This window comes from Cyprinus carpio, chromosome B20 (assembly GCF_018340385.1).
Source record: "Cyprinus carpio isolate SPL01 chromosome B20, ASM1834038v1, whole genome shotgun sequence".
In the NCBI taxonomy this organism is placed as follows: domain Eukaryota; kingdom Metazoa; phylum Chordata; class Actinopteri; order Cypriniformes; family Cyprinidae; genus Cyprinus; species Cyprinus carpio.
The window spans coordinates 152,539-224,627 of record NC_056616.1 but is presented as its reverse complement, the minus strand read 5'-3'; the positions used below and the strand labels follow the sequence as shown (position 1 = coordinate 224,627).

Genomic DNA, 72,089 nt, shown 5'->3' with positions numbered 1-72,089 from the left:
AATAGCCTAATTATTATTAATTCTGTTATTATTCTTGATTTTTCAAACTGCTAACACTTTGCATTTTTGAATTATGCCTTTACTGTGTGTGACCAAAAATTGAGTATTTTCTGTGTTTCAGCTGTTTTGAATCGCGCTGGTGCCTCACGCACATTCATTGGAAACAGTAGCCGTTCACTGTGCATTCGCGGGAGATAATGTGCCGGGGCGAAGCGAGCGAGCAGGGTCCACTTTGGCATATTTTGCCTGCTAATTATGATTTTTTTTTTTTTTTTTTTTTTTTTTTTCGTTGTTTTTTTTTTTTTTTTTTTTTTTTCGTTGATGCTATATGCTAATTATGGAAGTTAAGCTTGAAATAGGCAACATCACGAATATGGAAACGTTTGGATTTCTCCCGCATGAGAGCCCAACCTTACCTTATGGTTCGCTTTAAATTATTTATTCATTTATTTTTTTGTTTGTTTATAGCTAAGCGTAAGCCTATATATTATATACTGCAATTTTTATTTATCCATTAGAATTAAATATTTTTAATTCTTGTTCTGTTCTGATAAATTTGTTAAATTTAAAGGATTTGTTGTAAAGTGAAGAGAACTAAAAATATTCTGTTGGCACATTATAACATTATTAGGCCAGCCGTTATTATTTCTGAATGTAATAAAATGCAACTTATACATTACTTATATATATATATATATATTTTTTTTTTTTCCTCTCACAAACTTTATTTTTTAGCCTGTTTAAAAATAAATAAATAAAAAACATGCAGCAAATGAAAATAGGCGATTAATCGGTTAAATTTGTTACTGTGGGTTAACATTTTATACAGGAATTGTTCATTTAAAAAAAAAAACATTGAATTATATTGTTAGTCTAAATGAACTTGTTAACAATATTATTAGAACTATTTAACATGCACTGTGACATTTTACCCTTTTTAACTTATAAATTCCTTGAGATTTTAAAGTCAGTTTAATAGTATTGAAGTTCAAGTTTAAAAAAAAAAAGGATTATTATGCAAAATGTCAATATTCTCATATATTAGGCCTATATTTTAATTTATATTTTAAAATTACTTTAATAAAGCAACATGCATTTTTTGTTATTCGTTTACCTGTCCTTTATTTTGACAGACAACTTCTTGGGAAATAATATTTGTCTGTACACTGATTAAGAAATTGTTGCGTGTTTTATAAATTATTTTCTTTATTTTAGTAAAACGTGAGGCACTGTATAATTTCGTTTCCCATTATTTAGGCCTAATTAAAACAAGAAAACGAATAAATTAAACCTGCAACGATTTAGCTAAATCATTGAAAGTCTAAAGAATGGACGGATTAATAAACGTTTCTAATTTTTAAACTCAAGTTCTCTCATTATAATCAACAAAATACACACGATGTAAATAAGAGCTTCATTAATTGACAACTTCAGTGATTTTAAAGGTACCCTTCTTTACTTGCTTTCATATAATTTAAGTGAAAAAATTAAATTGCAGCCGCATTTAAATGCAAGTGTGTAAATTTGTCTGCTTGCAAGATTTGCGCCGGCGCGAGTGATGCTGAGTGCACGCGCAGCATTTATTCTTATTTGTTTTATGTTCATTACAACTCTTGTTTGGTTTTATTTTGGATAATTGCATGTAAAAAAATAATTTAAGTTGTAATGCATTTGCAAAATGTGAATTATTATTCATATTCAAGTGTTTGTGCGAAAATTATTAATGCGCATGCAGGACAGTGGAGGCGCCCTCTAGATCACTTGAATTTTTTCCTGATAATGAATTAACCTAAAATTTTTGGTGTCTCACATACATGAGAAATATATCAGCAGAAAGCTTGAAATGTCTTTTAAAAAAAAACGAATCAATTCAGAACGAAAAGCATTATGTAATCTGTGAAGGTTGTATTTTCTCTTTAAAAGGGCGAGTCCATGTGGGGATCAAGTCAGCACTGTGAATTTCATCTTGCAGCCGACAAGAAAAAAATTGTTTATAAATAAAATAATAAAATTGTCTCCTTTTTTTACAATTATTGGGCTAATACTTCTTCTGCCTGTGCTTTGTGGCAAACTTAATGCATGTGCTTGAGCGGCAGAATATATTAAGGCTCATTATGGATTTATAGATGTAATTTTAATATAAACCTGCTATTGGGTGAATAATGACAAATGCTGAACGGCTAGTAAACTAGAAAAATCTTAGGTTGGTGGGGGCAGACCTATTAAATAACCCTCTAGAACATCTCTGTTAAAGCTTTTAAAGCTTTTTTATACGCGTTTGCATAAAAACATTCTTCTTTCAGAACGGTCTGTAATGGAGAGATTGTTTTAACACTGTTTTTCCTCTGAAACACAAAAAAAACGAAAAATTGAAATAAAATTGATATTTTATGTTTTGAGAATGGCCAACCCTTCTCTGCAGATATTGTTGCTTCTGGTTTGTGCATTGTAAATAGGCTACAAAAAAAAATAATTGTTGTAATTTTTTTTAATAATAATAATGTCTCCAAAAACTCCAAAAATGTTTTGTCATGTCTGTAACGCATGTGTATTCCCAAATCTAAAAAAGCCTATAAAACATCATAGACACGATCATACTGATGTCTGGACTCCTCTGGTTTGGATTTAGAAAAACATAAAGAGATGGTTCAATATATTGGTTCTATGAAAAAGCTACATTCTCTGTGAGAATTTATATTTCATAGTCTAAAAAATATTGTTTAGACGAAACGAAAAAATAAAATTAACGCAACAGTTTGCGAAATTTATTTTATTTTATTTTATTTTATTTATTTATTTGAGTTAAGGCAACTAACCTCTGAAATTAAGTTATGAAATAACCAATAACTATATTGCGCTATACAGTAGTCAACATTTGAAGTGGATCAAAACCTTTCTTCAAAGGTGCCCTAAAACCAAAATGACGAGGCAATCGTCCTATCTAAACCTGTTCTGCAAGTTTGATACCCTCATAAGACACTGTGCATATGAAACAGACCAAGAGATTCACACCTTCACGACCCCCACAAGCTATACAACAAACTACGACCCCCCAAACCCCCTCCAGGCCCTTGTGAATGAACTGAATTTGGTCTGTTTTTTTTTTTGGCTGTGAGGGAACAGTGTGTTGTTCATGTTACTGGGGTGAAACATGCCTGCACTCACAGCAGACCTAACTCGTTATTTAATTCATTATTTTCCCCCCGCAGTCCCATATTATTATGGTATCACTAGAACCAAAATAATAACAAATTTTCAAATGATAATTAATGCATTATTGTTTAGACGAAAATCATTGTTATTTGTGGAACGTAGCGTTTGCGGAAGGCGTTAAGACCAAGCGGAGTCCCCTCCATCAGCTGCTCCCTCCCGCTTCACAGGCGCGCAGGACTTGCGCTAACTGCAGCCACGCCAGCATTCAAAGTCCCCAAGTTTTTGATTTACTAAATCAGTTTGAGCGAATACAACGTACAACTTACTGATTCATGAGCCCAACATTTAGGCAAGACAGAAAAACATTCATATCTAGTACCTGAAGGAAGATGGTGTCTTGGTATCATTGTAGATTAATGCTGTTAAACAGAGAGTTAAAATGGGAGAGATGGAGAGAGAGAGAAAAAGAGAGGAGAGAGGAAATAAAAAAAAACGTGTTGGCTATTCCTAAACTTGGACCTCATTATATTGAAGTATACAAATCCAAACACCAAGACAAAACCTACACTCTATGCAGTGCTTATTTCATTGAAAAGTATGTTTTTTGTTTTTGTGTTTATTCACACGGCTATTGGTGTGAAATATATTTTAGTTCAAAACTGTAAGTTCGCCACATTGTTTATCAATAAAAAAATGCCGTTTATTGAGCTAACGTTTCATAGGACCTTCAGTTGTTATGCTTTACACTCCCATGAGACATTTGTAATATCCAAGTATTTTCAACTCCTAAATCACTAACCTTTAAAGTCACCAATTCTATAATGGTAAAACGTTTACCTCCAGCGCGATGGCACCTTTAAAATGACATTATTTTTTTATTGTATTTTTTATTTTTTTAATAATTGTAGCCTACATAAATGAGGTGAAGCAACAAAACAAATGTTATAAATATTGGATCCGTCCAACTGAGTTTGCCCATTCTTATTTCTTAAAGAACTTAGAAAAAACACGTATTATCTACAAGAATATATAAACAAGAAGTCAGGATTTTGTCCGGCGCGTCTTCAGCGAGTTTCTTTAAAGCCGACACTGACTTCAGACGTGCAGCTCGCACCCTGATTTTTAGTGGGGGATTGGGTGCATGTGGATTCCAACTCCTATTCCGAAAAGCACATACAAAGTACCAACCCTCGTCAAATTGTGCGTAAATTGGGTGGTGGAATTATATGTTATCTGCGGGAAATAGAAAGAAACTGGCATGCTTTTCACCCTGGGCTCGTTCTGTTGCAACTATTTCGGAGGCAATTGACACAGGGGCTGTGGAATTGGTCATTTCAGCATTTTATCGTCTCCGCCTCCAGAGATCCAAAATCCTGAAGCTTGCAAAAGGGTGTCTTCCCGGTTGAGCACTCCTGTTGGCTGGACAAAAAAAAAAAAGGACTATGTCCACTTCGTCACCTTGCATTGCGTGATTATCACGGATGAGTAATCATTACGTCAGTAACGATTGATTTTAAATGAATATGCTCCGTTAATAAAATCTTGTGTAAAGCTTCATTTTTGTTCTTGATTCTGGTTACAAGGTAAGTGTTATAAACAAGTGACGCTTTAGTAACTTTGTGGTTGTGTTCTTTTTTTTGTTAGTTCTGTAAATATAGGGGGGACGTAGGTTGCTTTTGTAAGTGCTGGGGGGAAAATTGTTGTGTTCTTTTGTCTCTATGGCCAGTAGTGGAACTAGAGGTCATGATATACATTTAGTTGAATAGAGAGAAGGAGGAGTCCGAAGCATCCCAACTGCTACCGTGTGCTGTACCACTCTGCTATTTTAAATTGGTTAAATAAAGATCTTGATGTTTCGATGCCTCCGCATTGGCTTCGTACAAGGATATAACAGATGGCCTGCTCTAGGCATGGAGTGGTTCTTACACCTGCTTTCAGATCTCTAAATACCCTGATTAGGCCCCTTCTCCAAGAATTTACAGGGCCTTTCTTGTAGGGGATGGAGGTGAAGGCACCAGGAAGGCCACACCCACCCTCGTCTTTTTCCCAGTCTCTTGGATGTAGCACATCAATCTTTGGCTGACACTGGCAAAGTTTGTGCACTTTTTATGAACAACTTCCCACTCTCTCTGGGGCGGGGGAAGTTGAGGCTACCTTTTTCATGGCTATGCTTTCCTGCGGTTGCCACCTCATCCAATAGTCTGCCATTTCGGTGGTTTGGTAAAGAGCTAGGGGCTTCTACTCTTCTTTTTTTTCCTCTCTCTCTTTCATAGTAAATGCTGAATATATCTTATTGAGAGATCATCCAATAACAGAAATTAATGTGATTGTAGGGTGGGCAATTGTTTTAAGTAAATAAAGGACACTACGGACAAAATATATTATGAGATGAAATTACGCGTTCAAGGTCATTGAAGGTATACTGCCAAGGCATGATACCTTCGGGCATGGACATTAGCGGATTTGTGTGCTAATTTAAAGTAAGTAAAATATCAGGGGGGATATAGGGTTTCACTTTGAATTCTTTTTACAAGATCCTATGACGTCCTGATAAATTGCAATTTTCAATTATTTCTGAATTGCTCTTTATTTAAAAAAGCACCACTTCTCACATAACGCAGTGCAAGCAGCACTGCTAAGTGAATAAATGATTCCACAAGACTTTGATAGACAAACTGGGGTGTATTTCCCCAAAAGCAACTCTGGGGCAAGTTCTGTCATTAACAATAGGGTTCAATGATGCTAACGCCATAGTAGCAAACAATGGTTTTGGGAAATCACACCCCAGTTTACACCATTGCCCTGGACAGCACTGGTAATGTGGATATCAGGAAGGCAAACCTTAAGCAACCTCTTAAAGTAGGTTCTTATGGTGCTTTCACGTGCTATCAGAATTATTGTAAATGAAAGCATTCTAATTGGAAATAAGTAGGACATGAACATAACCTCTTAAGCTGTTTTATGTCTATTATCTGACTATGGAAACTCATATTTATGATGATTGTGATTAGCATTGAATGTAGCATTAATTTTGTTCCTCCGACCCCCCCACTCTGCCTTTTTGCAATGTCTTATTTACAAACTGATCAATAACCAGTTCTTTAGAAGAACGCTCCATGTCTGAACGTGTTCTGAGCAGGTTGTGGAGTTAGTAAACTAGTTAAATTTAAAGTTACTTGTTTAAAATGTTACGTATATTTTAATTACAAAAAACAAATGTAATTGAAGTTGTTGTAATGAAATTTTACAGTTACTTTGCAAATGGTAATGATTACAAGGAAAGTTACATCTGAATTGATCACACATACACCACCACACAGAATTAATGATTCTTTCGCAGAGGTTGCTTTAAATGAAGAGGGCTTCATTGGACACTCTCAACCATATATTCGAACGTGTGTGCTCATCTGTCCCTGTAACCAGGGCCGTAGCCTTACAGGTAGGTGGACAGCCAAAAAACGTTGCTTCTACCGCCGCTGGTTTACGCCCGCCGCGGCATCGCAACGTGTTCTTTGCGAGCTTGTTGAACGCGAGTGGCTTTAATCACAATTTCAAAACAAGCGCATCAAAGACATTTTCGCAAAGTAGACGTCTGTGTGACCTCGCTGATGTGTTAAATTGACGGCTGCTTCAGGGAAAATGAAAAGAAAACATATAGTTAAAATATTTAAATATTCACAGATGACAGTTTGGTAATTAAAGTTTATGTGCATTTCTTCGCACGAATCAAGGCAGGATACAATGTAAAGCTGTGCCTGAGCCTTGTTGCTTATTTTCTCAGCTACACAGTATTAAACCAATTTTAGATTGGGACACATTTACATAGGTGTGCGTATTATATTATAAATAGAATTATGTTTATCTTATTCAAAATAAATTGTGGTTTACTGGCATCGTTACATATTAAAGTGGTAGCCTAATTTTGGAGCTAGGGCTACATGGGAATTTTATATGCAAAATGCAATATTATCATTATAGTAGGCATATATTTTTAATTTATATTTTAAAATTCCTGTCATAACACAACATGCTTTTTGTGATGCATGATCTGTTTCCTTTTGAAGACCAACTTCTTGGGAAAATATATTTGTCTTTTACACTGATAAGAAATTGTTTGCGTGTTTTATAAATTATTTCCTACTTTTAGTTAAAAAACGTGAGGACTGTATAATTTTTTCCGTTCCCATTAGTTAGGCCAATATAACAAGGTAAACGAAATAAAATTAAACCTGCCCGATTTAGCTAAATCATGAAATTCTAAAGAAGGACTGATAATAAACGTTTTCGCACGATTTACAACTCATAGTTTCTCTCATTATAATCACCAAATGCAAATGTGATGTTTTAAAAGGGAGCCCGCCGTTATTGCTTACGAGGGTTAAGTTAAAAAAAGTAAATAAAAATGCCAGCCGCATTTATTAAAGCAGGGTGGTTGGGTTAAAATGGTCTGCGGCAATATTTGCGCGTGGCGGGAGTTGCGGCTGAGGGCACGCGCCGGCATTTATTCTTATTTGTTTATCTTCATTTACAAATCTTGTTTGGTTTATTTTGGATAATTGCATGTAATCCCAAAACTAATTTACGTTGTAATGCATATGCCACAATGTGAATAATTATTCAATTTAGTGTTTGTGCGGAAATTATTAATGCTCTGCAAGGACAGGGAGGCGCCATCTATGATCACTTGAACTTTTCCTGATAATGAATTAACTTAAAAATCGTGTGTCTCACATACATGGACATATATGTACATGAAGGCTTTGAAACTGTCTTTTTAAACGAAGCAATGCTAGAACAAAAGCATTATGTAATCTGTGAAGGTTGTATTTCTCTTTAAAGGCTGGTTCAGTGGAGAAGGAGTCAGCACTGGGAATTCATCTTGCAGCCGACAAGGGGAAAACATTTGTGTTTTATTATGTAACTATTAAATGTTCCTTTTTTACAATAATTAGGCCTACTTCTGCCTTGTGTTGGGACAAACTTAATGAATTTCTAAGGCTTATTATGGATTATCGATGTAAATGTAATATAAAACCGCGATTAGTTGAATAATGACAAAATGAACGGATAGTAACTAGAAAAATCTTACATGGGAGGCAGGACCTATAAAATAGGCCTATGACATCTTGTTAAAGTTTTTAAAGGCAGTTTATCGCGTTTGCATAGATTCTTCGTTAGACGGTCTGTAAGGAGAGATACCGTAACACTGATTTTTCCTTCGGAAAACACAAAAATGGAATTGAAATAAAAAGGATTTTTTTTGAATTTTTTTTTTTGAGAATGGGCAACCTTCTCTGCAGATATTGTGCTTCTGGTGGGCATTGTAAATAGGATCCAAAAATAAATAAATAATAAAAGAATAATTAAAAATAATTAATATAATAATAATGTTCCCAAAACTCCAAAATGTTTTTTTTTGTCATTGCTGTAACGCATGTGTATTCCCAATCTTTAAAAAAGCCTATAAACCACCATAGCGGCTCATACTGAGTCTGGACCTAATGTTGGGGGATGGAGAAAAACAGAAAGAGAGGGGTTCAATATATTGGTTACGAAAAAAGGCTACATTTCTGGAAAGTTATATGCATAGTGTAAAAAAATGGGTGAGGAACGAAACAAAATAAAATTAACGGCACAGGTTGGCGAATTTTATTTATTTATTTTTTGAGTTAAAGCAACTACCTCTGAAATTATAAGAACATATAAACTATATTGCGCTTACCTTAGTCAACATTTGAAGTGGATCAAAACCTTTCTTCAAAAGTTGCCCCAAAACCCAAAAGACGAGGCAGTCATCCTATCTAAACCTGTCTGCAAGTTTGATACCCTCATAAAACACTGTCCATATGAAAGACCAAGAGATTCACAATTTATATCAACACACAAAGCGTATTACAGCACTACCCCCAGCCCCTCCATCTGAACTGAACTCAGTCTGTTTTTTTGGCTGAAAATCATGAGTGTCTTTAACCTGCCCAGATGTCCCCACCAATGGGTTTCATGGAAGTACCTGACGAACGACTTCACCAAAGGCTTGTGGACCACAACTTTGGAATTTATAACCCCTCCTGTTTGAGAGGTACTCCTCTTCGATACAGGATGCCTTGATGTTCTTTCCATTTCTTATCTTCCCTGGTGTCTGTATGCAGATTCATGATTATTATTTTGCAATGACGGTATAATCAGTGTCAATAGCCTGGGCTTTTAGCTATCTCAGACAACGATTGTGGGGCAAGTCAGCTAGTGACTTTGGATCTTGTTTCATGACCCATGGCAAATTGTTTTCCACCTTCCGAGTGGGGCGTGATAGTACTCTTGAAAGAGCATCTGGTACCTTGGTTGAGGCAACCCCCGGTGATAGAAGACCTTGAAACTAAAAGCTTGCTAGTCGAGAAGAATCCACCTTGATCACAACCTGTGAGGATGTCCTTTCGGCAATGTACAGGCCCAGAGTCAAATGTGCAGCATGGTCTGTAATAAACTTCAGATTCGCACTTCCTTCCAAGTAGTGCCTCCACGGTGGGTTATTTTTTAAAAATCTATCTTTGTCCCAGACTACCGCCAAACACGCTTGTTTCTCAGGAGGTTGAAATAGGTCCGTTTTTCAGCACCCTTTAGCATTCCGTGCAAAGCATACGCACGCAATCTGGTCTTCGTCGCCGCCACCCCTCTTCAGTACACCTGAGGTAAAGGACACAGCGTCCGCTACGCCCCCAAACGTCACTTGCATTCAGTATGAACCTGGCGAATCGGAATGGACAAGATTAGGCTGAGGTTGTGAGGATTTTGTAGACAGCTTCGTTTCAGTTGTTCAAAAAACTGTCTTGTACACATTCTTCCTGTGTCCAATTCCAGCTCACTTCCCTTCCTCCTCTCATATTATTCAAAGGTGCAGCAATAATCCGCAAACTGATGTATATCACTTGTGATACCACTACTTACAAGTCCGATGGAACCTTTTGTAGGCGACAGGATATTAGCCGGTACTGCATAACCGCATTCGGCTGATGGCTTGAGTCTTTACCAGGTGTCCACCTCTACAAACCACTGCTGACACGTATGTGTCCCAAGAACTTCAGCTTGACGGTGAAAAGAAGTGGTCCCCACTTCTTCATGTTCAGCACTTAAGTCCGTGCTTCTGTGACAATTTCTGCCAATCACGAAACCCTACCACCTCAACTAGGTGGCGTTCTTTTTGTTTTTGACTATAGATATCGATGTCATCAATATACAAACGAAATCAGCTTTTTCCCCAGACTCCCCTCAAAACGGTCTGCATCAACTGCTGAAAAGTGGCTGATGATGTTCCGTGCTCCAAATGGCATGGTCCTTTAATTTGACAACAAGCCCCGCTGTCGTAATAAATGGCAGTTTTCTTTCTGCTTAGACTCCTCTGGCCCTTTCCACCTGCCAATAAACCTGACTTCAGGTCTAAGGAGGAGACCACGTTGGCCCCCATCTAAAGACTCCAAGATATTCATGTATCATGGGCATGGGATATGCATCAGAAAATGGTTTTACTATTCACCTTCCAATAGTCCAACACAAAAATCGGTATGTTCCATCAGTTTCTCTACCCAGATCTACGGGTGGACGACCAGGGAGAGAGAGAGGGTTCAATGATGTTCTCTTTCAACATCTTTTTGCATACTTCTTTTCCTCAATAATCTTTCTTTTTAAATGGTGAAACCCCTATATGCCCTGGGATTTTTACTGGAATTTCATCTGATTTTGATGTTGTTATTACCGACTTTTACACCCAATGTATTCCTGACGTCATCTAGATCGTCCATTTAATTCCTATGCATCAGCTACTGCACCTTTTCGGAAGGGAACAGATCTCACACCCCCCAACCATGGGGTCCTGTGCTCAAGGGTCGCTGTCTGGTTCTTAAAAAACAAGGGGGGAAAAACACTTGTTTCCTTCCATTATAGGGTAATACAAGCTAAGATTTGCCTCTGTGGGACGGTCTACAGACAGCCATCACTCTTTGAATCGGTCCTGACTCGTTTGAATACAAAAAGATGGTTGCTGGGCAGCCAGGTACATATAAAGGATAACCAGAGTCATCTTTTTTAGAGGGTAGTTTGTAACAGAGTTGGGAGAAATCAAAGGTGGCACCCACACGAGTTAAAAAGTCTAATCCCAAAACAACGGGAAAGACCAGGTGGGAGTCTTCCATTATATACACCTTCACCTTCCCCCTTTCTTGGTGCCAATCATACTTCAGCTCTACTTGTCCCATTCGATTGATGCGAGGCTTGCCATCACCATCACAAAGTTCTGCTTCACATTCTGAATTTCATCATGCACTACCTGCAATTTCTTCCATCGGCTCTCTTGCATCAGGGTAAAAGCACTTTCCTGTATCCACCACAGCATCAACTTCCATCCATCCAGTATGATAGGGAGACCACCAAAAGCGATTGCTGGATTAATTTGAGTTTCCGATGGTGTGGTCCGTTGAATCACCGATAGCTCCCTGCTGACACAGTTGGTACAACTGGTTTGTCAGAGGCCTTCTCTTTTATTCCATCTTGTCTTTACCCGCTTGGTCATTGACTTTTTGCCAGTAATCTTTTGTATCAGTTCATACAATCTTTTTTCCCACCATGGATCCAATCTTAACGAGTTGTTTCCACCGAATGTACACAGTTGCCCCTCAGGGAACCTGCTATTTAGGGTTGATGTTATTGAGGATCTTGTTTACAAGCTCTTCCCTCACTCAACTCTTGGTTTCCATTTTATGCACAAAGCCCTATAATCATATGCAAGTCCTCTGAGCTTTTGTCCAGGTTGCTGCACCATCATTCTCAAATGTTTTTTCCTCCACGTTCACTCATGTAATCTGCAGGAAGAAAAGGCTGCCTTGAAAGCTTCTTTAAATGATTCCCATCATGGACTGTACACTTTGCCGCCGCTCCCACCAACTCAAGGCTGAACCTTTTAAAACTGTACTCCATGTGCCAAGCATCTCGGGCCATGAAAGAGGTCTTACCTCCAGATAGCTTTCACATCGTTCTAAAAAATGCAATACATCCGCAATCTCCTTAGATCCACCCGAATTCAGGAAACTCTAGTCTTATTGGAGGAGTTTCCGCAGAAGGAAGAGCCCCGGCGAGATCAGTCAAGTTAGGGGTACTAGTCTGAGATACATTAACAACAGGCTCATAATGGTTTTGAGACATTGGGGTTCTAAGTAACTGTGGAGATGTAGGGGTACTACAGAATTTTACCCTTCAACAGCTTCTTCTCCCATTTTTTCATCTCGACGCAATAAACAATTCACCATTGCTCTTTCCAACCTTCCAAACCCTGATTACATTTTTCTTCTAACTTGGAAGACATGATATCCGATAATTTGCCTCAACTGGTCTCTCTATTCAGAGCACTATCAGCAGCATCAGTAAGTTTAATTTCTAAAGCTTGTATCTGTTCTTTTACATTCACAACTTCAGTTTTCATTTACACCATTTCAGTTTGTGACAACATTTTGGTCTCTCTATTTCTTGTCTCATCATTATCATCAACATCAGACTCCTGTCTATCAGAAGTGACATATAATGAGCTTAACATAGAAGAGATTTCATTGGCCGAGCTCCTTCTTGTTACAAAAGCCTCAGCAGAATAATCTGGCTTTGTTTTCTTTGTTCATGTTGTTCTCCATTTACCTCAGTAAACATTCTCCCATATTCCCCAAACCATATACACGCAACAATTGCACATATTACAACCTCCCCAGGACGGGCCGACCAATCTGTAACACTCTAAAATATCAGTGAGGTTACTTCAATAAAGACAAAAACAGTTTAGTCATTTTTAATGCAAAAAGATGTGTATTGTTCCACCACCCAGTATATATACATCTCCTAAATCAACCACATGAACAAAGTCCACCGAATGTAATTAAAATAGTCCCCATAGTCTTTGCATAACCAGCTGAATCGCGTAGCTCTTACCATGAACCTGGTCAGTCCCAGACAAACATACCCCAGTCCCCGGTGCCGTGTGGTAATACAAGGTCCAAACAGTCACGAAACGCTCCAACAAAACACAAGTAAATCCTGCCAGCGAGGCATTAGCTGCAAACAAGGATATCCACCTGGAAACCTAGAGGTCAAGTCAAGTCAAGTCAAGTCAAGTCATCTTTATTTATATAGCGATTTAAACAAAACAAACAAAGATTGCGTCAAAGCAACTGAAACAACATTAATTAGGAAAACAGTGTGTCAATAATACAAAATGGACAGTTAAAGGCAGTTCATCATTGAATTCAGTGATGTCATCATGCAGCTCAGTTCAGTTTAAGTAGTATCTGTGCAATAATTTGTAATCAAGTCAACGATATCGCTGTAAATGAAGTGTCGCCAATTAAGCAAGCCAGAGGCGACAGCGGCAAGGAACCAAAACTCCATCGGTGACAGAATGGAGAAAAAAACCTTGGGAGAAACCAGGCTCAGTCGGGGGGCCAGTTCTCCTCTGGCCAGACGAAACCAGCAGTTCAATTTCCAGGCTGCAGCAAAGTGAGATTGTGCAGAAGAATCATCTGTTTTCCTGTGGTCTTGTCCCGTGGTCGTCTGAGACAAGGTCTTTACAGGGATCTGTCTCTGGGGCTCTAGTTGTCCTGGTCTCCGCTGTCTTTCAGGGCTGTAGAGGTCCTTTCTAGGTGCTGATCGCACCATCTGGGCTGGATACATACTGGATCCGGGTGACTGCAGTGACCTCTCTGACTTGGATACAGACTGGATCTGGTGGCTACGGTGAACACCCAATGTGATTGAAACAGACTAATATGAGCGTAGATGCCATTCTTCTAATTATTTAGCAAGTACATCGGGTGTTATGGGAAGTGTTCCCGGTTCACCTAATTAATGCAGCCTAAAAATCCTTTAACGGATTTGGATATTAGAAGTGTATTAGTATGTTATGTGTAAGCCAAGTTAAAGAGATGGGTCTTTAATCTAGATTTAAACTGCAAGAGTTTGTCTGCCTCCCGAACAATGTTAGGTAGGTTATTCCAGAGTTTGGGCACTAAATATGAGAAGGATCTGCCGCCCGCAGTTGGCTTTGATATTCAAGGTATTATCAAATTGCCAGAGTTTTGAGAACGCAGCGGAAGTGCAGGACTATAATGTAACAAGAGCTCGTTCAAATACTGAGGTGCTAATCCATTCAGGGCTTTATAAGTAATAAGCAATACAATGTTTGATAGGGAGCCAGTGCAGTGTTGACAGGACCGGGCTAATATGATCATACTTCCTGGTTCTAGTAAGAACTCTAGCTGCTGCATTTTGGACTAACTGGAGTTTGTTTACTAAGCGTGCAGAACAACCACCCAATAGAAGCATTACAATAGTCTAACCTTGAGGTCATAAATGCATGGATTAACATTTCTGCATTTGACATTGAGAGCATAGGCCGTAATTGAGATATATTTTTGAGATGGGAAAAATGCAGTTTTACAAATGCTAGAAACGTGGGCTTTCTAAGGAAAGGTTGCTATCAAATAGCACACCTAGGTTCCTAACTGATGACGAAAAATTGACAGAGCAGCCATCAAGTCTTAGACAGCGTTCTAGGTTATTACATGCAGTTTTTAGGCCCTATAATTAACACCTCTGTTTTTTCAGAATTTAGCAATAAGAAATTACTCGTCATCCAGTTTTTTTATATCGACTATGCATTCTGTTAGTTTTTCAAATTGGTATGTTTCGCCGGGCCGCAAAGAAATATAGAGCTGAGTATCATCAGCATAACAGTGAAAGCTAACACCGTGTTTCCTGATGATATTTCCCAAGGGTATTATGTAAAGCGTGAAGAATAATGGCCCTAGTACTGAGCCTTGCGGTACTCCATACTGCACTTGTGAACGATATGATACCTCTTCATTCACTGCTACGAATTGATGGCGGTTATATAAGTACGATTTAAACCATGCTAGTGCACTTCCATTAATGCCAACAAAGTGTTCTAGTCTATGCAGAAGAATAGTGTGGTCAATAGTGTTGAACGCAGCACTAAGATCCAATAGCACTAATAGAGTTTAGCAGTAAGGATTTGATGGTAATAGATTTTTTTTTTTTACTATGAGTTGAGTTTTTTAAGTTGTATGATACGGTCTAAATCCTGACTGGAAATCCTCACACATATCATTTTTCTCTAAGAAGGAATATAATTGTGAGGATACTACCCTTTTCTAGTATCTTGGAAAGAAAAGGGAGATTCGAGATCGGTCTATAATTAACTAGTTCTTTGGGGTCAAGTTGTGTTTTTTTGATGAGAGGCTTAATAACAGCCAGTTTGAAGGTTTTGGGGATATACCCTAATAACAATGAGGAAATAATAATAGTCAGAAGAGGATCTATGACTTTTGGAAGCACCTCTTTTAGGAGCTTAGATGGAATAGGGTCTAACATACATGTTGTTGGTTTAGATGATTTTAACAAGTTTATACAATTCTTCCTCTCCTATAGTAGAGAATGAGTGGAACTGTTCCTCAGGGGATCTATAGTGCACTGTCTGATGTGATACTGTAGCTGATGGCTGCATGGTTACAATTTTATCTCTAATAGTATTGACTTTATAAGTAAAGTAGTTCATTAAAGTCATTACTGCTGTGATGTTGAGAAATGTCAACACTTGTTGATGCTTTATTTTTCGTTAATTTAGCCACTGTATTGAATAAATACCTGGGGTTATGTTTGTTTTCTTCTAAAAGAGACGAAAAGTTATCAGATTTGCAGTTTTTTTAATGCTTTTCCTGTAAGATAGGTTACTTTCCCTCCAAACAATACGAAATACCTCTAGTTTTGTTTTCCTCCAGCTGTGCTCCATTTTTCCGGGCTGCTCTCTTTAGGGTGCGAGTGTGCTCATTATACCACGGTGTCAGACTGTTTTACTTAACCTTCCTTAAGCGTAAAGGAGCAACTGTATTTACAATGCTAGAAAAGAGAGAGTCCATAGTTTCTGTTACATCATCAAGTTGTTCTGAGGTTATGCATATGCTAAGGAATTGGGATACATCAGGAAGATTACTTACAAAGCAGTCTTTTGTGGTAGAAGTGATGGTTCTATCATATTAGAAATTACAATTTTAGCTATATGAAGTTTGCACAAGACTAGATAATGTTCTGAGATATCATCGCTTGGCTGCGTAATTTCAACATCAATTCCATGTGACAGTATTAAATCTAGAGTATGATTTCGACAATGAGTAGGTCCTGACACGTGTTGTCTAACCCCAATATAGTTAAGAATGTCTATAAATGCTGATCCCAATGCATCTTTTTCATTATCAACATGGATATTAAAATCACCAACAATTAAAACTTTATCTGCAGCCAGCACTAACTCGGATGTAAAATCAGCAAACTCTTTAATAAAGTCTGTATTAGGTGCCCTGGTGGCCTGTATACAGTAGCCAGTACAAACATCACAGGGGATTTATCATTAACATTTGTTTCTCTGGATAATGTTATATGAAGCACCAATACTTCAAACGAGTTATACTTGAAGCCTGCCCTCTAAGAAATCCTGAAAACATTGTTATAAATTGAAGCAACACCTCCCCCTTTACCTTTTGGACGTGGCTCATGGTTTATAACTGTAATCTTGGGGTGTAGACTCATTTAAAATAATGTAATCATCAGGTGTTAGCCAGGTTTCTGTCAAACAGAGTGCATTGTAATATGTGTTTTTCCCAAACCACATTCCTGGAGGACCACCAACACTGCACATTTTGCATGTCTCCTTAATCAAACACACCTGATTCAGGTCACCTTCTTCATTAGTAGAAACTCACAGACTTGTAATGGGTGTGTCAGACAAAGGAGACATGCAAAATGTGCAGTGTTGGTGGTCCTCCAGGAATGTGGTTGAGAACCACTGATCTAGATTATGATCAGTGATCATATTATTTACAAAAAGTGCTTTCGTAGAAAGGGACCGGATATTCAATAAGCCAAGCTTTATCATTTGTTTATCCGTATTGCATCTGCTTTTTATTTGTTGAACCTCAATTAAATTTTTGCTCTTAAATTGGTTTGGACGTTTTTTGTATTTGCTAGCCCGGGGAACAGACACAGTCTCTATAGTGTGATATCTAGGTGAAAGAGTCTCTATGTGCTAAAAATTTACTGACTTCTGTGACTGGAGGCGGCTAGCAGACGGTCGGTTTAACCAGTCTGTCTGCTTCCTGACCTGGGCCCCAGTTAGTCAAGTAAAAACTCTAAGACTATGTGCCATATTTCTAGAGAGAAGAGGGGCACCACCCCAGGAGGGATGAAGACCATCTCTTTTCAACAGGTCAGGTCTGCCCCAAAAGCTCGTCCAATTGTCTATGAAACCTATGTTATTCTGCTGGCACCACTTAGACATCCAGCCATTGAGTGATGACAATCTGCTATGCATCTCATCACCACAGTAAGCAGGGAGGGGACCAGAGCATATTACGGTGTCTGACATCATGCTTGCAAGTTCACACACCTCTTTAATGTTATTTTTAGTGATCTCCGACTGGCGAAGTTGAACATCATTAGCACCGGCGTGAATAACAATCTTACTGTATTTACGTTTAGCATTAGCCAGCACTTTTAAATTTGCTGAGATGTCAGGCACTCTAGCTCCTGGTGAACATTGGACTATGGTGGCTGGTGTCTCTATTTTCACATTCCGTACAATAGAATCGCCAATAACTAGAGCACTTTCATCAGGTTTCTCAGTGGGTGCATCACTGAGTGGGGAGAACCTGTTTAATATTTTGATCGGAACAGAAGAGTGGTGTTTAGACCCACGACTATGCCGCTTCACAGTCACCCAGTTGCCCTGCTGCAAAGGCCCTGTTACAGGAACCGAACAATGTACAGGACTCCCTGAGCTAGACGCATCCAAAACCGTATCTAGAGCCCTCACATTCTTACTGTCCTCAATTAAAGTTTGGATGCGTGTCTCTAATTCTGAAATCTTCTCTGTCAGCCTAACTATTTCCCTGCATTTATCACATGTGAATCCCTCATCACCGACAGAGATAGATAAACTATACATGTGGCAAGCAGTGCAAATAACAATAGCAGGAGAAGCCATTACTCACCGTGCGTGATGAAAGATTCTTACCACAGTTTGTTTGAGGAACCGGAGAGAGAGAGGAGAGGAGGAAAGAATACAGCGATAGGCACAAATGGAAACGCTAATGACAAGCTAATGAGTGCTAACGCGATGCAGGTGCACTGCACTCGCGGATTTAAAATAAAAGGGAATGATCAAATTATTCAGATTAGATTGATAGATAATATCAGAAATATGGTGGGAATTAAGTTATATTTTATCACTTTAAACAACAGAGAGTGATAGTAACATAAAGATTCTACAGAAAAACAAAGCTACACGGAGCTATCACAAAACAGCAGCAAGGCAAGCAGGAATAACACTGTCCAACAGCAACACCCACAGGTAGGAGGTGAAATGAAGTCCGACGATTGGAAAACTTCCCGGGAAACACACACCCCACACATTGGTTCCTACCCCCTTATATACATACAAAAATCATCATTCATGAAGAAAATCAGCAGACAGGAAGAACCAAACACAGGAAATTATACATGAGTCCAGCACAGCATTATTGGAAATGGAATCAAAAGAACATCATGGTATTAGTAATCAAGATATACAACTTAACCATCTTAATACAATTTCCATTCTTACATAACACACTGACATAAATTCAATATTAATATGTAGCGGTGCTACAGTGTTTGTACTGTTTTTGTTCGTTTTTCCTGTTTTTGTTTCTCAAACACAATCAGTTTTACCAGGGATGAACTGCTGAAGATTCGGCAGAACACACCACAAAATCTTCTACCGGATTCCAATTATTCGGATGTTTTACTGAACGTTGTAGTTGGCGGAGCAGCTGAGCTGATTCGTTCTTAAAAATGCAATACATCCGCAATCTCCTTAGATACCCCGAATTTAGGAAACTCTAGTCTTATTGGAGGATTTGCGCAGAAGGAAGATGCCCCGGCCAGACCAGTCAAGTTAGGGCTACTCGTCTGAGATACATTAACAACAGGCTCATAATGCGTTTGAGACATGGAGGTTCTACTCGTAAGTAACCATGGAGATGTAGGGGTACTACAGAATTTGACCTTCAACAGCTCCTTCTCCCAAGTTTCATCTCGACGCAACAAACAATTCACCATTGATCTTTCCAACCTTTCCAAACCCTGATTAAATTTTTCTTCTTACTTGGAGAGACTGATATCGATAATTTGCCTCAAACTGGTCTCTCTATTCAGAGCACTATCAACAGAATCAGTAAGTTTAATTTCTAAAGCTTGTATCTGTTCATGGGGGTAAGCGAGCCGGTGTGCTCTTCAAGCTAAGGAAGTGTGGATTTCGAATGCCTTGGCGAATCTCCGCTCTCTACCCAACAAAATGGACAAACTTCTTCTGCTCTCCAGGACTAACAAGGATTTCTCACACTGCTGCTTTGTGTTTCACTGAAACCTGGCTGAATGACGCCATTCTGGACAGCATTCTCCATCTGCCAGGCTTTTGGCTGTTTAGAGCAGATCGCGATGCAAAATCAACGGTGAAAATGCAAGGCGGCGGGACATGTTTTTATATCAGCGAAAGGTGGTGGTACAGATGTAGCAGTGTTAAAGAAGATGTGTTGTCCTGATCTGGAAGTGCTCTTCATTAACTGCAAGCCGTTATATTCGCCATGGGAGTTTTGCTCGTTCCTTCTCATGAGTGTTTACATTCCTCCGCAAGCACACGTGAGCTCAGCTTTACAAAAACTTGCTGATCAGATCACAGACACAGAACAACAACACCCGGACTCTGTTTTAATCATTCTTGGGGACTTAAATAAAGCAAATCTTTCCCATGAACTGCCAAAATACAGACAGCATGTTACATGTCCCACCAGAGACAGTAATATATTGGATCACTGTTACACCACAATAAAAGATGCATATCACTCTGTTCCACAAGCAGTTTTGGGGTTCTCTGATCACTGTACAGGCAGGAACTGAAATCAGCTAAACCTGTATTAAGGACTGTAAAATGAAAGACTAATGAACAGAGCAGGATTTAAAAGCTTGTTTTGACCTCACTGATTGGAGTGTTTTTGAAGTTGCTGCCACAGATCTGGACGAGCTCACAGAGAATGTAACTTCATAGTATGTGTTTTTGTGATTTCAGTTTCTTCCTACCAGGACTCATTTAACCTACAACAATGACAAACTCAGACAGCTCCGTCAGGCCAAAGAAGATGTTTTGCAAAGATGGTGTTGGATTATTGTGGATAGATTCTAAATACACACTGGAAAAGGAGATCAGAGTGACAAAGAGGAATTATACTGGAAAGCTAAAGAACCGATTCTTTTCCAGTGATCCTGCTTCAGTATGGAAAGGTCTGAAAGAGATCTCCAACTACAAGACACCATCCCCCAGCACTGTGGAGAATCAACAACTGGCAGACAATCTGAACTAGTTTTATTGCAGGTTTGAAAAAACACCATTCACATCTCCTGCAACCGCCCCTCTCCCCCACTCCAGCACTCCAAATCAGGTCTCCAGAAAGAACAAGAGAAGAAAGGCACCAGGCCCACATGATGTTACTCCAGCCTGTCTGAAATCTTGTGCTGACCAGCTGCCCCCCATCTTCACACAGATCTTCAACAGATCACAGGAGCTGTGCGAAGTCCCTTCCTGCTTTAAATGCTCCACCATCATCCCTGTCCCAAAGAAACCCAAAATTACAGGACTAAATGACTACAGACCTGTGGCTTTAACGTCTGTGGCCATGAAATCATTTGAAAGACTGGTTTTGGCTTATCTGAAGGACATCACTGGACCCTTACTGGACCCCTTGCTGGACCCCTAGCAGTTTGCCTACAGCGCAAACAGGTCTGTGGATGATGTAGTCAACATGGGACTGCATCACATCCTGCAACATCTAGACAGACCAGGGACTTATGTGAGGATCCTGTTTGTGGACTTCAGTTTGGCTTTTAACACAATCATCCCAAACCTTCTCCTGCCCAAATTAACTAAGCTCTCTGTTCCCACCTCCGTCTGTCAGTGGACTGACAGCTTCCTGACAGACAGGCAGCAGCTAGTGAGACTGGGAAAATACACATCCAGCACTCGCATAATCAGCACTGAAGCTCCTCAGGGATGTGTTCTCTCCCCACTGCTCTTCTCCCTCTACACCAACGACTGCACATCTAAAGACCCCTCTGTCAAGCTCCTGAAGTTTGCAGACGACACCACACTCATCTGCCTCATTCAGGATGGTGATGAGTCTGGCTACAGACAGGAGGTTAAAGAGCTGGCTGTCTGGTGCAGTCTTAACAACCTGGAGCTTAACACACTCAAAACAGTGGAGATGATTGTGGATTTCAGGAGGGAACCCCCCCCCCCCCCCCGTCTCACCCCTAGTCAGACACCTCTACGTCACATAACAGCAACAAAAACATGAACACACACTGAACGATTGTCTTTTTTTAACTAACAACACAGATTAATAAATATATTGTTCCATGTTCATTTGTATACCACGCGCAAGGTTTATACGCATAGTCCATGCCTTCTTCTCCATTTTTACTGTATCTCTGTGGCAGAATTACAGTGCCACATGCTGGTCTGGCATGTATACTACATCGTATTGTGGTTTCGTGTGGATGCGGATAGTTCTTGAGACTAGGAAAAAAAAGATTGGATTGGGGTAAGCTCCGGTTTCGTGTGGACGTAGCCTAAGTCTATGGTTCTTTTAATTGTGATGATTTTGGCTCACATTTAACAAAAACCCACCAATTCACTATCTCAACCAATTAGAATATGGTGAGATGCCAATCAGCTAATCAGCTCAAAACACCTGCAAAGGTTTCCTGAACCTTCAAAATGGTCTCTCAGTTTGGTTCACTAGGCTACACAGTCATGTGGAAGACTGCTGACCTGACAGTTGTCCAGAAGACAATCATTGACGCCCTTCACAAGGAGGGTAAGCCACAAACATTCATTGCCAAAGAAGCTGGCTGTTCACAGAGTGCTGTATCCAAGCATGTTAACAGAAAGTTGAGTGGAAGGAAAAAGTGTGGAAGAAAAGATGCACAACCAACCGAGAGAACCGCAGCCTTATGAGGATTGTCAAGCAAAATCGATTCAAGAATTTGAGTGAACTTCACAAGGAATGGACTGAGGCTGGGATCAAGGCATCAAGAGCCACCACACCCAGACCTGTCAAGACCTGTCAAGGAATTTGGCTACAGTTGTCGTATTCCTATTGTTAAGCTACTCCTGATCCACAGACAACATCAGAGGCATCTTACCTGGGCTAAGGAGAAGAAGAACTGGACTGCTGCCCAGTGGTCCAAAGTCCTCTTTTCAGATGAGAGCAAGTTTTGTTTTTCATTTGGAAACCAAGGTCCTAGAGTCTGGAGGAAGGGTGGAGAAGCTCATAGCCCAAGTTGCTTGAAGTCCAGTGTTAAGTTTCCACAGTCTGTGATGATTTGGAGTGCAATGTCATCTGCTGGTGTTGGTGCATTTTGTTTTTTGAAAAACCAAAGTCCACTGCACCCGTTTACCAAGAAGAAATTTTAGAGCACTTCATGCTTTCTGCTGACCATCTTTTTAAAGATGCTGATTTCATTTTCCAGCAGGATTTTGGCACCTGCCCACACTTCCAAAAGCACTAAAAGTTGGTTAAATGACCATGGTGTTGGTGTGCTTGACTGGCCAGCAAACTCACCAGACCTGAACCCCATAGAGAATCTATAGGGTATTGTCAAGGGGAAAATGAGAAACAAGAGACCAAAAAATGCAGATGAGTTGAAGGCCACTGTCAAAGAAACCTGGGCTTCCATACCACCTCAGCAGTGCCACAAACTCATCACCTCCATGCCACACCAAATTGAGGCAGTAATTTAAGCAAAAGGAGCCCCTACCAAGTATTGAGTACATGTTCAGTTCGTAGCAGTGAATCAGTTCGTAGCAGTGAATGAAGAGGTATCATATCGATCACAAGTGCAGTATGGAGTACCGCAAGGCTCAGTACTAGGGCCGTTACTTTTTCACGCTTTACATGTTACCCTTGGGAGATATCATCAGGAAAACACAGTGTTAGCTTTCACTGTTATGCTGATGATACTCAGCTCTATATTTCTTTGTGGCCCGCGAAACATACCAATTTGAAAAACTAACGGAATGCATAGTCGATATAAAAAACTGGATGACAAGTAATTTCTTACTGCTAAATTCTGAAAAAAACAGAGGTGTTATTATAGGGGCCTAAAAGCTCTGCATGTAATAACCTAGAACGCTGTCTAAGCCTTGATGTCTGCTCTGTCAATTCTTCGTCATCAGTTAGGAACCTAGGTGTGCTATTTGATAGCAACCTTTCCTTAGAAAGCCACGTTTCTAGCATTTGTAAAACTGCATTTTTCCATCTCAAAAATATATCTAAATTACGGCCTATGCTCTCAATGTCAAATGCAGCAATGTTAATCCATGCGTTTATGACCTCAAGGTTAGACTATTGTAATGCTCTATTGGGTTGTTGTTCTGCACGCTTAGTAAACAAACTCCAGTTAGTCCAAAATGCAGCAGCTAGAGTTATTTACTAGAACCAAGAAGTATGATCATATTAGCCCCGTCCTGTCAAACACTGCACTGGCTCCTATCAAAACATTGTATAGATTTTAAAAGCTTGCTTATTACTTATAAAGCCCTGAATGGTTTAGCACCTCAGTATTTGAACAAGCTCTTGTTATATTATAGTCCTCCACGTCCGCTCCGTTCTCAAAACTCTGGCAATTTGATAATACCTAGAACATCAAAGTCAACTGCGGGCGGCAGATCCTTCTCCTATTTAGCGCCCAAAACTCTGGAATAAGCTACCTAACATTGTTCGGGAGGCAGACACACTCTTGCAGTTTAAATCTAGATTAAAGACCCCATCTCTTTAACCTGGCTTACACATAACATACTATACTCTCTAATATCCAAATCCGTTAAAGGATTTTTAGGCTGCATTAATTAGGTAAACCGGAACCGGGAACACTTCCCATTTCACCCGATGTACTTGCTACATCGTTAGAAGAATGGCATCTACGCTCATATTAGTCTGTTTCTCTCTTATTCTGAGGTCACCATAGCCACCAGATCCAGTCTGTATCCAAGTCAGAGGGTCACTGCAGTCACCCGGATCCAGTATGTATCCAGCCCAGATGGTGGATCAGCACCTAGAAAGGACCTCTACAGCCCTGAAAGACAGCGGAGACCAGGACTAGAGCCCCAGAGACAGATCCCCTGTAAAGACCTTGTCTCAGATGACCACCGGGACAAGACCACAGGAAACAGATGATTCTTCTGCACAATCTGACTTTGCTGCAGCCTGGAATTGAAATGCTGGTTTCGTCTGGTCAGAGGAGAACTGGACCCCCAACTGAGCCTGGTTTCTCCCAAGGTTTTTTTCTCCATTCTGTCACTGATGGAGTTTTGGTTCCTTGCCACTGTCGCCTCTGGCTTGCTAAGTTGGGGACACTTTATCTACAGCGATATCGTTGACTTGATTGCAAATTATTGCACAGATACTATTTAAGCTGAACTGAGCTGCATGATGACATCACTGAATTCAATGATGAACTGCCTTTAACCCTCTGAAGTCGATTAACGCGTATACGCGTTTTGGGGTATTTTCTCCTGATAACCCCGAAAAGAACGTAAATTACACTTTCAGTTTTGATCGTACAGATAAGAGCAATACATCAATCGAATCTGTAAAGGGTGTACTTTTTTTTGTATACAGACATAAAAACAACAAAACTTTGTGCACTTATAAAATAAAGATAACAAACAAGGAGTGCTGTCTGCAGCCTTTGTCTGCGCTGATCTTCAGTTACAAATGCGTCATTAAAATGAACTATAACTCAGTGAATACTCAACGAAGAGACATTAGAGAGATATCTATAGAAAGCCTGACATGTCTACTTTTAAACTAAACAAGTGCTGCTGAAAACCAAATATTCTGTGATAAAGTAATCCATATGAAAACAACGCGATGTCCGTTTTTCACGTCTCCCTTCATTATCTTCTAATGCGACCACCACGCCCGCGCCGAGCCGCGCGCTTTGAGATTCAAATGTTTCACTGAAGCGCGCGGCTTTTGAATACGCCCACACAACAGAAGACAACGCAGCGAGATTGTTCTTCAAGTTTTTTTTTTTTTTTTACTGTTTGCTTCGCGATGAGAGGAGTAAGACATAATTCACCCCAAAAAGATGTGATGTGGTTGAGGATTTTCAGATTTGGATTTCCTCAGAAAAAAGAATGAAGCACTTTATTCAGCAGAGATCATAAACATGAGTAAGGTCTCTTATTTATTTATATACTTGTACTAGTTTTCACATAACGTGTAAACATTTTACTAGTTGGACTTTTTCCAAAGACTTTTTCCAAACTATAATTCCTGACTAAATGTATAATCAAGTGAAATATTATGAAGTTTCAATAACAATATACACTACTATACCATTCAAAAGCTTGATGTAAATAATATAAATGTAACAATAAATGTAACTGTAACAAATGTAACAATCATTGCTGTTCTTTCAATTTATGCCCCCTAAAAAACCTGAAAAAAATATTCTTAGCTCTTTTCAACATTAATAATAATAATAATAATAATAATAATAATAATAATAATAATAATGATAATAATAACAATAAATGTTTTTTTGTAGAAAATAAGATTGTTAAAAGGATTTCTGAAGGATTGTGTGACTGGAGTAATGATGCAAAAAATTCAGTTTGAAAGTCAGCTTTGATTGTTCCTTATAAACTGTTTAAACTGCACTCACAAGTGAATATTAAATTATGTTGTGGGATGATTAAATATATTCTAAATAAACTACAAACATAAAATTATGTACATTTTGTCCTCACATTCTTTCTTGTAACTCACCCCTCTCAGTGACACAGGTGACTGAATGGCTCATTATGCAGGCCTTTGTCTTCTCAGGTGTGAATTCATGATAGTTGACGCCTACTCGCATATGACTTTTACCAACAAAAAGTGTTTTAGAAAATTTAAAAATCAATATATTGTTTTCTGTAAGTGAGTAAACAAGATGATTTTCACATCATTTAGAAAAAAAAAAATTCTAGCCTACAAGCTCCAGTTCTCAAAATTCCTGGGAACCAATTTTCTATATGTGTTTTATTGCCTTATTCAAGTGATTTAACATTTTTAGTTTTTCACTAACCACGCATAACATTTTTTTTTTTCTCAAAAACACAATCATGTACATACATGCTGCTCACATATTATAATAGCCCAGTTTGTACTGATTACAGTGAGATTAGACTTTAGCCATTTAGATATTTATAAGAAACTGAAAAAAGAACAAATGTCAGGGCATGACAAAACTTCTCCAGGCCCCAAAAATACCCTTAGACTCCAGAGGGTTAACTGTCATTTTGCATTATTGACACTTTTTCTTAATTAATGTTGTTCAGTTGCTTTGACGCAATCTTTTTTGTTTAAAGCACTATATAAATAAAGATGACTTAACTTGACTTGACTTGTTCAGTAAATAAAAATACTTTCCAGAAGGCCAACAATTCACTAAAAATGTTTTTTTTTTTTATTGGTCTGTGTGAATTGGTGAATTTTATTGGTCTTAGTGAATTGGTGGGTTTTTGTTAAATGTGAGCCAAAATCATCACAATTAAAAGAACCAAAGACTTAAACTACTTCAGTCTGTGTGCATTGAATTTATTTAATACACAAGTTTCACAATTTGAGTTGAATTAGTGAAATAAATTAACTTTTCCACGACATTCTAATTTATTGAGATGCACCTGTAGATGCAATGGAGATCCTTTGATCACTGAACTTTTTACCTAACATTCCAACATGGTTAAAAATGGAAGACCCTTGCAATCTCACCAGATTATGATTATAAAACATCCTTAGATGTTTATTTATATTTACTTATTTTTTACTACCTTCATTGATCTGATATTAACGCATCACCGATTCTGCCTCCCGTCTTCAAACCTTTTCTCGTTTCATTGTGGTGCATGAAATGAAATATCTGCATCTTGTATGATGTTGTAAAAGTTTAGACGCTTAACTAAGTGCATATGTGCATTTTAACTAGCAGCCCTTCAAATCTTACAGCAAGAAAATCAAAGGGGGGTCCTGTCTTGATGTTATTACGCAGTATGAACAAAAAAAACATTTGCTTTCATTCCAGTAAGATAGGCTATTTATATTATATGTGTTTTAACTGATAGACTATATAACACACCAGGGCTGTATTCACAAAACATCTTAAGGCTAAAAGTAGCTCATAACTCGCCAATTTAGGAGAAAATCTTCAAATAATGGGCTTGTCAGTCCTAAATTTAGGACTCCTAAATTTATGTTCTAAGAGTATTTCACAAAGCGTTTTAGCGCTAAAATTAGCTCCTAAATATGTGAAACATTAGGAGTAGTGAAGAGGACTCCTAAGTCACTAATACCGAATCTGAATTATCCTAAAATGGCTGTTGCCAGTGATCTACCTAGGAATATAAACATTTTAGAAACATTTGACAATAATGAGCTTTTAAAAATGTATCCGCTTTGGTTTGGAGGTTATCTCAACTCCAAATCTTTTTATTATATCCTTAATATATGTAGCTGTTCTCATGTCCAGTTTTTCTTTTATGTTTGCATGTCTTACTATCAGCCATGATTATTCTACTCTGCTAATTAAAAGGCTGTTTATATGCACACTACCAAAATTGTATTAGTTGCTTAGTCGCAGAAAACAAAACAAAAAAAATATTCACAATGAAGTGGCGAAATCTAGCAGTCCGTAAATGACAAATAGTTAATGTGGTAATATAGTACATCGGACAGGACATCCATATGCTCACCTAACATTCATCGACCTCAAATAAGGCTTATCATCTGAGATATGTATGTAGTAGCAACTTTACATGGCAGCTCAATCTAATGTTAACCTAGAAATAAGTATGCTGTTCACATGTTTGTGCGGAGTGTGGAAGCTGAATAGTAGCTCGCTTGGGCTACTGCTTGACAGATGGAGGCGTCAGTGCAATCCATTGCTCTTAAAATACTTTGTCAATTTCATATAGATAAGAGTAATGCATCTTTTGTATCTGTAAAGACTACATTTATTTGTGTGCACTCAGAATAACAATGAAACATTGCTTCTTTGTAAAATAATGAAAGCAAACAGGATGCGCTTCCTGCCTTCTCTGACTCGTGAACTCGAGCGCGTCACTTCGAAACTCTGTGTATGCTTGCCTTATTACAGACATGAAAAATATATCTATAGAGAGTGAAACTTTTAAATGAACCAATTCAAACAGAAAACAAATATTCTCAGATTACGTAATCCGTGTGAAACATGCATACAGGCACATACTGCGGAGAGGATGAGTCAGTGTCACCGACTTCATCTCTTAAACTGAAAACAGAAAGCACTAGTGTAACAATAAATTACAACGTTACAATAAATTAAAATGTTAATGCAGTGTATTTGCTGTTTTTCCCTAACAAATTCATAATTATTATATTTGCTGGTGTGCTGTGGCAAGCCTTTTTTGTGTGCGCTTGAGCGCTTATTAGGCTATGTAGGCAATTAAAGGCTCATTATTATGATTTATATGGTTTATTAATAAAAGTGTGACTAATAGTTGACTAATGCTTAAAATGAACAACTACTAGTCGACCAGAGAAATCTTTACTCAAGGGCAGCCTTAATGCATATTGACTAATTGTTTATGAGAAGCATACATATAAGAGGCTGACAATTAGCTGAATATATGGCCTTCTGTTTAATAAGTGACACTTAGCCTGCATTTTAACATTTTTATTTGAATGTGGCAATTAACATTTTCATTTTAAAACCTTTATTTGAATATGCCAACATAACATTGTGCTCTAAAATATTTCTATGAATAAATCCCTGACAGAGACTATCAGCCAATCACTGTGTGCATAGTTAGTAACTATGCTGACATCATCCATAGCAACGAGGTCAACCCCGCCCTTACGGGGTTAAGACTTCTGTCTATTCCTTAGTAAAAGTTTGTCTCAGCAGCTTTGTGAATAGGTTTTAAGAAAAAAACTTTTACTGCTATTTATGAGAACTCTCAGTGGTAAGATAAAATGTTTTGTGAATATGGGCCCAGAAGTCTTAAGCTTGACAAAAATCTTACTTAAGACAAAAAATTACTAAATTAAGTGTGAATAACTAAACTAAACTAAAATAAAACAATTTAATTTTAATTTAAGTAAAAAAATGCTGGTCTAATGTTAAAAACAGATAGAATGTTTTCATCAATTAAGAAATGATGTTGATTTATTAAAAACAACTCTTTTTAATGTTAAAACATTACTTTTTTTAATTCTTTTAACATAAATTTAAATCTATCTTTACGTTGGTCTATCCTCCTGTTTTAGGGGCGGTAGTGGGTGTGGTTTGACCGCTGCGCTCGTAACCTCATTAAGAGTTTGTCAGTGCTGTGTGAGATGTATAAGATCTGCGGTTCTTTCTCTTTTCTAACTTGTAATGAACACTAGCTTTCCTAAAATTGTAATGGTTGACTACATCATAGATTTTGACAAGTATTATATGCTGTTGCTTAACGAACGTATCTGGAGAACTTTTATCTTTTTTTTTCAGATCAGCGTAAGATGCACAACTCTTTTTATTTTCTTTCATTTAACTCTCTGTCAGTGACATGGTAGAGTACAACATAGATTTTTACTGGTGCTTTGCTGTTGCTTAATGGTTTGATGTTTTTTTTTTTTTGTTTTAGATCACGGTAAGATAGTCAGCATTTTTATTTTATTTTCTAACTTGTAACAAACTCTAACTTTTAAAAATTGTAACATAGAAAAACTGCCGTATTGTTTAACGAACGTGTCTGATGCATTTTGTTTTAGATATTTCAACCTTTTGCTAATTTTTTAACAACACTTTAATACTTGTCTTGACCCATTTTTTACTCTTCTTTAAAAAAAAAAAAACTCATTACATTATTTCCATTCTGTGTATGTTTGATGTTTTTTCTTGAAATGTGTGTGAAGAAACTTTAATAAAAACTTCCCTTGATTCCCGTTTAACAAGCAATACACCATTTCACAAATGAAAGTTTAAAGCATAAAGTTTTGAACAGTTTCAATGGCCCCACACACAAAAACACATTCCCAAAACAGTCATAAATTCTATTTGATCGTTGGGGTGGATAAAGTGAAAAGTGAAAGTGACATACAGCCAAGTATGGTGAACTATACTCAGAATTTATGCTGCGGTGCCTGGGGAGCCTTAGTCAAGGACACCTCAGTCGTTGTATTGTCGGCCCGAGACTCGAACCCACAACCTTAGGATTAGGAGTCAAACTCTCTAACCACTAGGCCATGACTTCCCCAAAAACAGATGGCCAGTTAGACGGGTAGACCATCCAGTAAGGCTTATCAACCATAACTCCTTCAAAAGGAGCCATAAATCTTGGAGTTATGATTGATGATCAGCTGACTTTCTCAGACCACATTGCTAAAACAGCCCAGTCCTGCAGATTTGTTTTATTCAACATAAAGAACATCAGGCCCTTTATTTCAGAACATGCTTCACAACTCCTTGTTCAAGCTCTTGTTCAGTCCAGGCTGGACTTTTGCAATGCTCTCTTGGCAGATCTTCTAGCCAGTTCTATCAAACCTTTACAATTAGTCCAGAATGCGGCAGCAATATAAATTTTTAATGAGCCAAAAATAATGCACGTCTCACCTCTGTTTATCAATTTGCACTGGCTACCAATAGCTGCTCACATAAAATTCAAGGCATTAATGTTTGCCTACAAAACCACCACTGACTCTGCACCCCTTTACCTAAATTAATTATTTCAGATTTATGTGCCCTCTAGAAGCTTGCTTTCTGCAAGTGTATGTCGCTTTATTGTGCCATCCCCAAGAGGCACAAAATCACTTTCACAGACATTTAAATTAAATATTCCCTCCTAGTGGAATGATCTGCCCATCTCAATCCAAACAGCTGAGTCCTTAGCCATCTTCAAGAATCAGCTTGAAACACATCTATTCTGGACTCTGTTCCTCCTTTCATGGGTGTGTTTTTGAGCAGTTTGCCAGTGTCATGATACATGATCCACAGTACAGCATGACATCAAGTGAGGTGATGCTTTTTCCTTAGCAGCCTTTGGAAATATTTTGACATGCTGCTTCATTTTTGAAGGAATAAAAAGGTAAATTCATGCTAGAATAAAAATCTTTCACAAATTGTAAAGTCATAGATAATCACTGAGTCTAAAAACCCTTTCATCCATATTTATTATGGTCTATTATAAAAATGAAATATGTCTGAAATCAGTCTTTATGAGATTGTTTATTGTAAAGAGGAATCAGCTGAGTTGGGATCCATTTGCAGATTTATGGTCAAAGAGTTTAGATCAACAAACAGGTGGGGGTCAGTCACCGGCAACAGGTATACAAAAGGCAGAGCAAACTTGTAGTCACAGAACAGGCTTAAGGTCAGGGCAGGCAGCAAACAACAAAACAGCAATCCAGTCAAATGATGCAAGGGAACAAAGGCAGGTAGCAAAGTAACATAATGAGCTAAACAGTACAGGATCATACACAGGTAAACCATACATGGCAAGTAAATGCTCAGAGTTGTCAGCCTAGGCAAGAACATAGAAAGTGGATGAGATACAATAGTGGTATGGTAGAGCTAAACGATATGAAATGGGAGTTATCTGTCTGATTATCTTGAAAGGACCCATGTACCTGGGGCTGAGTTGGTAGTTGGGATGAGTTCGACGGTGACGGTCTGCCTGTATTTACTGATGCCTGATGGCCCTCAGTAGATGCCCATGAGCCCTGTTCCATATTTCCTCACTTTGTTGTAGCCAGTCATTAACTGCCAGAAGTTCAGTGGGTTCTCCTGACCAGGGAAACAGAGGAGATTGATAGCCGAGGAGACACTGAAATGGAGTTCCATTTCAAGTCCAGTGGAGGGTTTGCAAATGGAGTTCTTAGTGTATTCAGCCCAAAGTAAATAGTAACTCCAGTCAGTTTGGTTACTGTGACAATAGGATCTAAGGAAGCGGGTAAGTTCCTGGTTGAGACATTCAACTTGGCCATTGTATTGTGGGTGATAACCTGAGGTTACACTAATATTGACATTAAGTATGTGGAAGAATACAGACCACACATGTGATATGAACTGGGGTCCATGATCTGATACTATGTCCTCTGGGAGTCCATAAAAGCAGAAAACACTTTTCTGTCTGGTGTCGGTTCAGAAATCTGAGCCTCAGAGATCCCAGACATTATGTCCCACTGGACAGGAGCTAAAACCAAGGTTGAAATGATGGGTTCAATGAATTCTCGTTCGGGATCCGGGTGATGCAATATCAGGGCAGAAGTGAACTGTTCCTTCAGTTCATGAAATGAGTCTGAAGCTGCCTTTGACCAAGATAGTTGTGTGTGTTTGTTCACTACTCACTGCTGTGTCTGTGCACTTAAATGGGTTAAATGCAGAGCACAAATTCCAAGTATGGGACACCGAACTTGGCCACATCACATCCTTTCCTTTCCTTTTTTCTTATGCAAGGAGGTTAAAGGAGCTACAATGGTACTGAAGTTTCTGATGAACCACCTGTAGAATTTGGCAAAACCTTTGTAATTCCTTTACTGTGGTGGGTTGCGGCCATTTCAGGACTGCCTGTACCTTGGTATCGTCCATGGCAACCACTCCAGAGCTAATGATGTACCCCAAAAATGAGATGGAGGTTTGGGGGGAACTCACATTTCTCCGTTTTTGCGTAGAGTTGGTGTTGAATTAGCCGGTGTAGTACAGAACGGACATGCTTGATGTGGTCCTCCAGGGCAGTGGTTCTCAAACCTGTCCTGGAGTACCCCCAGCCTGGCACATTTTGTATGTTTCTGATTCAACTCATCAGCTCATTAGTGGAGACTGTAAGACCTGAAAGTGGGTGTGTCAGATATAGGGAGACATACAAAATGTGCAGTGCTGGGTGTACTTCATGGAGAGGTTTGAGAACCACTGCTGAAGGGAATCAGAGTAGATGAGAATATCGTCAAAGTAGACAATGACCCAATGATTAAGCATGTCACGGAATACATCATTGATGAAAGATTGAAAGACAGAAGGACTGTTGACCAGCCCAAAAGGGCATAACCAGGTATTCATAGTGGCCAGTGGTTGTGGAGAAAGCAGTTTTCCATTCGTCCCCCTCACGGATGAGATTGTATGCACTGCACAGATCCAGTTAAGTAAAATACTTGGCTAAAAGAGTTGCTTTAGGGTTGCTGGAACCAGAGGCAGGCGGTAACGGAATTTGACTGTAATATCATTGAGGCCTCAATAGTCTATGCATGGGTGTAAACCACGTCTTTCTTACTCCCAAAGAAGAAGCCTGTTACTGCCGGGGCGGTACATGGCCAAATGAATCCCTTGGTCAGTTCCTCTTCAATGTAAGACTTCATAGCATCAGTCTCAGGCTGGGAGAGTGGGAAGATTTGGCCTCTAGGAGGTGAGGTTCCAGGAAATATTTTTTATGGCACAGTCGTTGGGATGATGAGGAGGTAGCTGTGATGCATTAGATTTGCTGAAGGCTTCTCTTAGATCATGATACTTTGGTGGGAGGTTAGTTACATTAGGCAGGAAGTTCTTCAATGGTGGGGGGAGCGGTCTCGGCTGGCGGAAATGCAATGGGGTGCAGTTCTGTAAACGGCATCTGACCACCAAATGATTTGCTTTGTCGGTCCATGAGATGAGGGGGTTGTGCAGTTGTAACCAAAGAAGGCCGAGGATAATGGGATTTTGAGGAGATTTGATGAGAAAAAATCTAATTCTCTCTTGATGCAATGCTCTGATTTGCAGGGTGATGTCATCAGTGATATAGTGAACATGGCCAGTTCCCTGTGGGTGCCCATCTAGTGCTGCCACTGCCAACACACAGAGTTACACAGGATTAACGGGAAGTTGTGAGATCTGGCAAAGTTCTCATCAATTATGCTTATGGCGGCACCAGAATCAATCATTGCCATGAAGGAGTTATTACCGCTTGTGCGAGTCAACAGCTCTTTCTACATTGTAGGTGGAAGAGGAGTAGTGTACTCACCGCAGTGGGGTTTCTCTGGGACAGGCAGAGTAGGGCAGGATATTCTCAGATGCCCAGGGTTGTCCGGAGTAAAGGCAGAGCTTTTTGTCGGATGCTCCTGTCCTCTTTCCTCAGGGGTTGAGTGAATCCAATTCCATGGGCTCGCAGTCAGGTGGTGCTGGAGAAGCAGCGGTGGCACCAGAGAGGGTTTTGTTAGGGCTTCTAGAGTGAATTAAGTTGATGATACGGATGGCCAGGACGATGAACTGATCTAAATTATTTTCTTCATCTTGACATGCAAGCTCTGACTGGAGTTCCATACTTTATCCCTTCAGAAACAACAACTTTAGTGTTCATCCCCCCATTTGGTCTGTGCCACGAGAGTGAGGCGGGAAAATGAGTGCATCATTTGCAGCCGTTTCTCTTCCTTGACCTAGAGCAAGCATTTAAGCATTAATAAACAGACATAAATGAAGATCTGTGACACATGGCCGAATGTCGTTTGGAAGTTGTAATGGGGTTTCATACTTAAAATACCTAAAACACATTACATTAGACAAAAAAAAAGGGTAAAACAGCAAAGGGAACATGAACAAACAGCAAAGTCGAATGTGGCCACAAGGCATTTCCCAAGGTGTGTCATTTCTGCTGTCTCAACTGAAATGAATGAATGGATGAATGAATGAAACATAAATAAATAATTAAACAGATTTTTCAAATCTTTTCTTTAGGCTACTTTACTTCAGTACTGCATGGAGAGGTGAGTAGAGCAAACATACACTACTAATATAATAATGATAGTAGAGACAGTGTGCATATATAGAACTGAAAGCTCCACAATGCTGAAATGACCTACCAGAAAACTGCAGTGCTATGAGAAAATTTAGGCATTTGTGAAAACTGCTGTAAAACCTCTCCTGATAATATATTGAATGATGCACCATCATTCTGAATTAATATGCTGGACTCATCTCCAAATGTGTTGCTCTTAAATTGTTTTATGTTTTGTTTTATCTTTAGAATGTCACAATTCATTTTAATGGTAAGTTCAAACACTGATTTATATTAAGCCCATCACTGATTCTACTGAAAAGAATATAGTTCAAGCTGATTTTTCTGGTGCTGTTCAATCTCTTTCCCAGCAGAATATCAGCGGTCAGAGACCAGGTCAGAATTGTTATATTTGTCATCTGTCTGAATGGCCACAGGTCTCAGCAGTTTCATTCTGAATCCTGAATTCACTTCATTTTAAAAACTGATTTCTCCTGCTCCCAAACAGAACTGTCAATGCCACGATGCAAACCTGCAACTCAGCAGAGGTGAACCATGCAACCTCAGCGGTAAGGTCATGTGGGTAAGGCCCACAAATACCCCAATCCTAAAATACCACACAAGCTGTTAACAGTAATATATCCAACTCGTTGTTTATGTTAAGTTAATGAAACTAATCATCAGCACATACAACTTTTAAATCAGTAATAGCAGAGAATGATTAAGACATGACGCAGACTCTTCAGTGACCAGTCTCCATAATGAAGCAGGCTGTGTTGGGAAGGTGGGAAGGTGGGATTTGGAAATGTAATAGGTTACAGATTACAAGTTACCTTATTTAAAAATGTAAGGAGTGTAACTATTTCAATTACTTTATTAAAGTAATCTAAATCGTTACATTTGATTACTTTTTTTATTACTTTTCTAAATTTCTAATGTTTTCAACTGTTAACCATTTTCAAACAGGGTTAACCTTACACTAGAACTCAACACTGATTACTGTCAGACTATCAAAATCCTTCATCACTTGAATTAAGATTATAATAATTTAATTTTAAACCACAGTCAAAATCAGAAAATCAGACTTTAAAACCTCTTTTAACTTTAAGATCGTTCTGAGGTTAAATACAGATTTTAAATCATAATAAGAAATAGTTGAATAGATATGATACTGTTTTTGAAATCAGATATTAGCATATAGTAGGTGACCAACCAAAATGCCTAATACCGCCACGTGTACCGCCGCCGCAGGGCCACGGTGTTAACTGCAAGTCAGTCGCATGTTAAAGTCGTTCACGAAACTACCACCAGGTGGCGCAAAGGGACAGTTTGCAAACTGACTGTAATTATATTTTGATTTGTAAACGGAGATCAAATAATAAAATAAAACAAAAATAACTTTATAATATAACATAATAACATCCTTAAAAATCATTAGAAAATTAATTAAAAAAATATTTTTAGAAAGTTAATTTCAAAACATGAGATAGTCGTATAGGCAGGCTGCAGCCTAATACATCAAAAAAAGTACTTTACACAAAGGCCCTTATTGTATTTTTTGTTTTTTTTATTTTAATTTTGTTATGATTAAATCTACACAATTTCCTTATGTTGTATTAAGGGGCTTTCATTTCTATCTACAGGCTAATGAATGTTTTTGAATGAAAAATCCTGACCTTGGCCGTTGGTCTCAATTTTATCTGACTCATAAAAATAAATAATAATTAAAAAAAAACCTTGAACAAAATAAGTTGTGAGAAATTAAGAATAATAGGCTAAACCTGCAACACAAAAAAAAAATAGAATGGATAAAATTTTGGATGTTATATTGGCTTGTATTGTATAGATTACATTTAAGGATAAGTGCATTAGGCTATGCCATAAAAAATAAAATGATTGAAAAGGTGGCTTATTGTTTCGTGTTATAGGCTAGGCCTATTTCTAACACATACAGGTCCTTCTCAAAAAATTAGCATATTGTGAAAAAGTTCATTATTTTTACATAATGTAATGATAAAAATTAAACTTTCATATATTTTAGATTCATTGCACACCAACTGAAATATTTCAGGTCTTTTATTGTTTTAATACTGATGATTTTGGCATACAGCTCATGAAAACTGAAATCTCAAAAATTAGCATATTTCATCCGACCAATAAAAGAAAAGTGTTTTTAATACAAAAAAAGTCAACCTTCAAATAATTATGTTCAGTTATGCACTCAATACTTGGTCGGGAATCCTTTTGCAGAAATGACTGCGGCGTGGCATGGAGGCAATCAGCCTGTGGCACTGCTGAGGTGTTATGGAGGCCCAGGATGCTTCGATAGTGGCCTTAAGCTCATCCAGAGTGTTGGGTCTTGCGTCTCTCAACTTTCTCTTCACAATATCCCACAGATTCTCTATGGGGTTCAGGTCAGGAGAGTTGGCAGGCCAATTGAGCACAGTAATACCATGGTCAGTAAACCATTTCCCAGTGGTGTTTTTGGCACTGTGAGCAGGTGCCAGGTCGTGCTGAAAAACAAAATCTTCATCTCCATAAACTTTTTCAGCAGATGGAAGCATGAAGTGCTCCAAAATCTCCTGATAACTAGCTGCATTGACCCTGCCCTTGATAAAACACAGTGGACCAACACCAGCAGCTGACGTGTCACCCCAGACCATCACTGACTGTGGGTACTTGACACTGGACTTCAGGCATTTTGGCATTTCCTTCTCCCCAGTCTTCCCTCCAGACTCTGGCACCTTGATTTCTGATTGACATGCAACATTTGCTTTCATCCGAAAAAAGTACTTTGGACCACTGAGCAACAGTCCAGTGCTGCTTCTCTGTAGCCCAGGTCAGGCGCTTCTGCCGCTGTTTCTGGTTCAAAGGCACACGCCTGTGCACGGTGGCTCTGGATGTTTCTACTCCAGACTCAGTCCACTGCTTCCGCAGGTCCCCCCAAGGTCTGGAATCGGTCCTTCTCCACAATCTTCCTCAGGGTCCGGTCACCTCTTCTCGTTGTGCAGCGTTTTTTGCCACACTTTTTCCTTCCCACAGACTTCCCACTGAGGTTCCTTGATACAGCACTCTGGGAACAGCCTATTCGTTCAGAAATTTCTTTCTGTGTCTTACCCTCTCGCTTGAGGGTGTCAGGTCGGCAGTGGCAGTCTTACCCATGATTGCGGTTTTGAGTAATGAACCAGGCTGGGAGTTTTTAAAAGCCTCAGGAATCTTTTTTGCAGGTGTTTAGAGTTAATTAGTTGATTCAGATGATTAGGTTAATAGCTCGTTTAGAGAACCATTCTTCATGATATGCTAATTTTTTGAGATAGGAATTTTGGGTTTTCATGAGCTGCATGCCACAATCATCAGTTTTAAAACAATAAAAGACCTGAAATATTTCAGTTGGTGTGCAATGAATCTAAAATATATGAAAGTTTAATTTTTATCATTACATTATGGAAAATAATGAACTTTTTCACAATATGCTAATTTTTTGAGAAGGACCTGTATAGTCACATTTATGTCACAAATTATGAAAGGCTTGAAACTTACATTTAATAATTTGCTTATTTATTTCAGCAGGTCACACATATTTATTCGTTATCTGGCATTTTTTTAGACATATTTTATTCCCATATACAGAGCCCATGACATTCCGAAAATTATGTCCATGAATTAAGAAATTTATCACTTTTTATCGTTCCTTTGTATTAATTAAAACGTGTTTAAATAATAATTAATCCATTTAAAATAAATAAATAAATAATATGGTTTCGTTTACAGAAATTGGCTGTTTGGGAGATTGGGGAATCTATAAAATGAAAATAAATAAATAAATAAATAAATAAATAAATAAATGAATTGGACAACACAATACACCTTAAGAATTTTGTCATTTATTAGAAAACAACCCCTGATTCACAAAATTTGTTTCCAAACGCAGAAATCAGGTACATAGAGCCCTGTACGGGCCTCAAGCCTAAGCCATTAAAATAGTTCAAAAGTTATATTTCTTATTGTTTCATTATTAATTAATTTAGAAAAATGTTTGGAACTTTTTTTTTTTAATTCTGAGTTGATCACGTTTGATCAATTTAGCCTTCTCAAATCATCACAACTTGCTTAAACTTAAAGCATATTACAATGTTAGTTTAAACATTTAAAAGTGCAATGTTAGGGGTATATCTTAGCGTTTGTGCAGAGAGTGTGGAAGTTAATGTGCGGAGGCACCAGTGCGATCCCTTCATTCTGTTCTTCATAACAGTGGAAAACAACTTAAAGTAACCTATGCCATCATTTTTGCTCATACAGATAAGACTAATATTTCATTCGGAACTGTAAATGGTGTACCCCTATTTTTGTGTACACTTGACATGAATATCAACAAAATGTTGTGCTTCTGTAAAATAGAGAAAATAAATTGGATGCGCTTTCTGCCATCTCTGTCTGCGTAAACATGTCGAGCTCGGGCTGAAATGCAAAGCTCTAAAAGCAGGTGCAGTTTAGCTTGATGGTAACTGATGGTTTATATTCACAATAAGCTACATATAATACATATAAGACTGAATCCATGAAGGGCTAATAATGACAGTAAAACGTTAATATTATCACGCTTTGAACAGTTTATATTATCGCTGTTTGAATTAGTTATTGTGGAGAGAGGATGGTTAAATAATTAATTTCATTGTTAAAGGAGAGATGTGTTTTTGTTCCATTAATAATTTTTATGTGAGGTTGAAAAATAAACGGTGTTATACATCGATGCTATAAGTCAGTTTTATAGGCTATTCATCAAAAGCAGAATCAAAAAGCAGCTTGCTCACTGGCAGTCCATTTCATATATATATATATATATTAGGCCTATAAGATCAGCACTAGAACACTATAATACACACACAATAATTATCTGCTTGAGGACACTGTTATTTTTGTTATTGTGAAGTGAGATTAATGAAGAGGGTGAGAGAGAGAGTTTGGTTTATCAAGTTATTTCAGAAATCCCAATTTTTTTTTTTTTTTTTTAATAATACAAAAAAATATAAAATGATTAATACAGATGTGTGTATTCTGCAGTTCGCTTTTTATTTATTATTATTTATTATATTTTGGGGGGATAGTGTGTGGGTTCCATTTTACCTAAGCATCCAGTAGTGTGACTGAAGGAAGTCCAGCTGGAAGGGGTTGGGTTTGGGGGTTAGTTCTGTATAGCTTGTGGGGTTGAAATAAAGGTTGTGAATCTCTTGCTCTTTCATATGGAGAGTGTCTGATCAGCATTTTAAACTTGCAGAGGGCAGGTTTAGGCAAGCACTGGTCACAAACCAAGTTCAGTAAACAGTAGGTTTTGACTGTTTTAGGACAAATGTTTGGTTTGGCTTTTGCAATTTTTGCAACAGCATACAGAGTATTACATACAAGATAATATGGTTTGTTTTTTCTCAGGAGACATGAGGCACCTCTGAGAGAGAAACAATCAATCAGTAACAAGAAACGTCCCAAGACATTAGGCCTAATTATTTTTAGTTTCATTATTGGGCAATTCCAGCATTATTGACATGACATTCAATCAAAACCTGAAATATAAATTCTAACAATGTATTCATTACCAATATATTGAACCATCTCTTTATGTTTTTCTAAATCCCAAACAGAGTCCAGACATCAGAAAAGTATTCGTCTATGAATGTGTTTTATAGGTTTTTTTGGATTTTTTAGATTTAGGTGATTTACGTTTATTAGTTTTTTTAGTTTTTGGGGAAAAATTTTTTGTTGACTTTCTGTGATTTACAATGCACAAACCAGAAGCAACAATATCTGCAAAATTGAGAAGGGTTGATCATTCTCAAAACATAAAATATAAATTTTATTTTAATTTTAGTTTTTGTGTTTCAGAGGAAAAATCAATGTTAAGGATGTGTCATCTCTTCATTACAGACCGTTCTGAAAGCCAAATTTATGCAAACACAGAGATGTCTAGAAGGAATTTAATAGGGCTGCCCCCCACGTAAGTTTTTTTAGTTACTAGTAGTCGTTCATTTAAGTCATTATTCAACTAATCGCACGTTTATATTAAATTAACATAGTCTAATCAATAATGAGCCTTAATATATATTTCACGCTCAAGCACACGCATTAAGTTTGCCGCAAAGCACAGGCAGAAGTAACCTAATAATTGTGAAAAAGAAGACATTTTAATTATTTATTAATAAACTAATGTTTTCTTGTCAGCTGCAAGATGACATTCACGGCGCCTATCGAGAGTGTGATAAAGTCACATTAGCTGCCACCGCTGGGGAAGCAGCACTGGCACACACACACATACACCCCTGCCTACTTACCTCATTCATCCTCCGTACCGTTCCTCCCTGCTGTTGCCGCTATCAGAGTAGCGGGTGCACACGCAATCCTGATAGCACATGGATATTTTCCTATTTCAGCACTCTCCTCTGTCCATATCCATTTTCCGGGCATTTCATACACTTACACTGCAACTCCCTGCTGTTGCCGCTCCACAAGATGTGGCCAGACACATATGAAGTTCATCATTCAGACAAGGGCAAGACCAGGCAGACCTACCACGTGAACCTGCTAAAGGAGTGGAAGGTGCCACCTGGTAAGGGACCGGAAACATCACTTCTTGTGAGGAAGGTGGAGATAGACGAGGAAGAGGATTCAGAGGATGCAAAAAGACAGCCGTCTATGGTAAGTCTAAATCACCTAGAAGACTCCAAAAGAAAAGAGCTGCAGCACCTCCTGAGCCAGTTTCCTGCTTTGTTCTGTCAGAGGCCTGGACGGACTGAGCTGACCCAACACACCATCCACCTTTCTGATCCATCACCATCACACCAATGTCCTTACCGGGTAACTGAGAGGCTGATAGAACCCTTGAAGGAGGAGATCAAGCTTATAAAGGAGCTAGGAGTAATCAAGCCTTCAATGAGCGACTGGAGCAGCCCAATGGTGATCGTCCTCAAGAAAGACGAAACCCTGCGTGTCTGCATCGACTTCCACAAGCTCAACGCCCAATCTAAGTTTGATGCATACCCCATGCCAAGAGTGGATGATCTACTGGAGAAGATTGGAAGAGCCCAGTACATTACCATGCTAGACCTGTATAAGGGGTACTGGCAAGTACCCCTCAACCCTGAGTCCAGACCCTACACTGCATTCCGAACACCTCTAGTACTATTCCAATTCAAGGTCCTTCCTTTTGGCCTTCAAGGGGCACCAGCCACATTCCAGAGGCTGATGGACAAGGTACTCCAAGGCTGTGAAGACTGGTCTGCGGCATACCTGGATGACGTGGTAATCCACAGCAACTCTTGGGCAGAGCATCTTCAACATCTCCAACAAACCCTAAAGAGGATAGAGGAAGCAGGATTGACATTAAACGTTTCAGAATGTGAGTGGGCAAGGCTTGAGGGTTTCTGAATGTGATTTGGCATGGGCAAGGGGCAGATTAAATGGGCTGTTGGATGGGGTGGGGGCAGTTTAAAGGAGCCCAAAACCAAAGACCAAGAAGGAAGTGAGGTCGTTCCTAGGACTGGTGGGCTGGTACAAGAGATTTGTGCCAAACTTTGCCTCTATCACGGCTTCTTTGACCAACCTGCTGTCCAAGATGGTGACAAACTCTATTCCCTGGACTGATGACTGTGAAACAGCTTTTTACACCCTGAAAGAAAAGATATGCTCCACCCCAGTCCTGCAGAGTCCAGACTTCTCTCAGAGGTTCCTGGTGCAAGTAGATACGTTCACAACAGGGATTGGAGCAGTCCTTGCCCAGGAAACTGCAGGAGAAGAGAGGCCAGTTGTTTACCTAAGTTGGATGCTAGTTACTAGGGAGGGAGAGATGTTATTTGGTGGTGAAGGAGGGAGTTGTTGTCATGTGGTGGTTGGTGGACAGCTTGCGCTATTACCTCCTTGGTGGGTTTAATCTTGAAACTGACCACCGTGACCTAATCTGGATCCAGTCTATGAAGGACCACATGCCAGAGTTACATGGTGGTATCTTGCCCTGCAGCAGTACATACTTCTTCAAAATGCGGAGAAGTGTGGGACTAAATGTAGGTGGCTGGCCTACTTGTTGTGGTTTTTTGCCGATACGCGGCTTAGAGAGGGGGAAGGTGATGTGATAAAGTCACATTAGCTGCTACCGCTGGGGAAGCAGCCCTGGCACACACACACACATACATACCCGCTTACTTACCTCATTCATCCTCCATACCGTTCCTCCCTGCTGTTGCCGCTATCAGAGTAGCGGGTGCACACGCAATCCTGATAGCACATGGATATTCTCCTATTTCAGCACTCTCCTCTGTCCATATCCATTTCCCGGGCATTTCATACACTTACACTGCACTTGTCGTGTTGTTTTGTTCCTGTGTTTGTCTGTGTGGGCGTAGTCAGTCTTCCGTGGGGAAACACTGCGGCGACCAAATTGAACAAATGTGTGACGGCCGATTATGACATCACAGGCTTGGTCAGAAGCTGGCAAAACCATTGTCCAGTATGAATAGGCGTTTCTGTGTGTATTTAAGTGTTGGAATTATGTGTTAAATGTATTATGTGTGAATTGATTATGTGTTTATATATACTATATATATATATATATATATATATATTATTATATATATATAATATATAGTTTAGAAATTTAATATTACTGACATCATATAACAGATAAAAAATAGATGTGGTATTTGTTTGTGTGTTAAATGTTATACTTACCTGAGATTGGTATGGCCCAGAAAGGGGGCGGGGTTTGGCGTGTTTTGGCCGATGTATAAGCTGAGGCAGGACTTGTTTAAGGAGTTGTTTACCGAGTGTGAGAGTGAGTGAAATTGAGGGAACTTAAGCGATGTTTAACGTTGATATGTGTTAGTATTTTGGATTTTTGGATTTTCTCTGTTTTGTTTTCCACTTTTGTTTTTTCTTTGATACTTTTGAGTTTTTGTTTTATTGTGCAACTGTAAATACTTCACTGTGAACTAACACTTTTGGCACTGTAAATAAATTACACCGTGCACGAAAGTGCTGTTGCGAGTGAGCCATTAACATCTTTTATGGACACTTCACAGATTACATAATCAGGGAGTATTTGTTTTCATTTGGAATTGGTTCATTTAAAAGTAGACATTTCAAGCTTTCTGTTGATATATTTCTCATGTATGTGAGGCACCCCAAGTTATTTCATTATCAGGAAAAAATTCAAGTGATCACGAGGGCACCTCCCTGTAATGCATGTGTATTAATTTTCCGCACAAACACTTGAATATGAATAGTAATAGAGCACATTTCTTTTAGGTTACAGTATGGGATCTGCATTAAAAATAAATCTTCACAAGTGAAGATCATTTTAAAATGATCTAACAGCCGATGTCGCTCCAAATTGTTGATCATTAGTTGTTCTTGATCAGGATTAAACGGATGCATGACTTATAAACTTGTTTTAATAAATCTCTTTTGCAGTAAATAATAAAGATACAAAGGAGGTTAAGTTAAATATTATTGTACAAATAATTATAAAATGCTATAGACTGTGAATAAGATTGCAGTTTCACATTTTGCATATGCATTACAAAATTAATAATTTTTTTTACATGCAATTATACAAAATAAAACCAAACAATATTTTTAATGAAGATGAAATATGTAGACAAATAAGAATAAATGTTGCGGGCTGCGCAAATCTTGCACTCTGATGGAATAGTATACACTCCTGCATTTATTTGCGGCTGCAAATTTTAATCATGCGGCTCCCTTTAAAATCACTGAAGTTGTCAATTATTTAAAGCTGTTTTTACATCGTGTGCACTTTTCTGATTATAATGAGAGAACTTGAGTTTAAACGTGAGGACGTTTTATTAATCTGTCCATTCTTTTTAGTTTCAATGATTTAGCTTAATTGTGGCCAGGTTTAATTTATTTGTTTCTTGTTTTAGTTAGGCCTAAATAATGGGAGCGAAATTATACAGTGCCTCACATTTTATTAAAATAAAGGAAATAATTTATAAAACACGCAACAATTTCTTAATCAGTGTACAAACAGATATCTTTTTCCCAAGTAGTTATCTGTCAAAATAAAGGACAGGTAACGAATAACAAAGTATGTGCGTGCCAAAAATGCATGCTGTTTTATTAAAGTAATTTTAAAATATAACTTAAAAAAAAACAATGTGACAAATATAGGCCTAATATGTGAGAATATTGACATTTTACATATAGATCCATGTATGTAGCCTAGCTCACTAAAATATGTTACCCACTTTTAATGCTCCGATGAAAAGTAAACCACCATTTCTTTAGGATAATATAACAACGTTAAAAGTTAAATGTTTCAAATCTAAAATATGGTGTAATACTGTGCAGCTTAGAGAAAATATAAGCACAGGCTCATTTGGCTCGACATTTATCCTGCTTGAATTTGTTCTAAGAAATGCACATAGCTTCTTAAGTAGTCCTACTAAATTTTCATCTGTGAATATAAAATATTTTAACTACATTGTTTTTCTTTCATTTTCCCAGACTGCAGCCATCAAATGTAACACATCGGCAAGGCGAAGCTGATGGCTATTTGCGAAAATGTTCTTTGACGCCTTTGTTTGATAACTTGTGGTTAAAGCACCACTCAGCGGTCAAAAGCTGCAAATGCACTTTGCAGACGGGGCGGCGGCGCTTGCGGCGGTAGAAAGCACACTCTAGTTGGCCACCTACTGTATGACAGGAAACACTGACATCTAACAATGCCTTGGAAAAACTGTTAATCTTAAAAAATAAAGCATACACATCAACTCAAATAGAAAATAAAACAGTTATCAAATAAGCATGTGTCCTACTCTGTGTACTAAACTCCTGAAACATTTGTGTCTCATATTTAAGAGCAGACAATGCAATTTATGAAATAAGTCAATTACTGTAAATCTGTATGTGAAAATAAATCAGATGTAACCCCCCTTGTAATCGTTAACAGTTTCATAAGGAACTGTAATTTAATTACACATTTTTTTCTCAGTTACTGATTAGATTAAATTACAATTCCTTTTGAAACAGTTAACGATTACAAGGGGGTTACATCTGAATTTTTTTCACATAAAGAACCAAATTGCCTATCACAGCTATGCTGATGATACACAGATTAACCTAGCCTTATCGCCAAATGACTACAGTCCCATTGACTCCCTCTGCCAGTGTATTGATGAAATTAACAGTTGGATGTGCCAGAACTTTAGAAGGAAAAAACTTAAGTCATTGCATTTGGAAACAAAGATGAAGTTTTCAAGGTGAATGCATACCTTGACTCTAGGGGTCAAATAACTGAAAATCAAGTCAGGAATTGCTTGGTTTGACTCTGGAGACAGAGCTTAGTTTCAGTAGTCATGTCAAAGCAGTAACTAAATCAGCATACTATCATCTAAAAAACAATGCAAGAATTAGTTGTTTTGTTTCCAGTCATGACTTGGAGAAACTTGTTCATGCCTTTATCACCAGCAGGGTGGACTATTGTAATGGTCTCCTCACCGGCCTTCACAAGAAGACCATTAGACAGCTGCAGCTCATCTAGAACGCTGCTGCCAGAATTCTGACTAGAACCAGAAAATCTGAGCATATCACACCAGTTCTCAGGTCCTTACACTGGCTTTCAGTTACATTTAGGATTTATTTTAAAGCACTTTTACTCAATTATAAATCTCTCAGTGACCTACAGTAGGTAGACATCCAAAATGGGTAATACCGCCGCTGCAGGGCCGCGGCGTTAACTGCAAATCAGTCGAGTGTTAAAATCATTCGCGAAACTACCGCCAGGTGGCGCAAAGGGACGGATTGTGAACTGAATGTAATTGTAAAATGAAAGGAAGACGTTAAACAACAACATTATAATATACATTATAACATCCTTAAAAGCCATTAAAAAAATAGGATAGTCTTAGGCTACAGTCTACTCTTCAAAAAATTAAAGAAAGGCCTTTTATACAAAGGCTCTTATGCATGCTATTGTTTTTAAACAGTTATTATATATACATATATATACACGGATTAAAATGTTTTCATTTCGGTTCATTCTTGGTTAAAAAAAAAAATAATAATAATCTTCAGGTTCCATTTGCAGAGCGAAATGAGAACGGTCCAGCATTTAGAAATAATTCTTATTAACTCTGTTATTATTCTTGATTTTTCAAACTGCTAACACTTTGCATTTTTGAATTATGCCTTCACTGTGTGACCAATAATTGTGAATTGTGACTTTGATCGCGCATATTCAGTGGAAACAGCAGTCATTCACCAGCCATGCGGCGCGAGCAGCGGGCCACTTTGGCATAATTTTGCTAATTATGATTTTTTTTTTTTTCGATACTGAAACACGTGTGAAATCCCAAAGCCTATTTGGACCTAATGAATAAGAGTTTAGCTTCAAATGGGCAACATGTTTGGATTTGTCCCGAATGATGATGGAGAGATAAGCCCAACATAATGTATCGCTTTATATTATTTTTAATTATTATTATTTTTGTTGTTGTTTATAAGCTATATTATTATATAGCCTGCTGCAATTATATTTATCCATTAGAATTATATATTTGTAATTCTTGTTCTGTTCTGATAACTTTTTTACATTTAAAGGATTTGTTGTAAAGTGAAGGGAACTAGATAAAAATGTCCTGTTGGTACCATTAGCCTACAGCATTATTAGGCCTGCCGTTATTATTTCTGAATGTAATAAAATGCAACTCTCACAAATGTAATTTATTTTTTAGCGTGTTTTCATGTGTTTTTATCCAGCTTTATTGCATCTAAAAATTACTTTGTGCATCACATTCACTTCGTGAACAAAAAAATATAACTTCAGATCCGCCTCCTGCGTTGCTCACCTGTGGACGATTTCAAAATGTTTGATATAAAGGTTGCTGTCACATTTTATACAAGAATTGTTCTTTTATGCTAACATGCACTCAAGTCTTCGGATACTATACAAGATACAAGTTCATTTAGGCTATTTAACATGCACTGTGAAATTTTACCGTTTCAACTTATAAACTCCTTGAGATTGAATCTAGTATAAAAAAAGTTTTAATTGCTTAAATTATTTCTATGAATTAATAAGTTAGCATGATTTTTTCATCATAGCATTTTTACGAGGTGTATTCGTTTTCTGAAACCAAGCACCCACTTTTTTCTTTTTTAAATCTATGAATCGCTTGCATATCTCGTATAATGTTACATATAATGTTTATTCTTGAAGAAAATAAGTATTTATTCTTTAATAAAATAAGGGACGATCCAAATATTTGTAATGTACAATAATATAGGCCTATATCTGCCTGCAGTTAAAAAGTTATATTTGTTTTGATTCATCCATTTATGTAGGCTACAATTAGCCTATTCTAAAAATAACTCTCTATTTAACAGCATTAACTTACAATGAAATACGTCTTCCTTCAGGCAGACTGAATGTTTTCCTGTCTTGCTAAATGTTGGGTCAGTTTGCGCGAGTCCCGCGCGCTGTGAAGCGGGAGCAGCTTACGGAGGATTCCGCTTGGTCTTAAAGCCTGCCTCAAACGCCTACGTTCACAAATACAATGATGTTTTGGCAAAAATAATGATTAATTATCAATTGATAATTTGTTATTATTTTGGTCTAGTGAAAATTAATAATATGGGCTGCGGGAAAATAAAGGATAAAAAGAGAAGGGCTGCTGTGGAGTGCAGGCATGTTTCAACCCAGAGTAACATGACAACAACCACCGTTCCTCACAGCCAAAAAAAACAGACCGAGTTCAGTTCAGCTGGAGGGGGGCTGGGGGTAGTTATGTATAGCTTGTGGGGGTCGAGATAAAGGTGTGAAATCTCTTGCTCTTTCATATGGACGTCTTATGAGGGTTTTCAACTTGCAGAAGCAGGTTTTAGGACAACTTTAAAGAAAGGTTTTGATCCACGTCAAATGTTGACTACTGTATAATTTGATAAAGTTTATTTGTTGATTTATGTTTAATTCTATACATAATTAAAATTGTATGTCTTAATTTTGTTTATAAATATTTTTTGCATTAGGGCTGGGCGATAGGCCTATGGCCTAAAAAAAATCCCAGATTTTTTCACAAAAAAATCCAATTTACAATTTAAATCTATTTTTTTTTCCCTCCCTACTTAAAATCAATATTCAAATGACAAAGAAATTGTTCAAAACAAGTGTTAATATAACAACATATTATTTTTTAATACTAGCCCATCATGCCATCCACTCGGCGTTAAGAGCTGTTCAGGTTAAAACTGGCAGCTCCGCAGTGTGTCAGTGTCATGGACGGAGGACAGACCAAGTGTAGGCCTAAATCAGTTTTCTAGTCTATATTTTCATCTAGTTATGCGCTGGTGTTAGGTTATGTATTTATTTTTTATTTCTTATATCAATTATTTGTAGTAAATATAGCAGACACTGTCTAACCGTGTCTACAGCGGACGGTCTTGTTCATATAGGGCGAAACATCTCTCTCTCTCGGCAGTACAGTAGGCCTATGTGAGCGGAGTGGAGCAGCAACAATTTCCCTCCGCGCTAACAATAATAATCACTCCCCGCGTTCTTTGATACCAGAAACACTGCTCCGCCTTCACTCCGTGGCTAAAGTTGAAATGTTATGTTCATAATAGCTTATAAAAATAAAATAAAAATAAATAAATAAATTAAATTACAGGAGAGTTTCAACGGGGATTAGGCTATTGTGTGCAAAACTTTTTGTCCTACCAAACGCCAAACTAATAAAATTGTCAGCATTAAAAGGTATAATTGCTGCTTTCTGCTATGCAAATTTTGTTTGTGATGTAAATAACGGTTTACATTTTTGTCAGTTATTTTATCTACAGATCGATGCATTTGTTACAGATTTCTGCTCATTCAAAATCAGATACAGATGAAGTAGCCTACTGTGAGATTACATTTGTTGAATGCATTATTGCGACAGATTAGCGATTACGTGGGAATGTGTGGGTGTATCTGTTAAAATCACGCTTTAAAAAACCCCGAAAATAATCAGTAAAAGGACAGACAATTCCTTGAGAACTAGCCTGTAACATCCCGCTCGACTATTGCCGTCATTATAAATCTTCTGATCGGAGAGATGTGTATCAATGCTATAGCTAAAATATGTTTATCATGTGAAGTTCTTGCTAAATGTGCAGTTATATTACGGGCTGTTGGCATGAATTGTATTCGTGATGGAGCGGTGCTGGAGCGAGTGAAACCACGACGCTCCGACTTTTAAAAAAATCCGCGCTCCTCTTCAGTCAGAATCACTCCGCTCCGCTCCTCATACTACTGCTCGGCAGCGTGTCTCAGACGCGGCGGGGGAGGCTTGAAGCCCAATCATTCTCAAAACATAAAATATTTATTTTATTCCAATTTTCGCGTTTTTGTGTTTCAGAGGAAAAATCAGTGTTAAGGCATCTTCTCCATTACAGACAGACCGTTCTGAAAGATGAATTTAATGCAAACGCATATAAAATTCTTTAAAAACTTAACAGAGATTGTCTAGAGGGTATTTAATAGGTCTGCTTCCCACGTAAGATTTTTCTAGTACTAGTCGTTTCATTTTTGTCATTATTCAACTAATCGCAATTTATATTAAATTTACAACTAATCCAGCCTTAATGTATATTCCCACGCTGTTGTCAAGAACAATCATTAAGTTTGTCACAAAGCACAGGCAGCCAGAAGTAGCCCAATATGATTATGGAAAAAGGAGACATTTTAATTTATTTATTAATAACACCAATGTTTTCTTGTCGGCTGCAAGATGAAATTCACAGTGCCTGACTCTCTCCACATGGACGCGCCTTTAAAGAGAAATGCAACCTTCACAGATTACATAATGCATTTGTTTTAAATTGATTCATTTAAAAGACATTTCAAGCTTTCTGTAGATATATTTCTCATGTATGTGAGGCAGGCACCCCAATTTTTCAGTTATTTCATTATTAGGAAAAAAATCACGTGATCGAGTGAGGGCGCCTTCTGTCCTGTCATGCATGTGCATGCGCATTAATAATTTTTGCACAAACACTTTAATATGAATAATAATTCACATTTTGCATATGCATTACAAAGTAAATATTTTTTTACATGCAATTATCCAAAATAAAAACCAAACAAGATTTGTAAATGAAGTTAAAATATGTAGACAAATAAGAATAAATGCTGCACATGCACTCAGCATCATGCCGCAGAGCAAATCTTGCACTGATATTTTACGGAATATTATACAAACCTGCATTTAAAATGCGGCTGCAATTTATTTATTTATTTTATTTATTTATTTATTTATTTATTTATTTTTACTTTACTTAAATTATATGAAAGCAAGTAAAGAAGACTTGTCAATTAATGAAGCTCTTTTTTTTTTACATCGTGTGCACTTTGTTGATAAGTGATGACGTTTTATTAATCCATCCATTCTTTAGAGTTTCAATGATTTAGTTAAATCGTGCAGGTTTAATTTATTCGTTTCTTGTTTTAATTAGGCCTAAATAATGGGGAGCGAAATTATACAGTGTCCTCACGTTTTACTAAAATAAAGAAAATAATTTATAAAACACGCAAGCCTAGCTCACAATAGGCTACCACTTTTATGCTCCGATGCAAAGTTAAACCACAATTTCTTTTGAATAATATAACACATAATTCATATTATATAAATAGATACTGCACAGTATTTAAAATGTGTCTAATCTAAAATATGGTTGTAGAGAAAATATAAGCACAGGCTCATAGGCTTGACATTTATCCTGCTTGAATTCGTTCTAAAAGAAATGCACATATCTTCATAAGGACTAAACTTTCATCTGTGAATATTAAATATTTTTTCTTTCATTTTCTCCACTGCAATCAAATATAACACTTCGGTGAGGCAAAGCTGACGTCTATTTGCGAAAATGTGCTTTGATGCGCTTGTATGAAAACTTGTGATTAAAGCGCCACTCAGCGGTCAAAAGCTGCAAATGCACTTTGCAGACGCCGCGGCGGCGGTACGAGCGGCGGTAGAACCAACACTTTGGATGGCCACCTACTGTAGGACCGAAATACATAGCAGATATGTTCACTGAATATAAACCTAACAGACCACTCAGATCATTAGGATTGAGTCAGTTAGAAATACCAAGCGTTCACACAAAACAAGGCAGGAGTCCGCTTTTGGTTATTATGCTGATGGTGGTTGAAGTTGGATTCAGGTTGAGATAAGATGTGATATGTGCTTTAACATTTTTTAATTTTAGATTTAGAATTAATCTGTTTAGCTGTGCATTTATTGAATGAGCACTGTGCAATGTCCGAACTGATTGCACTGTATTTTATGTATTCACTGTATTTTATGTAAAATCATTTTCTATATTTAATTGTCTTAAATTCATTTTAAATCAATTTTTAAATCATTTTCAAAGTTTTTTAATTCATTGTTTTATTTTTGTGATTTTTTTTTTCATGATTATTCTACTTTCTTTTATGTAAAGCACTTTGAATTACCATTGTGTATGAAATGTGCTATATAAATAAACTTGTCTTGCCTTGTCTTGCCTTACATTACATTTATTTTGTAATTAAATTACGTAATTCTGTTACATGTAACTAGTTACTCCCCAACACTGGAAGCAGCACAGTATTTAGAGTTGGTTTTTGCTTTCACAGGTGATCAGTGCCACGGCCCGCATGAGCAGTCAAACGTTGTGTGCCATGATGAGTGACGGAAACGTCTCCATTGATAAACTGCAGCGGCTGCACATGCATCTCAGACATGTCATCCAATCAGCACTGGATCTGTCTGCAGAGCTGGTTCGTAACTCACACAACACACACATTCATCTCTTATTGATCTGTCTCTGACGAATCACAGGTTCCTGTCTTTTCCAGAACCTGCAAACAGATGTCAGTGTGGCTGCTCTCTTTGCTTCTTTGGACGATCTCACTGAAACAATGGTCCACAATCTACCATTTGTTGAGAACTGGCTGTATTTGAAGTTTCTGCCCATTCTGTCATATATGGATGACGAGATTGTGACACAACTCAGCCAGATGAACTTCACTTGTGGAGCCTTCCACGTGATGTACATGAAACATACATACACTGGCTGTCATGTTTTTGAAAGAAGTCTCTTCTGTTAATCAAATACAGTAAAGCAGTAATAATGTAAAATATTACAGTTTACAATAACTGTTTTCTATGTGAATATATTGTTAAATTTATTTTCCCATAGGAAGAAAAATGTATTGCTCAGTGCTTGCTTTCCCTAAGCTCAGGAGACTAGATGAGATTCTCATATATCTCTTATTTTAGTATCAACAGACTTTCAGATGTTTCTCCTAAAATTCCTTAAGAGAAATAGAAGCAGACACAAGTGAGACATGAGAAATATTCAAAGCTGAGAATGTGATATCTCTATCATAGGGAGCCCGGGACGTCACCTGTAGGAGAAAAAAAATCAATCCGTGGTGACGGTTTTGCAATCTTTGCCCTCAGTTTATAAACCGTGCTCACAAATTCTTTAACTGTTCCCTCGGTTTAACAAATTGTGCCCACGGATTAATAAAACGTACCCACGAATTTCCATCCGTGCGCTCAGATTTTGTAAACCGTACCTTTGGTTTTTGAATCCGTACCCACGAATTCATAATCCGTGCACATGCTTTCGCAGTCCGTTCCTCGGATTTGTAAACTGTACTCAGATTCATGCAGCAAGCTCAAAGGTAGTTAACATACAGTTTTATTGACTATTATTATGTGGAAGAGGCCTACAGCAAATTTAATAAGAAAGATGTGCATCAAAATCTTGTTTAATTTGTGATAATTTTAGCACTTGATTATTATTGTATAATAAACCTGGCATTGTGACTGATTCTGGAGTAATTTGTTCCTCTTTTGTAAGTCGTTTTGGATAAAAGTTTCTTATGTATTACCTGTATAATAATATGTAATAATAATAATAAAAATCATAGTTATTTTTATTATTGTTATTTTAATTTATAGGCTGAATAAATGAGTGCAGTTAAGACAGTAAAAATGATTGTCATAAAATAATTAATGAATTCTTTATTTTTAAATAACCTTTTACAGTTTTGGAAATGTGTTTGTGTACTATTCTTTCTTAACATGAAGACTTATTTTGGTGATTTTATTATACTAGCTTTTCCCCAGAGTTAGATGCACGTTTCACTGTTAATTTTATTATTAAATAATTAGGCCTATTATAACATTGCTTTTTACCTTTTTTATTTTTTTATTTTTTTTTTTTAGAAAATTCAGGGAATTTTCTATTCTTCTTTTTAGCTTTTATTTTGGCTGTAAAACACAGGCGGCGGTGTATTATCCTATTGGTGATTAATGTAAAATAAACGCTAAAAAGAAGACTATTTTGTGAGTGCGGCTCATGGTTTCATAGGATACTAAAAATAATGTTTAATAAACAGAAATGAATCTGCCAGTGGGGGCGGAGCCACAAATCCGTGAGTTTACAAATCCGAGGGAACGGATTACAAAAGCGTGTGCACGGATTATGAATTCGTGGGTACGGATTCAAAAACCGAAGGTACGGTTTACAAAATCTGAGCGCACGGATTGGAAATTCGTGGGTACGGTTTATTAATCTGTGGGCACGATTTGTTAAACCGAGGGAACAGTTTAAGAATTCCTGAGCACGGTTTATAAACTGAGGGGACGGATTGATTTTTTATTTTTTTTTCTCCTACAGGTGATGTCTCCGTACTACGAAGACTCCAATATTTAAATATTTTATTAATCAGTTGTGATTCTCATATGTCTCATTTTAGTATCAATAGTGTTTTAGAGGTTTTTCCCTTAAATTCTTTAGGAGAAATAAAAGTAGACACAAATGAGACGTGAGAAAGTTCTGAAAGAAAGGAATCCAAAATGACAATGGGAGAGAAATGTGTGAGAAACATTTCTCTTTATTGTCTTGCTGTAATTTCTTGCAAGACTCCATTATAGAAATGCTTTACTGTTCAGAGGTTGCTTTTTTTGTATGATTGCAATGGGATTTTTCACTTTAATGGTCAAGACAGTAGGTGTAGAGACAGGAAACAACTGGACAGGTGAGAATTGAAAAGGAGCAGGAAAGTACCTTTAGTTGGGTTTTGAACCAATGTGCTGCCCACAAGGCTATGGCTCTGACAGAGGTTACTCTACACTCCAGATCCTAAGGGGTAATTTTCTTATATGTCTCATTAAGATATCAGCTTTGTCTTAAGATGAAAGAATTAAGAAACTTGATTAATAAACTTTTACTAATATTGTAAATACTAAAACTATCATTTAAATAGCATTAAACATTTCAGAATATAAAGTGTTACTTGTTTAAATCTCTATCACAATGGTCTCCTTTAAAGCTTTAAAAGAGATCTCAATAAATGTACATACCATGCTCAGATTTTTCTCCTAATGTAAAGACTCTGCTGGTCTCATATTTGTCTCCTCCAATATTTCAAACAAGATCTCAACAACATCACACACTTGCTCAGATATTTCTCCTTAGCTAGAGAAGCTGGATCTTTCAAACGTGTCTCTTCAAATGCTTAGAAAAGATCTCAACAACATCACACATTGTGCTCAGATTTTACTCCTACAATAAAGACATTGGTGCTCTCACATTTGTCTTCTCTAAATTTCAGAAGCGATCTCAATAACTTAAAAAAAATTGCACCAAGTCAAATGCCTCAATATGAGCTCAAACATTTCTTCTATATAATATGTATTAATAATCTAACTAGTCAATTAATAATCAAGTCATAAGCCATTTATGTGCCTTTGAGCAAAGAAAGCTCTAGGATTACTGATACCACTGAAAAGTTCAAGCTGATTTTTCTGGTGCTGTTCAATCTCTTTCCCAGCAGAATATCAGCGGTCGGAAACCAGGTCAGAATTGTTATCTTTTTCATCTGTCTGAATGACCACAGGTCTTAGCAGTTTCATTCTGAATCCTGAAATCACTTCATTTTAAATACTGATTTCTCCTGCTCCCAAACAGGACTGTCAATGTCATGATGCAGTATCAGTGATACATTACTATTTCCAACAACAAATTATGTGCCTAAGTACATAAACATTGTCCTATAAAAAGTAACATTATCCTTATTTCTGCATAATTTGTCTCTCAATATAGCCTCTCTGATATATAGCTAACTCTGGATTAACTTTGTAAAGTTGTTGAGATCTCTTCTAAAGCTTTACAGGAGACAAATATGAGACCCCCAGATTATTTACCTAAAGAGAAAAATCTGAGTATAGTATGTGATGTTGTTAAGATCTCTAATCTAAACTTTTGAGTTGTCAACTGTGAGAGATCCAGAGTCTCTAGCTAAGGAGAAAAATCTGAGCACAGAGTGTGATGTTCAGAATCAGAATCAGAATCAGCTTTATTCTCCAGGTGTGTGCAACCGAAGGCACACAAGGAACGTTTTTTTTTCTTTTTCTTTTTTTTTTAAGGTGCTTCGTGTACATTAATACATACATACACATCTATCATGAGAAAAAAATAGTAAGACTTAACAATAAATAATGTGTATGAATCTGGAACAGTAGATTGATTTATGTACAGATTTGTGCATTTTTACTCTATATAGAACTGTATAAATAAAAAGATATGCATATGTATTTACATTATACTTGAGAAAGGCAATAATTAAAAATGTAGAATGAATTGCGGAAATTAATTACAGAACACAGGTAATGATTCATATGTTAGCTGTTTAAGCTGGAGATGGCATGGAGGGAAAAACTGTTTTTATGACTAGGTGTTCTAGTGCACAGAGATCTGTAGCGTCTTCCTGAGGGGAGAAGTGCACACAGGTTGTGTCCGGGGTGAGAGGGGTCTGTGATGATGTTACCTGCCCGTTTCTTCACTCTGGAGTTTTAGAAGTCCTGAAGACTGGGCAGGTGCACAACAATGATAATTTATTCTGCCCTAACAGTCCGTTGCAGTCTTCTTAAATCGGCTCTGCTAGCTGACCCAAACCAGACAGTTATAGAAGAGCACAGAACCGACTCAGTAATAGCAGAGTAAAACTGTGTCATCTGTGCCTGTGGCAGGTTGAACTTTTTCAGCTGATGAAGGAAGTACAGTAGGTGGCCAACAAAAATGAGCTTTTTGCTGCCGCAGCGTCTGCAAAGTGCATTTGCAGCCTTAGACCGCGGAGTGGCGCTTTAACCACAAGTTATCAAAAAAGCACATCAAAGCACATTTTCGCAAATAGCCATCAGCTTTGCCTCGCCAATGGTTATTTAACGACTGAAGTCAGAGAAAATGAAAGAAAAACACTGTAGTTAAAATATTGAATATTCACAGATGAAAGTTTAGTACTTATGAATTTATGTGCGTTTCTTAGAACGAATTCAAGCAGGATAAATGTGAAGCCTATGAGCCTGTGCTTATATTTTCTCTTAGTATTACACCATATTTTAGATTTGAAACATTTAATAGGTGTGCAGTATTATTTATATAATATGAATTCATGTGCCCTAAAGAAATGGTGGTTTACTTTGCATCAGAGCATTAAACCCGTTTAAGTCCCAGCGGTCACAATAGTGACCGGACAAAAAGTTTTCATTTAATAAAGCTCTAAAAAACCTTACTGACTGATGTTTTAGTGCACTTCCTGCAAAAATATGGAAAAAAATAAAGGGTCTCAATTAAATAAGTGCAGTTTCACATGATTAGTGCAAATTGTCACATGACCAGAGCAGCTTATTTCCTGTTTGCACCTTGAGAAGATGATGCTGCATCACAGCTCCAAAACAAAAGGCTAGTAAAGTATGTCAACATAAAGATATGACAAAGATTTTTGGTACACATGATCTTTAGGGTGTCTAGTATTAATATATACATTCACATATATTTAGTTTTGTTTAGTTTGATCATAGAATGAGTAAACATGTTGATGGTCACAATAGTGACCGGTGGGATAACAGTGAACTTAGGTATACAATATAAATCCAATTGCAGTTGCTAGTGAAAATTACAATAAAATGTTGCATTGACAAAATATTGCACTAAATTAAAAATTCAAATGTTACAAAAAAAATTACAATAATGATGTTTTTATACCCGAAGCATTAATATAAAAATTTTATGTTATATTTCACAAAAAAGTAACAATTTTGAAATGCGGTGATAGTTAAAAAAATTTTTTTCCTCAGTGTTCCTATCAATGTTGCATAAGGTTTTTTGTATGCATAATAGTAACCCTGGAATGTGATCAAACAGTTTAAAATAGCTGGGCTAAGATATATAACCATTTTTATGACTGCAGAAATATGTTCATTCAGTTCTCACCTCATCCCACCGGTCACAATTGTGACTGAATATAAAACACAATTTTCCACACACTTTTCCAAAAAAAAAAAAAAAAAAAAAAAAAAAAAAAAGATTGATTATTTCAAAGGGTTACTAATGACACACATCATTTGGATATTTTTCATATCTGGGAAAAATTTGGGATTAAACGGGTTAAAAGTGGGTAGCCTATTTTAGTGAGCTAGGCTACATGGATTTATAGGCAAAATGTCAATATTCTCACATATTAGGCCTATATTTGTCACAAATACATTTTTAAATTATATTTTTAAAATTCCTTTAATAAAACAGCATGCATTTTTGTCACGCACTACTATGTTATTCATTACCTGTCCTTTATTTTGACAGATAACTTCTTGGGAAAATTATATTTGTCTGTAGAATACTGATTAAGAAATTGTTGCGGGTTTTATAAATTATTTTCTTTATTTTAGTAAAACGTGAGGCACTGTATAATTTTGCTCCCATTATTAGGCCCTAATTAAAACAAGAAACATAAATTAAACCTGCACGATTTTAGCTAAATCCTTTTAAACTCTAAAGAATGGAGCGGACGGATTAATAAAACATGTTTAAACTCAAGTTCTTTCATTTTAATCAACAAAATGCACACAATGTAAAAAAGAGCTTCATTAATTGACAACTTCAGTTATTTTAAAGGGAGCCTTCTTTACTTGCTTTCATACAATTTAAGTAAAAAAAAATATTAAAAAAATGCAGCCGCATTAAATGCAGGTTGTATACTCATATTCCTTAAAATATCAGAGTGCAAGATTTGCGGGGCGCGCATGAAGCTGAGTGGCGATGCGCAGCATTTATTCTTCTTTGTCTACATGGCTGTTTTATCTTCATTACAAAATCTTGTTTGGTTTTATTTTGGATAATTGCATGGTAAAAAATGATTTACTTGCACATGCAAAATGTGTGAAACTTCCATCTTATTTGCAGTCTATAGCATTTTATAATTATTTGCACAATAATATTTAACTTAACCTGCTTTATATATTTATTTAATGCAAAAGAAATTTATTAAAATAAGTTAAATAAGTTAAAATAAGTATAAGAGTCATGCATCTGTTTAATCTTGACCAAGAACAACTAATGACTATGACGAGTTTGAGAGAATCAGTCGTTAGACCATTTTAAAACATCAAATAGCCTTCAAGTTACAGGTTATAACTGTATCTGTCTCAGTTGTAGACTGTGAAGATTATTTTTTAATGCAGATCCCGTACTGTAACCGAACAAAAAGAAATGTGCTCTATTATTATTCATATTCATCGTGTTTGTGCAAAATACATGCATAATGCCCGCATGCGTGACAGGGAGGGCGCCTTCTGGATCACTTGAATTTTTTTTTGATTATGAAATAACTGTAAAATTAGGTGCCTCACATACATGAGAAATATATCTACAGAATGTCAGGGACCTGGCAAGCCCGGTCTCAGCCAATCCACAATGCTCACGTTCCCCTGAGTACTAATCACCCTCACCTGTTCACCATCAGCGATCTCATCAAGGCACTATAAAACACTCACCTCCAGTTCAGTTCAGTTCAGAGCTGCCAGTCCTCCAACAGGAACAGACCTCATGATTCCGTCCTCAGCCTGCCTCTCATCGCCAAGACGGAGAAGCTTCACGATGTAATGTTTACGTACTTTTGAAAACTAACCTCTGTGTCCCTTTGCTACTGGCTCCAGGATTCCTGAGAAACCTTCGTTCCCTGATTCCTCTTCGATCTCTGGTGTCTCGAATGTGCCGGGCAAGTTCGCTGAACATATCTTCTCCTATACCAAAGGAAAGGACGAGCATTAGTTACCCAGGATTGTGTGGCATGACCTTTCGTCTCCGAACGTACTCACCTGAACCTCACCGCTCACGGACGCGTGATCGTCACAGAATCCGACACCTGCTATTGCACCTTGCAAATGTATTTAAAACAAAAACTTGGTGTTGAATTCACTTACCTCTGCCTCATGTGCCTATCCTGACACAGAAAGCTTGAAATGTCTACTTTTAAACGAACCAATTCAAAACGAAAGCAAATACTCCCTGATTATGCATATCCTGTGGAGATGAGAGTCAGCACTGTGAATTTCATCTTGCAGCAACAAGAAAACATTTGTTTTTCTTTTAATAAATAATTAAAATGTTCTACTTTTCCCAATTATTAGGCTACTTCTGCCTGTGCTTTGTGGCAAACTTAATGCATGTGCTTGAGCGCGGAATAGCTCATTATGGATTATAGATGTTAATTTAATATAAACATGCTGATTTAGTTGAATAATGAACTTAAATGAATGACGTAGGCTATACTAGTAACTAGAAAAATCTTACATGGGGGCCAGACCTATTAAAAATCCTCTAGACATCTCTCTGTTAAAGGTTAAACCAATGTTTGGTCTAGGGCAGATGCACGACTCTTTTCGCCAGGTTCTTTAGCTCTCTCTCAGAGGCGCCTCATCTGTCCTGAGAAAAAAAAAAAAAATATTATATTGTAATGTATGTAATACTCTGTATGCAGTTGCAAAAATGACAAAAGCCAAACCAAACGAGGCATTTTTGTCCTACTTTGGCTAAACCTGCGCTGCAAGTTTGAAACCCTCATAAGACACTGTCCATCTAAAGAGCAAGAGATTAACACCTTTATTTCAACCCCCATAAGCTATACAGAACTACCCAAAACAAAAACAACCCCCTCCAGCTGTACTGAATTCGGTCTGTTTTTGGCTGCGAGAAGGAAACGCTGTGTTGTCCATGCTTCTGACTGGTTGAAATGCTGCCTGCACTCACAGCAGCCATACTCTTTTTATTCATTATTTTCTCACAAGCCCATAGTTATTATTTTCACCAAGATCATATAATAACAATTAGCAATTGATAATTAATCATTCTTTTTGCAAAAATCATTGTTATTTGTGAACGTAGGCGTTTGAGGAGGGCTTTAAGACCAAGCGCGACTCGCGCTAACTGCACCCAGGTTCACCGTCAGCCTTTTGATTTTACAAAATCAGTTTGGGCGAATGCAACTTATTGATCATGAGCCCAACATTAGCAAGGCAGGAAAAACATTCAGTCTGCCTGAAGGAAGACGTATTTCATTGTAAGTTAATGCTGTTAAAAATAGCGAGCGGTAAAACAGAAAAAAAAAACTCCTGTAGGCTATTCTTAAAACTTGGACCTCATTATATTGAAGTACAAATCCAAAACCAGAAGCAAACCTACACTCCTCTCTAGGTGTTCGTTTCATTAAAAAGTATCCCATTTTTATTCATTCACAGGCTATATGGTTGAAATAATACTTTTAGTTCAAAAACTTTATGTGGCCATGTTTAAAAACCAAAAAAAATGCTTTATTGACTTAACGTTTCATAGACCTTTAGTTGTTATGTTAAAATTCCATGCCATTTGTAATTTCACAGTATTTTCACCTCCCAAATTACTACCCTTGTAAAGTCACAATTCTATAATGGTAAAATTTACTCAGGCCGATGGCATTTTTTGTATGACATATTTTATTTATTTATTTATTTATTTGAATAATTGTACATAAAAGTGTGAAGCAAAACAAATATGATTATTTCTGATAACTTTTAAACTGCAGGCAGATATAGGCCTACATTATTGTACATTACAAATATTTGGATTGTACCTTATTCTGTCCCTTATTTTCTTAAATAATAAACACTTTTTTTCTACAAGAATAAAGACTATTTTCTTAAATAATAAAAGAAAAAGAATCACAATTAGCCCTTATTTTCCATTTCTGAAGTTAATTGGCAACCCTAATGATAATGTAATTATCTTTTGACTCCCCTGACAGTGGCACCTTCCTCAGACAAACAAAACAAAAACAAAAACATCAGTTGTAGGAGATATGCGAGTGGGTGCTTGGTTTCCGAAATGGAAAATGAAGACAGCTTGTTATCACACTCTAAAAAATGATATGATGAAAAGTCATGATAACATATTTTTAAGTTAGGGTACTTTAATTCATAGAAATTTAAGCAATTTAAAGCTTTATATATATATGTATATATCTCAAGGAGTTTATAAGTTGAAACAGGTGAAATTGTCACAGTGCATGTTAAATAGCCTAAATGAACTTGTATCTTGTAGCCTATTGTAGTGGGTGAGACCTTGATTGCATGTTATTTTTTTTTTTTTTTTTATTATTTTTTTTTTTTAAATGAACAATTCCTGTATAAAATGGGACAGCAACCTTTAGGGTATATCAAACATTTTTAAATCGTCCACAGATCAGCAACGCCACGAAGTGAATTTTTTTTTTTTTGTTTTCTTAAAAGTAGGCTTTTCAGATACAATGGAAAAAAAAAATGAAAACAACACAAAACTGGATAAGTAACATGTATTTGTGTTAACCACAGTAACTGGTAGTTAACATATACGAAACTTAACCAATTAATCACCTATTTTCGTTTGCTGCATGTTTTTTAAAAACACTCTAAAAATAAATTACGTTTTTGAGAGGAAAAAAAATATATAAGTCATGTATAAGTTTCATTTTTTTTAATTGCAGCCCTAATAATGTTATAATGTACCAATAGGATGTTTTTTTTATCATTTTTTTACAAATAATTTTTTTTTTTTTATTATCAGAAGAGAAAGAGTTTTAAATATATATTTCTAATGGATAAATATAATTGCAGTATATAATAATAATATAGGCTAGAGCATAAAATAAATAATATAATAATAATATAATATTAATATTAATTATTATATATTATTATTATTAATTATTTTTATTATTATTATTTAAAGGAAAACATAGGTAAGGTTGGGACTTACCTCTCTCATTCGGACAAATCAAACTTTTCCATATTCGTGATGTTGCCCATTTGAAGCTTATCTATATTCATAGGTAAAATAGGCTTTGTAGTTCACGCTATGTTTCAGTATAGACGGAAAAAAAATCCATAAATTAGCAAAAATATGCCAAAGGGACCACTGCTCACGCCCGAGATAGCACGTTGAAACGGCCTGTCTGCATGTTTATCCAATGGAATATGAGGCACCAATGCAATCAAACAGCTGAAACAGATAATACTCCATTTTTGGTCACACAGTACAGGCATAATTCAAAAACTGCAAAGTGTTAGTCAGTTTGAACAATCAAGGAATAATAGCAGAGTTAATAAGAAGTGTTTTAAATGCTGGACCGTTCTCCATTTCGCTCCTGCAATATGAAGCCAGGAAGGATTTTTTTTTTTTTTTGTTTTTTGACCCACAAAGAAACGAACCGAAATGAAAACATTTAGCGTTTTAATCCTATATGTGTGTGTGGTGATATATATATATACTCACTGTAAAAAAATTGTTTTGGTGTAATTGTGTTGAAATTAACTCCTGCTCCCGCTGCTTCAAACCAGTTCGAGTTTAAAAACTAGCATTTATATACTGTTTAGTACTGTGAACTTATTTCATTTGAGTCCACTGAGAAGGAATATTTCTTAGTATAAAACTGCAAAACACTTAATGTGTAATAGTTAAAAGTAAACTAAAAACATGACTTTTACTAAAATCCACTGCCAGTTGCATTTTCAGCTAACAGCACACATGTATGTGCTAAAGTACGTAACACAGGGGGGGGGAGATCATCCACTGTATCAGGCAACTCACATTTACTGTCTTTTATATAAAGCAGCAGAACATCAGTGCTCCGTGGCGCATCAATTGACTGAAGCACAGACTTTACTTCTCCAGCACAATGGGTGAACCACCAACAAAAACTACATTAAAACTAACAGATCTCTCTTCTGCAAAAAACACATTAATACAAATTGAGTTCAGTGTTACTCTTCAATATCAGCGTGTGTTAATTTTTTGGCAGGCAATTTTTGATTTAGTCTCAGTCTTATATATTGAGACGAAAATGGCTTGATGTCTTAGGTCACATTTAGTCTCATTGAAGTTTTTCATAAGTTTTTGTCTAGTTTTAGTCGACGAAAAGTAATTGCATTTTTGTTTATTTTTAGTCAATAGTTTTAGCCAAACTGTAGTTACCAAAATTTATTTTGGTAGCTATTTTTATATGTAGTCTTTAAACTAAAATAATCATTAATTCTTCTCTTCTTTAGGACCAAATCAATTAAGCTTATGAAGAAATTTGACTCAAGGGACTGAATTTGGAAAACAAAACTTTAATAAATTAATGACAATTTTCATTTTTGGGTGAACTAATCCCTTTAACCAGTGGTTAAATTGGCTTTTGTAGGAAGAGGCGCGGGAGCCCTTATGTATGGTGGTCATCCTTGATCAAAATCGCACCATAAAATGACTTAATGTGTTTTACACCAAAGGGGCTATTGTTCCATGTATTAATGTGTAGTTATTTTCAAACAAAGATAAATATTTTACAATTTTTTATTAGTTTTTTACCTTTAATGTTAACAAGCAGGCAACGGATTTCACCCTTGTAAAACGTATGAAATTGAACTTTTTTGAAAATATTGGTTGGCAAATATGTAAACATTTTTTTAAACAAGAAAATTATGTTGATTTAAGAGAATCAGGGCAATTCCTTTGGCAAGTTTATGTTATATTTGATTTAGAAATCACATCGACACGGGAGGTAATTACTCAACTTCCCAGGGGGGGGGGGGGGGGGGGGGGGGGGGGGTGCAATATTAAACAACCCAAACAACACTTGTGCAAGACGTGTTATGACGTGTGCAGCACATAAACAGTTACACTTTAAATACATCACAGTTACTTATTCACATCCTCCAATTATGCATTTATCAGCTTCCAAATAGGAGTAAATGCAGGTCTCCTCTCGTGTTTCTATTGCTGTAGCGTTTTTGGTCTACAGGCAGCATGGTCTGCTGACCTCCTTGTCATCACCCACTTCCTAACAAACTTAACTGGGTTTCCACAACTCTCGTGGTGGACCCACTAATTTTACGAACATCAACGGAGGCACACATTGCCAATCTTTCAGCTTGATTTCTTCAGTGGTTTTGAAAAAAATAATATCATCGCGAAAAATCCACTTTCACATTCCAGCTGTGCTCACAGGCAGTGTAGCTACTGGTTTTTTCATTTCAGAAAGACCCTCTTGAATTGCCATGTTTTGGTTTTTCATTGTAGTCCTGAAACCTTGTTTGACACTAAACGTAGTTCATTGCAAGGGAACTACACACCACTGCCTCAATTCTTGTTCTCCATACATCAGTGGCAATGAAGAGGGGTCAGGTGGACAAACACACTTTATTTGATCAAAAATCTCCAGATCATGCTCTGGGGACCATCCTGGGACTGCCATGCTACAACGGAGTGGCATGAAAAAAACTGTTCGTGATTGCTTTTTCTTTGGCTCCACAGTTTTCAATTGAACCCCTAACAACACGACTTGAACAGGCAATCCTGACAGGCACTCTGGTAAGGAGCGGCAGGGTTGGGGGTCTCCATCATGCCTAAGAAAACATCACCTGCCTGCCGTTTTAAACTTTTTTAAACCTTCCTGAGAGACTTAATTTACTCTGTTTTGTAATGCGTCAGACAACGTCTTTAGAGCTCTTCTAGAGCATCCAACATTAGTCCCAAATTGACAAAAAAAACCTCTGCCGGATAATTTAGCTGCAAGTCCCGTCATACAGGCACCTTTCAGCCAAGGTCCTGGATGTTATCGGTACCAGCACTAATAAAGATGCAGGTGCAAAGCACCATACCTATTCCAGACAAGCCTCAACTGTACTGTAGGAAGAGGCAACCCATCTCACAGTTAACACACAACTATATTTGTCTCAAACTGTGTGCCACTATACTGATGCAGCCATCATCCAGTTCCCTCAAATTTTTTCTTTGGAGACTGACTATAAAGACAGTAACAGCTTATCCAGGACAACTGTTAAAGTTGGTTGGTTTCCTACGACAGCGCCTTAACGGCATCCCCAACTGACAGCTCTAGCCTGTGATTAAGGCAGTGCCAGCCAACCACTCTGTATATCTGGCCTTTAGACTTTGCATACACCCCGCTTTTCTCACCAGCATCACCGATGCCCCATCTGAGCAGAAGCCAAGATAGCACTTGCGTCAGAAAACTCATCACTAACCCATTGTCCATGAGACACATTGAACAACGCATCAGTGAGTGCCATCTGCAGTAGTCCTGTTCTAGCTCACTAACCTCTAAGAAAAAAGTGAGGTGGGTCTTAATTTTGATTTGATGCGCGAAATGTATGCACCTAAACAAGATTTTTTGCTTAGTGTCGTGCTCTCAGCTATCATTATGGACACTGTGGGGCCTTGTCTTCCCTGATGCTTGGTCATCAGGGCATGTTTCATATTGCAATTGAAATGAAATGAACATCTCTGTGAGGCATGGACATTAGTTTGCAAAACGCTCCCCATATTAAACAAATTCTTCTGTGTAATGGGCTATTTCTATTTGGCAATGTGATATCCGTCTTAAACCACCTTCCAGTGGGTGCACAGCTGTGTCTTGTTGTGCTTTTAGGAAGCTGGCCATCTAATGTAGTTCTTCTCTCTTTTGTTCACAGAGTGACTCGGCTAAATTTGCTGGCTTATGCGATGATACATTCTCGGCATATTTTGTTGTAACACTCTCATCGGCTTGTCTTTACATATCCCCATAAGGTTTAACTCTGGCATAATTGCCACTCTGATGGAAAAGTGTATTTGTCTGGAACCAGATCTTAGAACACCGTGTGACACTGCATCTCTCGCATATTCCACATCCCAGTGCATCTTAGACAGGAATATGAAAGAAGATTGGGTTTTGAAGTGTTAATATTGCGGCAGATTCCAACAAATTGGCAAACTGAGGGCTGATGCTGGGCTGTTTTGCTACTACCCATGCATAGTTTCAAAACATCAAAATTCACTGGACACGGCCCAGGCTTACATCTTCAATCTCTCATAATTCTTTTTGATATGACAAACAATTGCTAGGCATTAACTTACCCCCCATAAATATTCAGCACAGGGTCGGCTCTTCATGTTATAGATCAATGTCTATTTAGCATCTGAATGAACACAATCAGATTTTGTTTAATCTTTTTTTTTAACGTGGGACATTCTAAAACGCATAACGTGAAAAAGCTTAGCGTGGTTTAATGTACCTAAACAACGATCAATAATCACCAGATTTCTCTCTCAGGAGCAATATGAGAGAGAAAGAAATTTTGCTTTTCTTTTTGGTGATGTCACTGATCGGTGTTTTAGGTACATTACAACCCCGTTAAGCTTTTTCCTCACACATAGGCTCTATGAAAGCAGACATGCGTAATGTCAGCTAACATTGTAACAACGTAGAAGTTGTAAGACGCTCAGCTGTTTCAGTCACTGCGAGATGACCTTCTGACCAATTTTTTTGTAATGCTAGATAACCTATATATAATCACCATTTAGCATTAATGTATTTGAGGGTTAATTTTGAATTAGTCAGATGTTAGATAATTATATACTTTTTAAATATTTTATTTTTAAATATCAAATTGGTGTAAAAAAAAAAATCTGAACATTTTAGTAACTAAGCAGAAATTGTATTAGGTTAGTAACAACAATTTATATTGTGTTACATGGTACCATTTCTGATAAGCTACTTTTTCTATTGCTTGACACAAATTTTATGATTTCAATTCAGTTCAGTGCTTGTGATTTGATTCAATATTGACTCATTTGGATAAGTATTAGGTAGGCTACCAGGATAAGGCATTCATTTTTCTCAAGACAAAAAAAAAAAAAAACTCACCTAATCAGCCCAGACATATAATGCGTTTTTTTATTTTATTATAACAACAACTGTATTTAACATTGTTCATTGGCTAGAGATCACTTCACATTTACAAGCGCCAAAACGGTATTTATTGCTTGAATTTCGAAATAAAATTGACAGAATCTGAGAGATGAGATTATTTTTTTATAACATAAGTATCCTGCTCTGTCTTGTCTGTCGGTCTCCGTGTGCTCTTTGCTTTGCGATTTTACTGTGCGTGAGAAAAATTATGTGTGGCGTCACGTGAGAGCGTGAATGCGTGAGAGTTGGCAGCTATGGCCTTAGCAGACAAAAGAAAAAACTAAACAGGCGAGGCCGAGGCTACATTAGTCACATAGAAATGAAGTTGTAGGTTGTGTTTGAATAATTACGTATCTTATTTATCCTGAGGTGGTAATAAACCAAATACTCACGTATGCGCTATAAAGAATTAGACAGCACAATGAGCCCATCGGGCGGTTGAATTTAAAAGACTGATTTTGCTAGCCGTTCGCGGGTTTCCACGGTAACGTCAATGGTGGGAAAACGGAATACTCACGTATGCGCTATAAACTTTAGGGGTTTATCAGTGTTTGCTTTAGTTGGGCACTTGACCCTTTTGCAGCAATTGCAGGTGTTTTCAGAACACATTTCTTTGATAAAGCTGCTCAACATGTCTGTTTTAATAGCAAATAAACGACTGCATTAAAGTTGTGAAGAGAAATAACTTAATGGTGTTGTTGAATTTGATATGCTGAATGTTGAAGTTTGGTAGTGTATAAATAGTGTCATTAATAATTTTTTGTTTAAAACATGTTTTGTGTTATTAATACACTCACAGACATCAATATTTGACATATGAAACACAAAATGGTGACATGCTTCATGCCAGCATACAAAACAATGCAATATTGCTGCTATATATATATATATATATATATATATATATATATAATGCAATATTATATATATATATATATATAGAATAATATATATATATATATTTGTCACCATTGTTGAGGTTTGTATGATGAGTGCTGATGTCTAAGTGTGATGTGTTATAGTTTTGGACAATCTTACATAAAGCACTGAAGTGTTGCAAACACTTTTTTTTTTTTTTTTTTTTTTTTTATTGGTTAATAAAGACTTTTTTTTTTTTTTACACATTTGAGTTAATTACTTCTTTCTCATATAATATTAAGGCAGATGTTCAATCTACTTTAATGCAGTCATTTGTCGGTTATCAAAGCAGACATTTTGATCTGCTTTATTATTGCAGAAAGGTTTTCTGAAAACACCTGCAATTGCTACAAAAGAAGCAACTCAAAAAAAAGTCCAGGGGCAAAAGTCCATGATCTGACAAAGTCGGATCTCCATGATGGTGACCTCAAACAAAACATTTTCAATAAGACATCAACATCTAAACCTCTGTTAATTCTCAATAAGAACTTCTGTAGATGTCTGACAGAAAAAAAAAAAGTAAATCTAGTATCACTTAATCACTTTTTTACATTTTTTTAATCAGATCTTGAGAGATTTAATGTCTTTTATCTTCAGTTCATCTAAGGCTGTGGCTGAAGAAAGTTGTAGTTTGTGTTCTTATTACTCTTTCTTTCAGTGCTTGTGTTCACAGCAGGTGTTTGAATGATTTGAAAGTGAGATTGTTTCAGGAACATCATACTAACCTTTAAATAACATTCTACTAACATTAAGGAAACTGGACATTTTTATGTTCTTGGAATGTTACAAATCAATGTTCCTAGAATGTTGAATTTTAAATCAAAATTAAGTTGAAAGAATGTTTGAGGAACATCATACCTTTTTAAAAACATTCCTCTAACATCAAGAAAACTGGACATTTTTTATGTTCCCAGAACAAACACTGTATATTCAGAGAACATTCTTGTAAGAAAATTATGTTAGCTGGGAATGACAGACAAACCATTTTCTATGTTTTCACCATTTTATATGTTGTTGAGATCTCTTCTAAAGCTTTAAAAGAGACAAATGTGACACCACCAAAGTCTTTAGCTAAGGAGAAATATCTGAGCACAGTGTGTAATGCTGTTGAGATCTTGTTTGAAACTTTTGATCATGACAATGTGGGAGATCCAGAGTTTTTAGCTAAGAAGAACAATCTGAGCACAGAGTGTGATCTTGTCTGAAACATTGGAGGAGACAAATATGAGACCAGCAGAGTATTTAGCAAAGGAGGAAAATCTGAGCACAGAGTGCGATGTTGTTTAGATCTCTTCTAAAGATTTTATAAGAGACAAATGTGAGATCACCAGAGTCTTTAGACTAGGAGTAATATCTGAGCACAGTGAGTGATCTTGCTGAGATCTCTTTTAAAGCTTTAAAGGAGACCATTGTGAGAGTGAGTTTTTGTCTCAAGAGACAAGTTTAAGAAGCAGGAGACTCAAGCAAAAATCTCCATTTGATCTTAAAGTAACCACATTTCTTGTCTAGTAGAAATATTTGAGACGTTAAAGAGATCTCACTTTTGATTTTTCTTTGCTGTGGGTTTTTCCTTTCATCAAAACTCAATGTTACTCTAGTCTTCAGTGCTGCTTCATATTATTTTCTAAGCATTTTTCAGGATTCTTGGATAAATAGAAAGTTCAAAAGAACTGCATTCATTTGAAATAAAAAAAAAATCATTTGAAACATTATAAATGATGTATTGTCACTTTTGATTCATTTAATGCAAGTAATAATTTATATAATTTAAGAAAATATCTTACTCCAAACTTTTGAATGGTTAACTATCAAGGTTTTCACAAAAATTGGGCAGCACAACTGTTTTCAAAATTGATAATAATCAGTAATGTTTCTTGAGCAGTAAATCATCATATTAGAATGATTTCTGAAGATCATGTGACACTGAAGACTGGAGTAATGATGCTGAAAATTCAGCTTTGACCACAGCAATCAATTACATTTTACAACATGTTTACATAGAAAACAGTTATTGGGTTACACTTTATTTTGATAGTCCACTTTAGACATTCTACAAATAAATGCTGCCTTGGTGAGCAGAAGAGAAAACAAAAAAAATTGATTATTCCAAAATTTTGACCTGTAGTGTATATTTCCATGTGAATATTAAACCTCAGTAGAGGGAGTTAATACAGTATTCTTTATTTTTATTCATTTTTTTCTGAATGGACAGTGTGAAAGTTCTCAGCAGGGAGGCATCACTGATCACAGACAGTCAGCAGAAGCTGATCTTCACTCATCTCATTTACTCTTACCTGTCCAGGACAGATACAGCAGGTACTCTGACATTAACTCATGGATGTATTGGAAGCAGTTTTGGGGGACTGCATGTCATGGGTGACAAATGTTCAATTTGTGATGCAGGTTGCTTTTCAAATATCACCAAAAACAATGAATGGCTGCAGAGGAATTTTGGGATCTTCTCTAAATATGCATCTCTCAGTCAACTGCAAATGCTCAACAGCCATTTCACTAAGGTGAGTTGAGTTTAGAAAATAGTGATCAAACTACTGTTGCCATACACATGAGCTTCATAAAATGACTCGTACTTTGCAGTTAAACTCAATAGGATACTGAGTCCATCTCAAGTGGCAGAGTTCACTGTGACTTCTGAGCAGCACTGAACAGCATGAAGATCTGATCAACGTCATTTTTTGACCGTCTAGAGGATGGTGATGCTTTCCAGAATACTGATGAGTTTTTCTGGACCCTAATTCAATCTAAGGTAAAAATCATCACAATAAAGGCCTTAAAATATAATGCTATTTCCTTAGCAGCAATTATTTTAAATAAAGTGTCCGAGTAAGTTATACTTGAAGACAGCCTTTACAACAAATGAAAAAATATTTTTTTCTAGAGTTTATCATTTTAGTAATAGTACAATTATACGACTGTGATGTATGTTCATACAGAATACATGACATAAAT

General features: G+C 37.1%; 1 protein-coding gene across 1 annotated transcript; it reads left to right on the top strand.

Moving 5' to 3' along the window:
* The first annotated feature begins 35,046 nt into the window (after positions 1-35,046).
* On the top strand, positions 35,047-71,775 carry LOC122141136. The gene is made up of 9 exons (XM_042747447.1): positions 35,047-35,081; positions 35,342-35,363; positions 35,464-35,488; positions 35,601-35,661; positions 52,746-52,889; positions 52,968-53,161; positions 71,335-71,438; positions 71,526-71,638; positions 71,731-71,775. The coding sequence occupies exons 4-9, from the start codon at positions 35,617-35,619 to the stop codon at positions 71,773-71,775; spliced, it is 645 nt and encodes a 214-aa protein (XP_042603381.1). The 5' UTR covers positions 35,047-35,081; positions 35,342-35,363; positions 35,464-35,488; positions 35,601-35,616.
* Positions 71,776-72,089: the final 314 nt, after the last annotated feature.

Excerpts from the sequence above, each read along its gene's own strand:
- LOC122141136 (XM_042747447.1), top strand. The coding sequence starts at position 35,617 with ATGCAAACCTGCAACTCAGCAGAGGTGAACCATGCAACCTCAGCG. Across the intron at positions 52,890-52,967 it reads TGGATCTGTCTGCAGAGCTG|AACCTGCAAACAGATGTCAG; the intron begins GTTCGTAACTCA and ends TGTCTTTTCCAG. Across the intron at positions 53,162-71,334 it reads TGTGGAGCCTTCCACGTGAT|TGTGAAAGTTCTCAGCAGGG; the intron begins GTACATGAAACA and ends CTGAATGGACAG.